The sequence below is a fragment of the Psittacula echo genome, assembly GCF_963264785.1.
Source record: "Psittacula echo genome assembly, chromosome: 1".
NCBI classification, from domain to species: Eukaryota; Metazoa; Chordata; class Aves; order Psittaciformes; family Psittacidae; genus Psittacula; species Psittacula echo.
Window position 1 is genome coordinate 153,159,806 of NC_137735.1, and position 66,401 is coordinate 153,226,206.

Sequence of the window (66,401 nt, forward strand, 5' to 3'; positions counted from 1 at the left end):
TCAGAGAGGAATGAGCTAAATCCTCATCTCAGTTACTGACTGGCTTCAGTTCCCATGGGATGGAATTTGGTATGGTGGATTTAACAGGAAACAATAACCCAAACAAACCCATTGCCTGTAAAAATTAAATGCTATATTTTCATAACTTGGGAGTTATGTAAAGAATATCTCAGAGGCACACAGTTATAAGAACTCCACATTCAGCAAGCACATTTTGAAGGATAAGGCCAAATGATAATTGCCTCCAGAACTTGGGGAGTATAGAGATCTCAAATAATTACAGTCCCCAGAGCACACTAGTCAGTTTAGAAGTTGTTTAATGCACTTTGGAGAGAAGATGTGGGGGAAGAAGGACCAGCGGAGGGAGGAGGCCTTCGCACAGCCAAGTTTAATCATTCTTGCTCTATGTGCACATGCTTTTCCTTAACTAGCTAAACACCTTGATCCACTGCAAGTCCCAAAGTGTATATGCAGGGAATATATATCTATACCACTCCCATACACAAGGTTAAATACACCCCAGTGTCTTCAGCAGCAGAAACCAAGTCTCAACCACCTTCAACATCACTGGATTAGCTGCTTTTCCATCAGCAAAAATATGTGCACTTTGGTCATGCAGGACAGTGAGAATCGCATACACACCCTTCTGTGTGTATATTGGCTAACAGAGACCTCAACACACAGTGCTGTATCCTATTTTTAAACTAGCTCCTTTTAAATTTAATAACATACACATATTTGAAAAACAAAATCATGAAAACATCCATCCAGCTGAAAGAGCGTATCTCATGGCTGGTGGAGACTGGGAATGGGAGTGGGATAGAAAATTCCTAAGAGCACAGCCTCCATCTTTGTCTCACTTGTTAATTTTTCCCAGATGATGCAGACACCAGGCCCATGGCTTTCAGGCCACCCTGTGGTCTGCTTCATGTGTCTCCCATGTTCAGACTGGAAAGCAATAGTGGAAGAAAACTGTAAAGGAGTCAGATTTTGAAGAAAGATTTGAAGAATGCAAGGAGCAATATAGAATGACAGAAAAGGAGCTGCAGAAAATGAGGACAGACACAAGCCTTGTGCCCCAATACAGGTAGATTTGTACAGCAAGAGACTTGCTGCTTGAGGATACAAGTGATGATGAGAAGGTTTTCTTCAAAAAATCATTTCTGATCCAAACTGAGTGGACACATCTCGGGAGATGTGACATTGCCAAGGGAGGGTAAACAGGCAAAAAGAGTTCTGCTGGAATTCTGAGCAGGGAAGAAGCCTTTGAACTCCCTATGGGTACAAATAAAGAACCCAACAACTTTATTGTTGTCTTGTTCAACATCTTTGTCGGTGACATGGACAGTGGGATTGAGTGCGCCCTCAGTGAGTTTGCCAATGACATCAAGCTGTGTGGTTCGGTTGATACGCTGGAGGGAAGGGATGCCATCCAGAGGGACCTCAACACACTTGTGAGGTGGGCTGATGCCAACCTTATGAAGTTTAACCATGCCAAGTGCAAGGTCCTACCCCTGGGTGGGAGCAATCCCAGGCACAGCTACAGGTTGGGCAGAGAAGAGATTCAGAGCAGCCCTGCAGAGAAGGACTTGGGGGTGCTGGTTGATGAGAAAATGAACATGAGCCGGCTGCAGTGTGTGCTCACAGCCCAGAAAGCCAACCGTATCCTGGGCTGCATCAAAAGGAGAGTGACCAGCAGGTCAAAGGAGATGATCCTGCCCCTCTACTCTGCTCTCGTGAGACCCCACTTGGAGTATTGTGTGCAGTTCTGGTGTCCTCAACATAAAAAGGACATGGAACTGTTGGAACAAGTCCAGAGGAGGGCCACGAGGATGATCAGGGGACTGGAGCACCTCCCGTATGGAGACAGGCTGAGAAAGTTGGGGCTGTTCAGCCTGGAGAAGAGAAGGCTGCATGGAGACCTCATAGCAGCCTTCCAGTATCTGAAGGGGGCCTATAAGGATGCTGGGGAGGGACTCCTCATTAGGGACTGTAGTGATAGGACAAGGGGTAATGGGTTAAAACTTAAAAAGAGGAAGTTTAGATTGGATATAAGTAAAAAATTCTTTACTGAGAGGGTGGTGAGGAACTGGAATAGGTTGCCCAGGAAAGTTGTGTATGCTCCATTCCTGGTGGTTTTCAAGGCCAGGTAGGACAGAGCCTTGGGTGAGTGTGAGGTGTGAGGTGTCCCTGCCCATGGCAGGGGGGTTGGAACTAGATGATCTTAAGGTCCTTTCCAACCCTAACCATTCTATGATTCTATTCCAACTCGTGCAGACCATGCAATCAATTGAGAAGAAACAGTTGTTTACTCTAATCAGCCATACTACACAACTGAGACCAGGGGAAGAGGAGCTTTCTGTACTGTCCTACCAATCAGGAGCAAAAGAACAACCATACCAGGCCATGTCCAACTATTTGTATTCAGTCCATCCTCCCACTGTTCCTATACCCCATACTCTCTCAATGCAAGGGAAGGTCTGGAGGTTACCATGGTTACAAACATGTTTTTGCTTTGGGCTCATAGACCTTATATCACAGCTCTTTAAATGTACTTACAACCCAAATAAAGGTGCAAGTCATCAGTGCAGGCACTACATAAGCCTCTAGGACTGAGTCTTCGCACTGAACAGCTTTTCTGTACACTTGTGAGGTGCACTGGATACACATAGTATAGTTGTCACATTTCCCTATAAATACCCATTCAGGCAGGAGAAAAATCACGGAGCTGATTCTGTGTCTTGTCGATTAAAGTAATGCAAGAAGTCATTTGAGATATTACCCAGAGAAGCGTCCATCTTCTTGTGCTGCACTCTGCAGGGCTGGCACTGCAGCGAAAGCAAGTTTTGCTGGAATGTTTCACCCATCACTTTAAACATGGATTTTCTGACCCCTGATCTCAGAGGCAGAAGCCTGCTATTTGCAAGGTTCGCTCTACAGCAACCCTTTGCCACACGCTGGGGAGAGGGATCCATCTCAGCAACAGAGCACCATTGTTGGATTTCTGTAAGACCAAGGACAACTAAGAATATCAGACAGTAAGGAGGGAGCTGCAAAATTAAAGACAAGCCTTCTGCTTCCTCCCTGCATTCATCCTGTAATCAATGTAGGAAGTATGACAGGGAAATACAGCCCGTGTTTAGAGGCCATCATCAATGCCACACTTGTGACTCACGCAAAGAGCAAAGTCCCAGCTCAGGAGCAGGCAGAGAGTACCTGCTGGGGAGTGCAGAACCCTCATGTCTGCCCAGCTCAGAGTCAAGCACAGGCAAATGCTCAAGAGAGACCAAAATGGCAGCAACTTATGTCCTCAAGGCCACTTTTGAAAAGCAGTGTAGATATCTATGTAATAACTAATTAATATAATTGAGCTTTAAGAGTAAATTACTACATAATAATTCATTTCCTCAAAGAGATGCAGCTTCTGTTCCTCTTCTCCACTTAATTCATGTCTATCTGCTTTTCTGCCTGGGCTTAGCAACAATACAGTTCCACTGTATTAATGGGTATTTCCCAATGGCTTTCAGGGAACTTGTGATCTCCCTGTCTTTATCAATGGGAATAAAATCCAAAGATGTATGTAAGAGGTAAAGACATTAATTAGTCGTAAAGCCAGGCTATTTACTAGTGTTAATAACTTGTGGTGCTGCAGATACAAACCCTTCCAGGATTATTCAGAGATGGCTTCTGAGAAATCCCACTTCATCAATGTCAATGGACAGAGGTGCTGAAATTCAGCTCGTATTTGTGATTACAAATATGGGAAAAAATATAAGCTGCAACACGCAAACAGGCATGTCCAACACAGAGCGCTGTATCAGAGCACTCGTCCCACATGCATGGCAAAGTGACAGCCAGCTATCACCCTGCAGTGTCAAGCCTAAGGTGTGGCTCTTCCTGAATGAACATGAACAAAGTAGCGACCATATATAGTGGCAGGATCCTCCTTGGCTACCAAACACTGCTCTGTTCCCAAAAATATTCCATATGATTTCCTCCCCCCAAGCCTGCAGGCTCATTCATCACCATATTATTCCAGTTTCATGCTGTTATAACTCTGTTAACACCAGGTCCATAGAAACTCTGATTGCCTGCCGATACAGCGAGAAAGAACACATCTTTCCAGTAACATAAAATCAAGGTTTGCTCTTTCAAAACAAGCTGTTCCCCTGCATTCAAGTGCATGACAGCTCTGTAAAGCAAGGGCTGCTTAGCAGCACAGATCTAGAAAAGTTAAATAAAATACATTATTAAAAGTTAAAACCTGCCTACATAAAGCAGCTTTTATTTTCATCCCTTCCTTCTACGTTATTTGACTCCTGAAGTTTTGACAGATGTGTATTTGCTGTACATTTCTTTTGCAACCACCATAACAGGGAAAGAAGGAAAAAAAAAAGATCAATTTCTTTATTATACTATTTGTTTAACATTTTGATCCAGGATATTCTCCTACCACACTCAGGAAGAATGCACAGTAATACCCGTCAATTTTTAAATCAGTAAAAGAAGATCTGTCTTGTGGGCTTGCATTCAGTCATTGCAGCTGAAAGCAACAACCGAATGGCTAAGAACAGCTGAATCCAGTAGAATGTAAATAACAGATTCTTGCCAAATCTTTCCTGGTTACAAAATGCTCTACCAAGTTTAAAGATCCCATTGTGATACCTTTGTACTTTATTTATGAGGCTTTGAGTAAGCCACTCCCTTTCCATATTTGTTTGAGTTTATGCCTGTATTCCCATGATTATTGCAGAACAAATCCAGGTAAAAGGTGGCATTTGTTTCACACCAACATTCGTCTGAATTTTCCTCCCTTTCCTGATGATCTATTTTAAACCATCAGCTGAAATCTTAGAATTCAACCAAAATATTTGAAGTTCTGTTGCAGTTTGGTTTTTTTCCTTCAGAAACAAGGCACCTTTCACAAAGCACTTTAACTGCACGGTGAGTCTCAAAGACCTCATTCCGAGGAGCTTTTGTGAACTTTCCAAAGAAGGAAAACCTTTTCCTGCTTTTCTTATTTCTCCAGTGCACTGAGAGACCTTTGAATAGGAGTAAAGAGACCAACTATTTGGATATCTTCCACTTCATCAGTGATATCTGTGCAGTGCTGAACCCACTCCCAAGGTCCTGCCTGAACATATTCCAGGCTGAGCTGTGCAGGACTTAGGAGGGGTTCTCTGAACGCCGTCTCTCCTCTGCACCTTTGCTGGGAAAGCATTAAGGCGTTCCCAGGGTGTTGCACAACTTCACCACAGGTAAAGCATGAGATACCGAGTGGAATGGTAATGAGAAAAACCTGAAACCAAGTGACCTTCCCCCAGTGCTAACATGCCACATAGAACTAGCTTTGTCCTGACATGCGAGGCACTTCTGTATCTGATCCAGGAATCGCTTTATGTTTCATGAACCTACACGCAGCGTGAGTCAGATATAAACAGAGTTGCCCAACCCTTTAAAAAATTCCATTGCACTTACTCTTCCTGCCAATTCAAGTGAAAGTTTCAGGCAGAGCAGGTGGCCCACGACTCCCTAACTTTTTAACTCTGGCGCAAAAGGCTGGGATGAGACAGTGGGTGACAGCGTAGATCACTACCTGCAAGCACACATCACCAGCCGTGTTTCTTCAGCTCAGTCTCTGACATACTCCATCTCTGCTTGGTATGGTCCTTTTCACATGTCAGGCTCACTGAGCCTCACCAAGGATGCCTTCTCAGTGTCCTCTTGCACTCATGGCACAGAGCTGACCACACAGCTACAGAGCTCAGAGGCTTCCCTTGGTGGATGACACTTCTCTACACATACCCATGGTAGGGCTGCTTTCTCTTTAATGGTATGTTTTGTCTTTTTATCAAGTCTCACGATATTTCCTGCTCCCCCCCTCCCCTCAGCTCCCCTGAAACATAATCAAGTTATTTGATAGACATCTCCTCTTTTACATTAGAAAAGAGAAGGGTGGGGGATATCTACAGATACAGCCTTGCAGGTACCTCACAGCCTCACAGCCAAAAAGCTGAGAGAAAACAAGAATGTTTTGGTTGAAAAAAACAGGGGAGAAAATGCATTGTTTTCAAGTTCTTGGTACTGAACTGTTAAAGTTACTTGCATTTGCTTACCTTCTGCTACACAAGAAGCCGGCACAAAGTGTGATCATGGATTTCTACCCAGAACTTGAGAGAAGGCTGACTGATATACCCCAGAGACTTGAATTTAAAATGAAGAGAGTTCGGAAAAATGAAACTAAAAAAAAATCTAAATTAAAATTAAAATGCATTTAGAGAAATAGGCTGATGGGGTTAGAAAAATACCTCTTTGTTCTCCACCTAGTTACTTCCTGAAACGCTTGCTGGCTGGCTGGCTGGCTGACTACTGCCCTCCTCCCCCAGTATAAAACAAAATAAGAAATCTTTATCTCCTACCTCACTCCAGTGACTCACACCAAAAACATACCCTTTTGCTTCCCTGAACTTCTAAGGAATTTAGAATTGCAATCCTCAAAGCCCCAAGGGAAGTTTGGCATTTCATAATAGCCCAGCAGCCCCACCTGAGGTATGAAGAATGCTTTGAAACACGCCTGTGATTAATTAATTAACATATTGGCACCTAACTAGCTCTTTAACACTTCGCCTAATGTTTTAGTTTAGAGCTGCCTGTGCGTGTAACAGAGACTGTGTGGATTGATGCCATAATGATGTAAAGAATAATGCATTTTACATCTAAGTAAACATAACAATATAACATAGATACAGAAACTTGAATTGAGGATTAATTACAATGATTCGTAGTGCTTAAAGAGCAGGCAGTTTACAAAGTGAGGAAGCAATTACTTTTAAAGATGGGGGGGTTTGCTTCAACATTTCTGGGCAGTTGCATCATTCTCACTCCTGACAACAAAGTCAGAATCAGCCCATTAGAAGAGTTCTGCCCTTACATCTGTTCTCCCAGGTGAAATGAAGCTTTGCTCTCCCCATGTAAGGCTGAAATCCTCTATGTTCAGAGCTCCACGGGTAGGCAGGTGCTGGTAGGTGCCCTAACTGTAGTCAGGGTGAAGTCTGAAGTCCCCGTTGGGCACTGATGGCAGGGAGCACAGAGGTGATGGATCATTAATCCAGCAGACTCATTCACTGTGCTTCCTTGTGGATGACATAGCTCAGGTTAATCCTGAGATGTAGGCCCTGCACACTTTGCTATCAGCTGAGGAACTCAACTGCATCATCTAATTTGCAGAAAAAGACATTTGTTCAAAAACGGTGAGTTATATTAAACCTCCCTTGAAGCGTCAACTAAATTACTTGATTAACCAGGGTATTTTGAAATATTTCTGGTTGTTTAGGTAAGCACAAACCCACACAACCATAATAACAAAGTACAGCCAAAATACTCAAACAAACACAAATCCTTTCTCCCCTTCTATCTGCTGAATAAATAACTTGTTTGTTGCATGTTAGAGTCCCAGGCAAGTGCTAAATCAAAGGAAGGAGTTTTGCATTTAGCCCATAGTGTAAGGAGGTTCATGGTCTTCTGTACATCTTGTGGGATGTACATTCCACCACGCAGCTGTAACTCCAGGGAAATCTGTCTCCTGTGCTCGTGGCTTCCCTGTGTTGGTTAACAGCTTTATTGTTGTAGGAGGACTGACAGCAGAGAAGTGCTTCATCAAAGGCAGTACTGGTACAACTGCTAGTAGTTATCCCAGGTGGGGCTTTTGTGTTGGTTTCCACCAGCATGGAGGGGCAGGGTCAACCTGCAAGTAGTGGCTCTAATCACCTCTATAAATGTCTATCAACTCTGGCCTGTTGGAGAGGAGCTCATGCAGAGTCCAGAGCAGTTGTCTGTTTTCTTTCTTTCCTAATTTGCACACTGGTCTTTGCTGACTAGACAGCAAACCTCTTGGAAGGCCAGCACTGTAAAGTTGTATACTGAATTTAGAGGCAGCTTGTGAATGTCCCACAGATCAGTGGAAAGCTCATTTGTATCATTTTCCTACTTTAAAAACATGGAAGAAAGTAGTAAGCAGAGCAGGATTTCTCTTTTAAAATTATGCAAAATCAGGATCTTACAATTGTGTTCATCAAAGGAGGCTGCTTTTCCAGTGATGACTAAGACACAAAATTAACATTAGAACTGGATCAGCGTTCACAAATAAAACCATGAGATGAAAAATTCTGATGGAAAACAAGCAAGTGAGGCTCAGTTTAGAAGAAAAGGCATGTAGGAAATAATAACCTTAAGTCCTTTGAGAAAGAGCAGCCTTACTTGAAAAGAGTGAGTTGATACTGAATGTCAAAATGTTTATAAGCCTAAAAATTTATAATTCAGTACTGTTCATACAGAGCTAGGATATGCTGATCTTTTTTGTATGACTGTATACAGATACGGATACCTCTATACCAGAATGACAGGCACAAATTGGAACAGATTCAGCAAAGAGCAACAGTGGAGATAAAACAGCTACAGAGACTAATGTGTGTTGGGAGAGTAAAGAGGTTAACACATAGCCTGAGGGTAAAACCAAAAAATGGTAACTTCTACAAAACATTAGAAAAGTGTGAACAACAAGGAATTAAACTGTTTAGTTTGCTACACTGAGAAGTAAGAACTGTGTAAGTAAGAATAGTAACTTATCCCACCCATTGTGTTACTAAAGACATACAAACATAATGTACTGAGTAGTCTCATTTCTAGGTGAAAATTAGAATTCGTTTCAAACCTGTTGTTGCTACTTTTGGATTCCACATTTTTACACACTAGCGTATTTTTTTCCCTAGAATAACATCACCAAAACATGCTGAATTGCTTCCCCAAAAGATTTTGCTCACTCTCTCTCTAAATATACGTGTAACGTAGCCAAGAAACAAGAGTGGAGGTTTTTCTGTTTTACTGCTGATTGAGCATCTGTCATTTCCACTTTTCCCACATTTCCAAACTGTGTATTCTAGGAGTTATTGTGTTTCCTCTCAGCTACAAAAGCATTACAACCACAGCCAATGTCATGGGTGCTTAAGACTCAGGCATGTCCTACAGAGATGAGTCTAGACCCAGCACTTCATTATGGACCATGAGAACAACCCCTTGCCGTTGCAGGTGGCCAAGTTTTGCTCATGATTACACGTCTGTTGCTAAGGGCTTGAAGGTACATTTGTAACAGGAACCCCATTGCCTTGACAGGATTGTAATTCACAGGCTAATCAAAGATAGTTGATGACAGCATTTGTTATTCAAGGGAAGGAAATAGCCTTTGAAGGACATTTGCACCCATCAGATTTCGTTACGCAACACTGAAATACATCTTTCTGAGCATCTGGAGATTTCACATCCTGCACCTTTGTAAAGTGCAAATTTCACTCTTTCCCAAAGGGATGATGGGTGAGAAAAAGCTATCAGGTATAACTTCCAAAGCTTTATTTTCTCTTCCTCCTTTAAAATCTTCACAGCCTGATGCAAACTCTCTAGTACGATCATACATTTATTAGACGCCTTCACAACTTTTATTCTTACTACATGGAACAAAACACTGAATTCTCAACAAAAAACACCCGCATGAAATGTTACATTCATAATTTAGAATTATCAGTTAGTTCTGAAAAGGTTAGAGGCAGAATTTGAAGAAAAATTATAGTCATAGTTATGTGAAATCTATAATACTCAAACCATACTAATCACAAGCTGTATATACTGATTATATATTTCCACAGCCATAAAGGTTCATTGAAACGCTATTCACACTGTATGCTACTGATTTCCTTCTTGGAAAAAAGACATTCTTACTTATCTAAAGAATAAGTTTTATTTTTGACAAAATTTGGGTAACAAAGGCAGTGAGAAATTTCAGGCTCAATTACTCTTCTTCCACACAGCTTCACTTTTCAAAAGTTAATCTAATACTATTATACTGCCTGTTATAGTTCAAATCCTGCATAAGCTTGGCTTTATGATCAAGTTTTCTAGTTCTTAGTTGAGAAAAATTACTTTTGATATCAAGAGGAACAGAGGAACATTGAAAATTCATAACTACAAGCTGCAATCCTGCAGTTCTAAGCTGCACAGTTGTATGTTTGTGTATGAAAAGAGCAGTATATATTAGTCCGAAATCTAAATTAAGAGCCCTGATTCAGAAATAAAATTTGTCTCAAAAGAGTCAAAGATTCAAGGACTTGTTTATTGTTTTAAATCTCTCAGATTCTTCTCTAAGTTCAGCTGTGGAACTGAGAAAAGCTGCTGTGTTTCCCCGGAGATTTGGTGGCTGTAAGCAATTTAGGTCGGTGGTCTGAGCTGCACAGCCAGCCACAACCAGAAACTGACCCTGCAGCTGGCAGCAAGCTGTGCACTTATTCAAATGCCATCTCTAAAGTGACTCTGTCCTCCCCTGGGGCCTGGGCACACACTAGTGACCCTCCCACTACCTCTGCCCAGGCTCAACTTCTCCCATGGCAACCTTGAGGATGCAAACCTGAATTCACAGGAGGCTGTGGCAAGGCTTGCGCTGATTTTTTGCCCTGTGACTAAGTCACGGCCTCGCTTCAGAAACTAGAATTATCAGCCTGATGTTTTCCATCACATCATCAGCAATTAAAAAGGGAAGGAGATCGAAAAATGAAGTGCCATATGGAACAAAACACCAGGTAGGGTATGATGCTCTGTGAACACATCTTCCTTGGCATCCCATCCCTCTGGCGTTACGGGGACACCCAACACTTTGCAGCAGAGAATATTTTGCCAGTATAAAAAGTCAGATTCATCCGCAGCCAGAACTGATAGGACTGACCTGATGAGTTGTCCATGTCTTACCAGCAGAAGTGTGAATCACTCACCTGGGGAGGTTAATCCCATGGCAAAGAAACTCATCCATGCCATTTCTCTACAGACACCAAGGTAATACATTGCACGAGACTGTTTTGCCCAATAATCTGACCTTTGTAAAAGAGAAAGAGCCCATTAGAAATCAATGTACTGCACATAGAAATGTCTGCTTGCATTCCTCTTTCACAGACCTGTTTGGCGCCTGGGGTATTAACTTTCAGTCTTTGTTTCTTTTCATTGCGTATTTGTCTGCAGTACTGTTGCCTGCAAATGGGGTGCAGTAGGAAAACAAACTATGTTGCCTTTGCCCTTCCCAGTTCACTCAGACGAAAAGGTAGATAAGTTGTTAAGACAAGAAGCAATCTTAATAGTTTCTTAAGTGAGTGAGATGCCATAATCTAATGAGAGTGTATTTTTAGTTTTAGTCAAAACTATAACCCGGATTAAGTTTACATTTAGAAGTAAACTAAATGTTACTTAAAATTTAGGAAGAGGGGTGAAGGGAGGTGTTAAGGCTCCAGTAGCAATAAAATAAACAACACTAATGAACTGTCTCTGGCAAACAAGATGAAAACAGTAAATGCTTAGATGCAAAATTAAAAGCAAATAATTGTTGTTTAATAAATATAAAATTGTTTAAAAAAATATTACATCCGTATCTGGTTCAGAGCTACATTATGTGCTATTTTGATGAGGCTTCTTGCATAAGTAAAAAACAACTCTTATTTTGCAGACACAAGAATGAAAAATATATTCAGGAGCATGTTACTCACAAACCATCCAAAAGATAGTTTTGACCACAACAGAAAGAAATCAGTCTGACATCAATGAACTGTATGATTTACATTGTGAAAAATCCCTGTTCTATAAAACAGAATTTACTGAATTTCTTCAGAACTAATGTATTTCCCACTTTATATACAAACATACAATCAAGCTCAAACCATTCAATTGTTTTTTAATCTAGCTGAGAACATGTTTTTATTAATATCTATCCTGTGTTCTGCTGCATTTTTGGAAGGTCTACTCCTGTGTCCTTATTTTGCAAGAATACCCACTCAGGTTTCTATTTTGACACTAGGAGGTTACAATGCTCAAGGAAGACACCAAGAATTATATAACCTGATAAATCCTCATTCATTTTTTGTGCTTTGTAAAACAGTAGCTAACAACAAGCACTGGTACGTATGTATAATCATTATCATATTCATGTGCATAATGTATATTATACACATTCATTATTAAGCAAAAAATAATTTCAATAGCAGGATGAAACTGCTTATACATTATTAAATAAAGGAAGTGGGAAGGAACATTTACGTGAACACACTCCAGGAAAGAGTAAATGGCAGGAGAATCCTTGGGCAGAAGTCATTTCACCATCTTCTAACATGACAACAACTGTGTGTTCACATACTCACAACCAGTGCAGGAAAGCTGAGATTAAAATCTCCTATGCATGAAGACTTGTGGACAATGATGTTAACACCAGGCACTCAAAAAGGGATAAAGAGACAATGGGACAAAAAAAGGAAGTGATTTTTGTTAAAAGCATTATCCCCGTGGATTCATGGGCACCAGAGCTTTTAAGGCTTTGAGAGCAGAATTCTTTTTTCTGTATACATGGTCAGAAAAGGGCTCACACAGGCCACAATAAACAAGCATTTTCACACAGTGAGGTTGTTACTGGAAATGATGTGCATTTGGAAAAACACGTATTTTCCCCTGCATGAAATACAAACAGGTTTTTATTTTTAATGGGGTTTGCTCATTGTTTAGAGCTACCTGTAGGTATCTCTGGATTTCTAGCTTAAGATCCCCCATGGGGAATCCATTCTAGGTGGAATTTCATGATGATATCTCCAAAGGAGAAAATCTTTCCTTGGCATTTTCACAACTCTTTCTGGTGCTATAACATATCAGTAGCCATTGATCAACTGGTTGCTACGAAGCAAAGCAGCACCTGCTATTCTGCTCATAGATAGGTATGTTGATTTCAATACCATGCAATTGATTTAGTGATATTTTTATTTCATTTCATTTATTTCATTTTTCTACATCAGTTCTACTCATTTCAAACAGCCATACAGAACAGGGTGTTGCTATCATATAGGTAACAACGCATGGTTACAGAAGAGTCTTTCTTCAGTTGTAAAGAAAAACTCATCCAAACACTCTTATTTACAACACTCATTATGTTTACAAACTGAAATAGGTAAATTCAGAGACAAACTTTCATGTTCTTCCTTTCTTAGTTTACCCAGTGAGAAATGAGCCTTTCTTCTGTGTCGCACCATGAATTAGCCCCTATTCCTTTGCATACACAGAAGGGGGAGCTCCCATGTGGGATTATACTCCTTAAACTGTCCCCCTGACACCACCATTGCCATTCTCACTCCTGATACCAAGAGGGTAGAGAAGTGACATACCTGTGAAGGGACACAGCGTACTGCTACGTTTCCTCAGAGAAATTAGTAACATTACATCAGTGTAATGCACTTGACTACACGGATCTAGAGATGAGTCCCGTCTGAAAAGTTTCCTTTGACAGCCACCACATGAGACCTCAGTGGGCAAGGGGACCAGCACCCATGCAGCTCCTGCTTCTGTCTTGACCTTCCTGAAGATTGGATATAAGGAAGAAACTCTTTACTGTGAGGGTGGTGAGGCACTGGAATGGGTTGCCCAAGAAGTCGTGAATGCTCCATCCCTGGCGGTGTTGGACAAAGCTTTGGGTGGCATGGTTTAGAGTGAGGTGTCCCTGCCCATGGCAGGGGGGTTGGAACTAGATGATCTTAAGGTCCTTTCCAACCCTAACTATTCTATGATTCTAAGACCCTCCTGTCCAGAAGTCAATGTGACTTGCCCTGGCTGGGACAGCTCTGGATCATGAAACCACGGAATCACATCAAACCATTACATCTCCTCTTCTGAAGGAAATTAAGGTGAATTCTCTCTCCATCCCTCTCTTGCATTTACCTACAACAACAGGTGAGCAAAGTTTCAAATAAGAAAACCTGACACTTCCTTTCAGTAGTATCACTTCAGAACACTGTTTTACCCTCATTAGTTCATTGTTATATTACAGGTACTTGTCCAGAAACTTGTCTTGCCTCACTAAAACATAATGAGTAGAAATTCCACAACAAACTTACAGCTGAATCTTCTGTTAACTGTGGGTATAAATCCCAACCTTAATGTTCTGTTAATACACTTCTAAACTGATTATCTCTATTCCAGTTATTCCAGTTTTAATCATCTAGATTTTAAACCAGCTGTCCCCAAGTAAGGATGTGAAAGCTCACTTACTTAGTCTTCAAACAACAGACAGATAGCCTTTTGTGTTCACAGATGCTCAGAAGGAAAGAAAAGTCACGGAAAGATTATTCTCACCATGAAGCATCAATTCCTTCCTTTGTGTTCCTCACAAGTGATTTGGGATTTTTTTCACAGAAGGAGAGTAGAAAGCATAAGAATGGGGATCACAACGTTCCGAAAGATTTGAATAATTAAAAGAAAAAAAGAAAAAATAAAAAGCTTTGGTGGCCAGTTATGATACTGGGATGCTATACAACAGATCATAGCATCATAGAATCATAGAACAGTTTGGGTTGGAAAGGACCTTAAGATCATCTAGTTCCAACCCCCCTGTCACAGGCAGGGACACTTCACATTAGACCTGGTTGCTCAAGGCCCTGTCAAAGACTTTCTGAGTGACCTTGGCTTAGATAAGTCAAAATCCCTCTGGGCTCCAAGTCCACACATTAAGCAGGGATAACAGTAATACCGTCTTTGTGAACCCAGCGAGATAGTTCCTCAGTGTAATAGCTGTTTCCCAGTAAATCCACATCAGACACCTGGGGCATTATTGACCTCTTATCCAGACTGACACTGCTGTATGATGTAGGCAACTATGATGATGCAATAGCTGCTCAACAACTTTCTGCAGAATCTTTTAATACCTAACGCAGATCTAGTTAACCTTGTGCATTTACTCAGTCCCAAATAATATCCTATGATCCTAGCTTTCCTGCTGCCTAATCCTGTATGCACCTCTATCGTTATCAGCAGTTATTCAGTACACTATCTGTTGTCAGCACATGACCCAAAGTCACCAACTGCTCTGTGACCTTCTGTCCTATGATATCTACAGTGCCACTGTACACGCTTCCTACTGCTGCATGGCACATGAGCACACTCTCTGCACCTACACAAGCAAGCACTGCTATTTCACTTGGAGAGGGAAAAGTCCTGTTACACAAGAGCTTAGCAAGACAGAAGATAAGGGAAACCTGCTCCCAGATCCCAAGCAAGCACAAACCCACCTCTGCCATGTCTCAGAGATGTCCTGAAGCAGGAGGCAAGGCCACGCTGTGATAAGGGTGTCCCTGAAGCAGCCACACTGCATGGCATAAGTGATGGTCCTATCATTTGAGTGTGAGAATGAGCCTGTATGATTCTCCAGTCGAGGGGTAACATACTTGCTGGGAAGGCAGAACACCTGAGCTCCCAAACCTGCGCCAGCTACAATGATATGTTAACAGCTTTGTGTCATCCATGGTAGAAGAGCAAGTGAAGCAAATCTCAAGTACTCACATATATTCACACACATGCATGCACATAAATGTGTCCTAAGAAAAATAAGTCACTACACATCATTTTGTAGGCTAATAGTGAAGGTACCTAACTCCAAGGAAGGCTCCATCTACAATCTAGAGTTAGCTCCAAAACTGAGTAAGGAAATGGGACTCAGAAGATACTTCAAAAGAAATAAAAAATAGAAAAGAACAAGGACAGGTGGTCAGAGGACTGCAGTAGCTTCCATGTAAGAAAATGATCAAATAATTCAGGACTCTAGAGTCTATGAAGGAGATGACTGAGGTGTAAAACCATGTGTCGTGGAGAGAGTAGTCTGACATCAATTTTGTGCCACATCTACCCGTTCAAGAGTGAGAGATATCAAATGAAGCACCACATAAGAGTTCAAACTGAACTAAGAGGTTTAGTTCTCATTAAATGGGTGGAATTCCTTGCAAGGAACATCAAAGATTCAGAAGTTGATAAAGGCTTAAGCAGCAACCAGATCACCTTTTACCTATGTTCTTCCCTAGGCATCCACTTAAGATTACTGACAGTTTGGAGGTAGGAATATGTTTTAATTCAAGAAAAAGAACAAAACAGTCTTCCACATCACAAATTTCACAGTCAAGTTCCCTGGATCTGGGGGGATTGCGGGAGTCAGCCTACCTGAAATACCAGTGATGAGGCTCACTCTCAAAAACCATCTTCCTGATCAGACTGCCTCCCTGTCAAATAAATGTCATAGTCAACCCCCTGGGCTAGGTGGATCCTTGCTTTGACCCAGCCCCATGTTCTTATGTTCACCCAGCCCCACAGTGTCTCTCTTCATTAACAAAGTCTACTGATATTGACTATCAGTATCAACTTGTTTCGGTATCCAAATCCATGCACAGCCCTGCTTCAGCATCTACTTGATAGGTGCTACTTACCTAGAAGATACATTGGCACTGCAGGTTGAAGTGCTGCAAGGCTTTGCTTCTCTTTGGAGGTAACACTTAGAGCCAGCTTCACGTTGATCCGTAGGCAGTCCAGCATCTGAAAACTGGATGCTGTTAGCCTGTTAAGACACTAAGTTGGAAGCCTAAACATTATATAGGCTAGGGAACAGTGTTTCTGAGGAACAAGCTAAAAAGCCCTGCTGAGTGGGGAGCTACCAAGAGGCAGCCAACAGGAAAAGATTTTTTAAGGAATATACTAAAAGTTGCCATTTGTGGGGTTTAGACACACTAAATACTTCCAGTGGGTCAAGATGCAGATCTTATAAGGCAAACAAGGCTCTCTGGAATGAGGCATAGGTGCTGAAATAAAAATTCATCATCATACTCAACTGCTTATGGTCTTTGAAAGATACACAGGTTTTATAACCTCTCTCCATACCTAACTTCTACCTAGGAAGTGGCAAAGGAGTATTTTGGATCTTGCTCTTAAAACAAACATGTCTTGAGAGGAGAATACATAAGCTAAATAGAAAGACTCTGATGAAAACTTAATTAAAGCAGATGGAAGTAACTCCATTGTACATCCTACTCTGGAATATATGAACCTTATGGAGTCTGAGTTTTTGTGAACCCAAGGGATTTTTGAACTCTCCGAGGGCTTGCAAACTGAATTTAGTCTCTTTTTACTCTGTCATTTAAACTCATAGTTTGTTTTATTTCATATAAGGATAATTCAATTTTTTAAAAACCACAAAAAATGTTTTTCTAGCTACAGACAATCATGTGCAATGTATTAAGGACAGAACAGCCTCCAAGTCCAAGGTTTGGCACAGCCTCAGTCCTGAAAAGACATACTTACAAAAGTTAGGATTTTTTTTCATTCCCTTTTCTCTGCTGCTTTCCCAGGGTGTCTCTTTCTTTCTCATACAGTTAGCTCTCTGCTTCTTTTCTTGCCCTGTTTTTCACCATATACACTTCTGTCTTCCCCCTTTTTCATAGTCACCCTTAAAGAGATAAGTAAGATGTGCTCCCATTAATGCTGGAGTTGACATCGAAATTTTTGATGAATAATATTTCAGCAGTTTGAAAGCTGTCAGAATGTTTCAGCCCATGTCTAATAAGAACAGGATGTTCATGGATAACTTCCAGCACTCTGTCTTGTAAGTTTACCACTTCTGATTCAGAAGCATTGCATTTTGAACAGCACCAGGCTAAACCTTCAGAAAGTATTAACTCAAATTAAAATTCAAATTTGTTTGGGTGTCCTCATGCTCTCTTTTTGCATTCCCTCATCATGAATATGCCAATACATGAAATGATGACAGAACTGATTAGAGCAAGAAGTCAATTTTAACTAAATTCATTAAAAATTCAGCAACCAGAGACCAGAAAGTATTTTTTACAAATCTGAGATAACTGTAAACAGTTAATGGGGATTTCTTTAAGGAAAAAAAACCCTTAAATTTATATAGGCATGTAGTGGTACAATACTCAGCACAAATATTGAACTTTCTCTTTATCAGAGACAGAGTTGAAATAATGGTTCATCCAGCTACTCCAAAGCAACAGCCCACCTCCAGGACCCCTAACCACCAGCACCAGCAGGAACTTTAAAAGTAAAACCAGCTTCTATATTGTGGCACATCATTGTGTATCATCACCAGTAGTGGCACACAATGATCTTACCTATCCTCCCACAAAAGCATCTTAAAGTCTAGGGGGCTTGATATTATTCATCCTGGGACACTGGAGTAACATCATAATATTTCTGTGAAAAATGGAGCAAGAGCCACTGGTTTCTAACCAGCTTCCCTCCTCACAGACAGATAATTCAATGTCCAACAGCATCTTCCAAGCTGAAGAAAGAAAACTTGAACGTTCAATAAAGCAAGGCAGCTTCCAAAGAATAGTAAAAAATGTGGGCACTGAGGATGCAGTTTATTGGTTCTTTCTTGTGTCACAAAACGAGGAGTAGTTCACAGGCTACAGTGATGCAAATCTCCATATTTTGAAAGACTGCAACTGCTTCTCCAGACTGCAAAATGAAATCCTCTTCTTGTGTTCCAGTGCAGAGCCTCATGCCTACCTGACTAGCAGAAGGTCAGAAGGACTGCAGTGCTGGTTACTCTGCACTGGCTTAAATACCCAGGTTAGAAAAAGAAAGGGAGGTGTTCATTGATTTGTGGCATACTTTATTTCACACACGTATACATTTAGAAACATTCATTGCACCCGAGCTAATATCAGAAAACAAGTAGATTTTGGATCTGAATTTACCTTTCTCTTGCATTTTTAAGAAAAATATAGCAACACAGGTAAATCAACTTACAGACTTTTAAAGTACAGTGATAAACTCCCTATTACTGACAGCAGCATTAACATTAGCATTTGACTACTACTGTGTTGCCTGAAAGTCCTTGGCAGAAATCAGGATTCTGTCTGTCTAGATGCTGCAAATGGAATGTTGTGAAGAAGGTTGGTATGAAGTGTGATTATTAAAGTTAGCTGCAACCAGAACCACTGCTTAAAGGAAAACTTTGGGAAGTCTTGGACTCACATTCAAATTGGCTGCTCTGGCCACTTCTGTGGCAATTGCTTACTCTGCATTCTTGAAACCCTCAGTTGCTAACCCTGACTGGCTTTAAACTAGAGTCCCTTTTCCTGTCAAAATCCCAAGACACAGAATGAACAGAAACAATGGAGTAGAAGAGGATGTTATTCTAATTCATGAAGTATTAAGTGAGCACAGAATAAGGATAGAGGCTGCACCAAAATGCAAGGAAGCTGCAGTTTTATATATCACAGGCAAGACACTGCCTGCAATATACAACTGAAAGGTTTTTTCTTTTTCTCTAGAAGCAAAAAGGAGGGTGTAAGTGCGAACAAATAGTAAAACTAATATGAACAAAACAGGAAGATCTAAAAAAAGGCATCATGGAATAGTTAGACTCTGTCTCTTCAATAGTTAATTACCATCTTGCACTGGTGTACTTGCATAATTTCAAAACACTAGTATTGAGAAATGAGCACAGATTATTTCCTTTACAAGTAGGACAGCCAGAATACTTCTGCCTTACTTCATAGGAGGTTCCTTTCCCTTACAAAATGCCACGACTCCAGTCAGCAAACAATACAGTTTTGTTAATCGGTTACTCAGCCTCACATACAAAGTAATAAACCTTGTGGTACGTTGTTCTCACTCTATTAACTCTCCCAACAACAGTCTTTTGACAATAAAGAAATAATCAGTATCTACTGAGTGAATATGTATGTCTTAGTTTGCAGCTTTCTGTGCTACAATGAATCTACAGAAAAGACTTGAGGTAATGGCAAAGGTTTCAAAAAATATATGACAAAATGCTTCTATTGTAAATCTGTGTACCCACAGTTACAAGGGACATGTAGCAGCTTGCTGCTTTACTGTAGGAAAACCTGCAACACATACGCAAAATAGCAACAGAAACCAAACATTCTTAAGGACCTGATCTTCCAAGCTGTTGAGTCACCACCAGTGATTTCCATGGGAATGTTTGTGCTTAAAGTTAAGAATGTGCTTACGAGCTTTGTAGAGTGAAAGCCAGAGAACTCAACTTCTCACAGCATTTGTATTCTCCTCATTTGAAACTACGAAGATGACCATGACACTTTCCTGAGCTGTTTTAGTTAGCTGATGCATTCTAGATGTAAGCAAATCAAAATGTAAGAACGATATGCTATCCTTTTCACTTAAAACTGTGCATTTTTTCCTGTGTGCGTACTTTAAGAAAACTCCTTCTCTGCCTAACCTGAATTCATTGACACGTTATTATATTTTATGAATAAAATGAGTACTTTCAGTATGTTGTTTACTATGTGCTTTATCTGACTGCATTTGTTCTCCTTGACCTTCTAATCAAAGCGGGAAATAGATTTGTTCGTGGTGAAAACATGACACGATTACCACCTCTGCCTTACTTTCTAGAATTCATTAGAACTTTCTGTACCTAGGTTCTAAAACTGTATTGTGAGTCATCTTCCTAGCACAGAGATGTCATCACGTTTATGACACCATGTTTTCTTTTTCTTGCCCCAATTTCCGTTCTGGCTTTAACTGAACAGTTTAACCTTGAACTTTCCCCATTGCTTCCTGTGTTAAATCTATGCTACTGAGAACTCTTTGCTGATCTCTTCACCTCTCGCATTCATGTTTACTGTGTATTGCATAATCATTATTAAAATCAGTAACATTTTCTTGGAAACAGTTTAAGGTCATTGAAGTATTGTGGACTGTTGCCTGTTAGTTAACTGTTAGTAAACAAAGAATATTGTAAACCAGCGCTTGGCCAGTTGAACTATGATGATTGCTTGTGTTACTGGTGTTCTCAAATATTCTCATCCTCAAATGGCTGTGACTCTATTGCAACAGGAGTTTCACAAACACAGAAGAAACACAACAAAAGAACTTACTGTTGCCCTGATAACACAGGTTTTACAAATCTTTAACCAAAATGACATGACTTTCCTCAATGAACAACGTAATGGTTCTCACACTCTTGGCCAGGGTCAAAACAGCTGGGTTTTAAGAGCAAGTTTTTTTACAGAAGCTAAAATGTTAAGTCAATGCTTTAATTCTTACACTCCTAACTAGAAAATTTCAAATGCGAGTAGTTACAATGAGATTTAACACATCATACCACAATGTACCCTGAATCTTAAAGCCAAAGAGAGAATTTTGATGCTCTTTTTTCATAATGGTGACAAACATAATAAATATGCACATTTTCAGACTATTTGCCCTAAAAAAGTTGTGCCCAGTTACTTGCAGAGTCTTCCAAATAATTTATAGACCATTTTAACACATTTATCCTAGACAAAAATTGAGAAATTATTGTCTCAGTGGTTGCTTCACTTGTCACTGGCTTCAGCAGCAAAACCAGTTTAAGAAGCCTGGGCTTCTCCTCTTTCACTACAGCAGCTTGCTGCCTTCCAGCAATACTCACAGAGCTGCTGGTGGGGCTCTGCAAGAAGGTGGATTACTGAAAGGATCTGGGTTACAAGCAACCCTGGAGAGGCTGATATATTGTGGTGTAGGGGTAGGAATAATAGATGAGCAGAAAAGGCACATGCGAGGAGGCAGAACTCTTTGAACTGACATTATCTTCCTAACACAGACTGACATCCTGAGAAATATCCTCCTGTGGCTGGGGAGCAGCTATGGGGAGGTGTGAAGATCTCTGTGGCAAGTTCCTAACACCTTCAGTGAAGGGGAGAAGGTACCAATTCTTCAGCAGCAGCTGTGACTCCCAAAGGCAAGTTAATCACAGGCATTAAAGAGGTTACCAACTCAGGTCCCCACTCCAAAGTCTACAAACTACAGCTGAAAACTTCCTCCGTTTCCTGGGATTACTTGCTCCATCAGATGTTGTGATGTTGCTATTTCACTGGTGCTGCTGTCACCTTACACATTTTATTCATAACTGAAAAACTCACTGAAGGTGAGGCTAGATTTAAAGAAAGCTCATTCAGTCAAACTTCTCCAGCTGTGACAGATCCAGCACCAGTGGTTATCCATGCAGACTTCCCCAAGCTGCTTATTCAGGCCTCACCACCCATCCTGGGTGAGATAGCTGCACCTTCCCATCTGCTGGCGTCACTGTGTGCATAGTCTCCTCTAACCCAGTTCTGTCAAAATTGATCCAGGTGGTTTTTTAAAAATCCCTCACTATGAAGTATTTAAACTCACCCAAATCATTTTGACAGAACAATGTTAATGAGTAACCAGACATTCAGTTCTGCTGGAGGCTGGGGCATAGGGAGAGGGGGCAAAAATCTCCTCTGGAAGAAAGTGGCAGGCAGGTGACACTGAGGAAGCCTGAGCAGGAGTCCCTTCACCCAGCTGGCAGCCACCTTATGTAGGCTAGTCTCTTACTGGCTAACAAAGCTGGATCTAACTCTTCAGTTACTCCAAACTTATGTTTTTTCTATCAGACAACAACATCTGTTACTTAAGAACAAATAGACAACTCAAGAGTGCCCTAATCCAGACAGTATCTGGCTTTTAGGGTAAAAGATAAAAAAGTAATAACAAAGCAAACAAAAAAAAAACAGTCTGAAATTTCGTTTACGCATCATATAGTATAAAAAAATTGAAAATATCCATTTAAGACCTTGAAATGCAGAATACCAGCTTTGAATGAGAGTTGCAAAATCATGGGGCAAGTTAGTCTCTTAGATTGCACATTTCCCAACTTTAATAAACTATGGAGAGACTACTGCCTTATCTTATTGTCTTGGATTTCTCAAGTTCCTTTTTCCGTCAAATAGGTTTCAGTTGTGGCCAGATGTCATTGATTTGGTAACTACATTTGCTATCTTCTGAACTAGTCTTGTATTGAGTTAAATCCAGGTCAGTTCATTAAAAGTTTGGCTGTGCCAGAACTGCACTTTTTTGATGGCAAAAATCATTTACTAATTATTCTAATGTATGAGATAGTATGGATGTGAGTCTGCTTTTATATTCCTGATAAAATGCAGTGTCACTCAGTCAAGAGCAATATAAAGCATTATAAAGCAAAACATTGCTTTGTATCAGGCTGTATTTTTGTTCACTGAATAACACCGCCACAAGAATCAGCCTCTCTGAATCATTTATCTCTTAAGGGAAAATTACCTGCCTGACACATCATTCTTTAATGTAATTTTTCCATGTCTTCCTCCTTCCAAAGGAAATGCAGGGCTATACTTTAGAAATCATTTACACCGTAGCAGGTGTGGCATTTGGTAACTTTACTTGCATTAAATAAGCAAGTACTCCTAAAGAGCCCTTACAAAAATTTAAGTTGGGAATCTTCAGGAATCTCAAGGAATCTCAGGAATCCTGCCTTACCATACTTAAAACAAAGAATTATGTATAAGTGTGTGTTATTTTTGCAACTATTTTTAAGGTTGGGGAGCAGGCAAAACATTTTTAAATGTTTGTATATCTCCACATTTTCATATGCTGAGCTAAATGGCAGAAAATACGTGCCAGGGCAGCTCAACCTATTTATTTTCTTGTGACCGACCTTGGAAAATAGTGCAATCATTGTTAGCAAGAACAGCAAATTCATCTTCATCAGGAGTTTAGATAAGGAGAGGTTTTACAGGAAGTTGTAAGAAAGAAAAGCACTTTCTACAGCAAAATGTATTGTTAAAAGACCGTTCTTGTAAAGTGTTTGGTCATTGGGAGTTATTTGAAAAATAACCATAATAGAAATGTTATCTTAAAACACATGAGCTTCTGAAGAACTTGAGTAAAACCCAAACATCTGGGGTGGCTCTTTTTCATGGAGAAGCACTTCTGAAAATTGCAAAATTAAAATACAATTTCCTAATGAAACATGCCATTTACAGCACTTCAATCACAAAAACTTCTTCTATTTTTTTTTTTTCTCAAAAATAAAAATTAAGAAGTTTTTGCATGGGTAGGAAAACATACACACCATGGTTTACTCAGAGCTCTAGTTCCTGAAGGTTTGTTCCCTTTCAACAATACTTTTAGTTTCTGCTCATATTCCTATCTAACTCCTTCTTTCTTTCCCTACTTAAGAGCACCCTTTTTATTTTCTTAGAAAAACTAAGCTAAACTTCATTTAATTTATCACAAAGCAGTTTAAATTACAAAAATGTTCAAACAAAGTTCTAGTATGATTACGAAAGGCTGATTTCTACATCCACAAAGACAGAAGGACCATAGCAAATATAACTCCCCTGGCTGTGTGGAAGAGACATTGATGCTTCAGGCTATTTATTGTCTTTTCAGCTCTGGACCTCCCGAGGACTCTCATCAGCACTATTGCTGAAGAATCTCAGTGCTCCTCAGGCCTCAATGGTTTGACACAACTTCAACTCTCTCAAGTAATGGCGCATTAGTAGAATAATTCCCTGTTCACAGTATGCCTGTTTGTGAGCTTCACTAATGAAGAGTCACTGACCAGGACATTCCATGCCCATTACATTGGACAGTACTTATCCCAGATTTGGCACTTTTCCAGTATTTTCATTAATGATTTGTACAATGAAATCAATAGCACTTGGATCAGCTTCACAAACAATGAAATGCTTGGGGAAGCTGCTAGCCCTATGCAGGCGGCAGGATTTGAATTCAGGACGAACTGAAGAAACAAAATGAATTACGGAAATAAGATGTATGCAGTCATTTCACTAAGGACAAACCCGAAGCACAGCACTTGAGAATAATGAACTGAACAAATATGAGATGGGGATGACCGGGCAGCAGTTCCACAAATGGGGTCAGAGGTTGTAGTGGGTCACAGAATAAACATGAGTCAGTGATGCCACAAGGTTGCGAAAAAGCAGATAATCATCCCAGAAAAGTGGAAAGACTTTGTTCAGATGGAGTACTATCTTCAGCCTGAAGCATCATTTCCGGGAATGCCAGGAATCAAATGGAGAGAGTACAGAGGAAAGCAGGTAGAGGTCTCTGAGCCTGGGAAACATTGAAAGGACCACCTACAAGTGAGAAGACTGCAGGGTGACATGATAATTGTCTTCGGACATGTAAAAGGCTACTGCAGAGAGACCAGGTGGTAGTGGATTTAAATTGCAACAAGAGAGAACTGGACAAATCTCTGCCAAGAATGATACAGGCATCCATAGATTTGCTTTGAGAACACAGGATAGGCTAGATGACCTTCAAGGGCTACTTTCTTTGTCTGTTTTCTATGACTTCTCTAATGCAACATTCAGTAAAACCTTTTAATTGCTCCAGAAGCAAAAAACCAAACATGTCAGCAGCTTTGGACACTTATTTTTCAGTGCAGAAATAAATTAATCTAGCCCTCCCCAACTAAAAATTACTACCTCTAAATTTCAGAAAAAGTAGAAGACCAACATCTCTACACCAACTGAGAGAAATGGAAGAAAGTAGGAATATGGCTTCTTGGGAATGAATAAAAATATTTTCCAAATAGAAAGGATAAAAAACCAAACACAGTAACAAGATGATTGCTTAAAACATTCATGACTGTGTTAATGCCTGACAATTGTATATGAATACTGAGGACTTTCATATGAAATTGCTTCATGACAAAATGAATAAACAAGCTTTAGCAAAATAACTATTTCTTGCGTAGACACAACATTTTAGAATAAAGCATTCACCTCGTTCTTCAAAGTCATTTTTCTCCTGAAACGGTTTTTCCCACAGGAGAATTTTAGCTACAGAGTTAGACCAGATTAATTATTGTAACTATTTTACCACCACCCACAACAGGAAGGAGACTGGCTCCTCAGGCTTCCAATTAACCAGAACCTGCTCTTTGGACTTCAGGGTGGGCTCAGTGTTCCATGGTTTTTATTCTTAATCTAGATAAATTCTAACTGGGGTTTTAATTGAATTATCCCTTTGCTTGGGAACATATTTCCTGGTATTGTTGAAGTTGGCAGGAGAAAAGAAAGTAATGCTTTGTGTCAAATACTTCTCCTACACAGACAGGAACATGTCTCTGTCATTGATTTCATTCACAACTGCCTGTACACAGAAAGGCACGATCTGGCTTTTTAAATTTAGAGAAAGGATTTCACAGGTAATTTGGAATAGATTTCAGAGAATCACCCTCAATAATCCCCAAAACTTCTATGGTAGTGTTTGATGTTACTCAAAACCTGCACCTCATTTATAGGATTGTTATTTTACACCTATAAAACTAAAATACCATGAGAGCAATTTTTGTACTTGACTATTTAACAGAAAGAAAAGGTTTAAATGTTCTACCCAGCACTGGGCATGAGAGACTACAAACTTGGGTCCTGATCTTAATGTCCACATGCCTGTGAGGGACCCATTGACTCCACTGATCTCAAGGACATAGATGCCCCACTGAATGAAGGCAAACCATTATCAGAGATACAGCAGATCACACCATCCTCTATCTCTTCTCCTCTTCCATTCATCTGCATGCCAGAGCACATCATGTATTTCAACTCAGCCCAGCTGCAAGAACAATTACCAGTCACCAGATGTTTGTGATCACAAATTTAGCAAAAGATACTGCATCCAGAGCTGAGCTGATGAAAGACGTGAGCTTTCCTTACATACTTTACGCAAAGTATCTTGTGTTGCTTAAAATCACTCTGGAAAGCCACTGACTTTGCACTGAAACAAATAAGGAAGCTTCACAGCCGGTTTGGCTGTAGTAGCAGCAACACCCCAACACAGCACAACCTTTCTGCAGCAAGTTTCTTATCGTGGCATGAATGTGCATCTGGAACCTGAGACCACACTTGGCTCAGAAGGATTACAGGTTCAAAGACAGTGGCTAGGAAGAACTGTCTGAAGAAAATCCAACCGCCTACCCACTCAGGTTTACACTACCAGTTATATTATCTGTACAGCATTCCTGTGTGCCTAGCTTCCACTTGATTATCCACAGATAGATAAAAAGCTGAATTAGTCATACAAGTTCTGATAATGCTTAAAAGAATCACAGATTGGTTATTGCAGACATTTTAGGGCTACATAATAACAACAATATTTGTAACTTCTACTGCTGAAATATTTGTTCAAATACTTATGTGGTCTTATACAGCAATGATCATCTACATATGGTAGTGTGTATGTATGCATTTGTATGTACAGAAGCATGAAACCTGGTAGGGCAATACTGTAAAGTTCTACAAGTGGTTTAAAACTAAAGTTCTATGTGTGCTTTAAAACTACAAGTATTTGCATAGTCCTCTTAATTTATAGAAGTAGAATTCTCCTTGTTTAATTAATTCAATAATAAGGAATACAAAACCTTGAGAGATGTTACAATAAATGCACTAGCATACTTCACACTCTATAAAATAATGTAAGCCTTTACTATTCTTCAGTACTTTTAGATTGTGGATTTATATTGGATAGGAAAGAAGAACAGCTATACTTTGAAATGCAGAGGCTGTTCCCCGAATGCTGGGCTCAGGTGCTCACACAGAAACCTATTACCTAATGTATGCATTTAAAAATAGATCATCATAACCTAGTACTGTCTTCATTATGATTTATAAACAGCTGGAGCTTCAGACTTGAACTAATTTGTTTTATTTTTCTTTACATGTAGCACTCAGTAAGAAAGTATTTTGTTTACGTACAAAAGTCTGTAGTGATTACACAGGAAAACTCCCACACCTGCCTTTTAAGAACTGCAGGATTTGGGACCAAATCCCCACAGAAGATCTTCAATTACAAGCAATATAATATTATATAAATACAAGATCCTTACAGTAGTAAAAGGTGTTCTGAAGGGCTATAACATTGTGGAAAAACATTTATTTAATCTAGGTCATGCTTGCCTAGAAAGGTTGGTCCGGATGATCCTTGAGGTCCCTTCCAACCTGGTATTCTATGATTCTGTTTCCTCTGCATATAGAATCATAGAATCATAGAATAGTTAGGGATGGAAAGAACCTTAAGATCATCTAGTTCCAACCCCCCTGCCATGGGCAGGGACACCTCACACTAAACCATGTCACCCAAGACCTAATCCAACCTGGCCTTGAACACCGCCAAGGATGGAGCACTCACAACCTCCCTGGGCAACCCATTCCACTGCCTCACTATCCTCACAGTAAAGAATTTCTTCCTTATGTCCAATCTAAATTTTCCCTGTTTAAGTTTTAACCTGTTACCCCTTGTCCTGTCACTACAGTCTCTGATGAATAGTCCAGACCGGTCTTGTTCGACATCTTTGTCAGTGACATGGACAGTGGGATTGAGTGCGCCCTCAGCAAGTTTGCCGATGACACCAAACTGTGTGGTTTGGTTGATAGGCCGGAGGGAAGGGATGCCATCCAGAGGGACCTCAACATGCTTGTGAGGTGGGCTGATGCCAACCTGATGAAGTTTAACCATGCCAAGTGCAAGGTCCTACCCCTGGGTGGGAGCAATCCCAGGCACAGCTACAGGTTGGGCAGAGAAGAGATTCAGAGCAGCCCTGCAGAGAAGGACTTGGAGGTGTTGGTCGATGAGAAAATGAACATGAGCCGGCTGCAGTGTGCGCTCACAGCCCAGAAAGCCAACCGTATCCTGGGCTGCATCAAGAGGAGCGTGACCAGCAGGTCGAAGGAGGTGATCCTGCCCCTCTACTCTGCTCTTGTCAGACCTCACTTGAAAGTATTGTGTGCAGTTTTGGTAAAATCATAGAATAGTTAGGGTTGGAAAGGACCTTAAGATCATCTAGTTCCAACCCCCCTTCCAAACCATGTCACCCAAGGCTCTGTCCAACTCGGCCTTGAACACCGCCAGGGATGGAGCATTCATAACTTCGTTGGACAACCCATTCCAGTGCCTCACCACCCTAACAATAAAGAACTTCTTCCTTATATCCAATCTAAACTTACCCTGTTTAAGTTTTAACCTGTTACCCCTTGTCCTATCACTACATATACTGAAAGTCACCAATAAAGATACAGCTAGGTAAGATCTACTGCTAGCATTTTGGCAGCAATGAAGGTCTCTGAATTTCTATCTGACAACAGACGGTACTTGTTACACACTATCCCGACAATATTTAAATAAAGAATATTTGTAAAAGTTAGTGGTTTGAGTCCGGGAATGATGGGCAAGTCCAGTACATAATTAACCTTCGTTCCCTTCATCTTATAGCAAAATTTTCATTCATACTATTATCTCAACAATTTTATTTCTCTGTGAGACTTTTTCATTTCAGACTGTTTACTAGAAAATGATATCAAATTAGGTCATGACCTTGAGGAGTACTGTAAACTAACATGATGTTAAAATAACTTAGCAATCTGAACAGAAAGGAACAGAATTCCATCCTTGGCAGTGTTCAAGGCCAGGTTGGATGAGGCCTTGGGTGACATGGTTTAGTGTGGGGTGTCCCTGCCCATGGCAGGGTGCTGGAACTAGATTATCTTGAGGTCCTTTCCAACCCTAACTATTCTATGATTCTATGATTCTATGAACTATTTGTGTTTAACAATAGCATTCACTAGTCATAATTAACTCTGAAGTCCCATTATACCATGTTCCTCTTTTTAAATGTATTACCTATGTTGACATTAATTCATAAATCTACTTAATGACATCTCACAAGATAGTACTTTAAGTTATGTTAAAGTTCTAGTGAAGGGATTCCATTCCTTCCTGTAGCTTCCTTGTTCATTAACAGCAGCCAGGATCACCTGCTCATAAGTTTGTCCACATGTGCTTACCTGTGCATGTAAGAGTACTGTATGAGGAAAAACTAGGAGAGTTTGTGACCTAGACTTTTTGCATTTCTTAATGTGAGGTGGTTGTGAGTAATGTAGATTGTTGGAAAGGACCTTAAGATCATCTAATTCCAACCCCCCTGCCATGGGCAAGGACACCTCACACTAAACCATGTCACCCACGTCACATATGTGTTGAGTTAAATAACAAAACATCATGATGTATTGTATACATGTTAGTTCCTTACAGAACTGTCTGCTATTTTAAAATTCTTTAGATAATTTGTACAATTTATAGTTGCTTTTTCCTGTCATACCACAACAAAAGCTTAAGATTTCTTAGTACAGCATGACAAAATCCCGTATCAAGTTCCAGTGCCATTATTTCAATAAGGTATACCCTATCACAAATACTGCAACATGAAATCTATCACATCCAGTCCTGCAAAAGTTTTAGTACATGCACAAAATCATGCACGTGATGACCACATGACCCTATTCAGATGGGTAAGTTTCTTACACAGCGAAGTTTTATGTCAGTATTATGGCAACTGAGCCACTCCTGGGCTGTAAGAAAATCCAAATCACCCGAAGTTCATACCATCATCTTTTTTCAATCCAAAGAAGGCCATCAGAAGAATGGTGTGATAAGCACTTCCACAGCAACAACCAAATAAATGCGCTCTCTCTCTTTCCCTGCTGAATGCACTGACAAACCTTTTAATGGAGTGCCATGGGGGTACGATAAATCTCAAAAAGACGTGTGTTTACATGGCAACTGACAGTAAAATCTGTAATGGTCAAAGGTAAATTTCAGTCTCAGTTGAAAGATCATAGCTATATATTTAACAAAAAAAAGCAATGGCTAAATGAAACATGAAGTACTGCGCTGTTTATTGAATAATTATGCTTCTAGCAGCAACATTAACTACTTAAAGGATTTTAAAGTAAGTAATACCTGCAAATACTTCTGTAACTGTAAACTGGACTCTGCTTGTGACAATCCAAATACATACTTACACATTCAAGGAAAAGAGAATTTAAAACATCATATAGGAAGGGGAAATAAATGTATTGGACATATTTATAGTTCCATAATAAAACCTTCCTACATTTATGAAGAGGAAGGCAATGTTTACAGCTTCCCATAATTTATTTTGGCCTCATAAACTGTTCAATATAGGTTATATATTGGTATCATAAAGTGTAGATTATCTAGGTTTAGACTTAACCACTCTAGTTATGTACATATTTTTCTTTCTTCAGGAAACTGCCAACAGAGAGCACCATGCCTTTCTCAGTTCTATTACTACTCATATATTCAAGCAAAATTCCTTTTGAATAACTGCACTGCAAAACTGCTAGTTCAGCACATTGAAATGAACACTATTTTATTATTTTCTTTAATAACAAATCATTACTGCCAGTAAATAATATAATGTGGATAGATTTTGGTTTGCTTTACATGGCTGCATAAACACATTTCCATCCCTCTGCATAAGCATTTTCAACGAAGTTGGCTATAACGCTGTGTCATGCTTTCATTTCCTAAGTAAGGGGCGTAACGCTGCTCACCCGATACACAGAAGAGAAAGTCTACCAGTTCTTAGTATAAGCAAGGGTTGTCAGTCATTCAATGAAAGCATGACTCAGCAGCTGCTTACTCCCCAAAAGCACTCTGCACCTAGGAGATAAACAGGAGGGGCAATGTCTTTTTACAAGCAAAGAAATTCTCTGGTATGTATATAAACAAAAAATATCCATTCTACAATACTGAATTAATGTATTAATTTTTTCACTAATTCATTTCAATCTTCTCATTGCATATAAAAGAGACTGTATAAACTGCTTTATTCAACCATTCCTAATTTTCTTGCCAGCAGTTGATCCATGCAGATTCTTCAACTGAATAAAATATGTCCATTTTGTTCACTGAAAAAACAGCATACACATTCAGGTAGGAGAGTAATTTTTCTTCCCATAAGAAAAAGTTAACAAATATTGCTGATAATTATTTAAAACTAAAAAACATCTTTCAAAAAAAAAGAAAAAGTTTTCTACACATGGACACTAGCCAACTGAGAATATCCAGACCCACAGCAAACACTCAATCTAAACAGCAGGGGGAAAAGTCCTTCCTCTGAATGTGCAGATGCACATACATCAGCCTGAACACAGAACAACAGTGTATAAAGGAAATCTGCTTACTGCCACTTTATAAGAGATTATGGGTCTAAATTTTATTCTTTAACAAACAATAAGACAGCTATAACATCTCTAACAGACTTCATTTTCACTAGCATAGGAATCCAGGAGAACTGAAGATATAAAACAGTTTCTATCAGATTGTCTAGTGCTCCTCAGTTTCGAGACAGACAACCATGCAAAGTATAATAAAGGTACATAAAACCCAATTCTTACTGTGCAAAACTTGGGGATCTTGAATGAACAGAAGAACAGACTTCAAGAAGAAGCCTGGGGGCAAAAAGAATAACAAATGGAAGTTTTTGTAAATGCCCAAGTCAGCTTTGCCACTACTTATGATACATATCAAATTAAGAATGGGTTCAAAAGTGATTCAACAATTTCATGCAGATGAGCACCAGAAACTTTTAAATACAAACACATGGAGACAACCTTTGGCTCAGTAGCTCCTAGACATCAGACTGCTAGAACATACAGTCCTATGCTTTTTCTTACCATTTGTCACAGAGGAATCCTCTGTTGGCCCCTGTCAGAGAAAATGTATCAGATTTTAGGGACCTTCTGTGATACTGTAAATAGCCGTTGTTGTGCTCTGTGTGCTCAAGATGAAAAGTGGAATTTTATGTTCAGTAAGTAATGGTTGTCATCCACAAAGTAGGATCCAGTCCTCAAGTCATCCAGTCCTCAAAACATTTAGGAATGTCCACAATTTTACTGAAAAAAAAAGGGATAATGCATACAAACTTATACACATTTACAGAATGGAGATCCAATTATAATGTTTTTATTGCTATGTGTTTTCACTGTATTTTTTTTGCAAGAAAGTGAGGAGCTGATCTTGCTGGCTCACTGAGGCTTTATTTTCCATCAAAGTATTGTGCTTACTGATCTCCTGCCCTTGTTCACCCTTTTTTGCCCCGTTAATGCCTCCACACTTACTCTTAACTGGTAAAGCACAGAAACATCTTGCTAACTACACAATTATTACAGTTCTGTTCCCTTACGAATACAGGTCTTGCATAGAGCCTTGCTGGAGAACTCCATCTAATATCTTCAACTTACACTATTTTTAAGGGAACCACAAAAATGCAAGTGACATTTCCAAGATGCGAAGCATTAGATAGTTGACAAACAAGATCCTCAAAGATCTGCTGACATAACAAGTGATGCTGATGTACAGTCTGCCGTAATTACTGCAATAACATCTCTGGGAATTCAAATGTACATGTTAAATTGTACTCTCTGCCACCAGCAAATGGGAGAAGAACAAAAATAGTAGCTCTTATTCCTGTAAGGATCTGAACAAAAATGTGTGAGATAGCTTACAGAAAATGAAAGAGTTTCAAATTCATTTACCAGTTAATAAACAAATGCCATTTCCAAAGCTTTTCTAGATCTGTACTAGACAAAACAAAAGATATAAACAAACAAAAAGATATACTTAAAAACTTACATCAGTTTCACACAGGAAATTAGAAAAAAAACAACAGTGTTTGCTGTGTGGAAAAGATGAATCAAGATTAATGGAGAAACGCTATTTTTAAAACCCGTAAAAATGTTAGAGAGTTAAAAATATAAAGTAAAAAATATTTTTATAGCAACTGGCAATGTCCATTTAAGGCTGACAACTTCTCGCAGATGACTAGTACTGTATATCTCATGCAGCACCCACTGTTTTAAGTTTATTGAAGTACACTAACATAATCAGATGGCTTGAAAACTCAAGACTCAGAATCTCTCCCTATTTTTGGCTTAAATCCACATTATAATTATAGTAAATGTACTATTTTTTAAAAGAATGCTGCTGCTTATGTTCTTAACATAGTGATTTTTTTGTTTTCATATTGCAAAACTGAAACTAGACTAGGATAAACACAGAAGGAAAAAATTAAGGCTTAAACCAAATTTAATATGTGACTCCAGCTCACCATCATAAAGCCCCAAGAGGCAGGATATGCAATCCTGCATTCCTTATGCACTCGTAATACCTCTTGGCTTCAGTGGCAGTTTTGTTTGAGAAAGCATATAATCAGAACCTGTAATTTCATTAATTACATGCTACAGGCAGTCCATGTGAGGTAAGAATAATGAACCAAACTGTTTGGAAGGATGGTGGAACCCATAGCTCCGCCTCCATCTTCGTGGACCACTGAGTCCACGCAGCAAAACCATGAGTCCTTGTTTTCCCCACTCACTCACCCATACTTCCAGCTCTTCCTCGTGACAGACCGTGGCTGTCATGTAAAGATCACTTTGCAGATGCTTCACTCAGGATGTAATGTAGCTCTCAGATCCCTGTCACCGTTCTGCATCACTGTCTTTCCCCAGACTCTTGACAGTATCAAGGAGTTCACCAGATGCACATCCTTACTCTGCTGGGATTTTTATATTATTCATAGTAGGCACAGGCAAAATGAATGTTATGTAGCTATTAGTACAGATTGCTTTGACATATTACATGTTTTACTAGATATCCTTTGGGCAATTTAGGAAGCATCATCTAAAAACCATGTGGATGGACTTGACTTTTACATTATTATTGTACACATAACTTTTTGATGCATAGCATAAACACAAATGACTTTACTGGGCACATCCTACACAGGGCTTTGCAGTATTCCACAAGGTTTGTTTATATACATAGGAAGAAATAGCATGAAACAAGAACCTCCCATATTACAAAGGACTTTTATTTGCTTAAACATGAGCAAAGAAAAAACATGGGCACTTAACAGCTACTTCTTTTTCTAAACATAAAAACAACCAATGCAATTCAAAAAGAAACTGTTCACAGGCCACTTACTTGTAGGCCATGTTATGGTATGGGGTAAATCTACACCACAGCCTGAGCTGCACACCAGCATTTAGAAGAGCATAGCAGACAGCTCTTCAGATGAAACCACCCCATTATCTTCCTGTGTAATACTTTGAAAACTCCAGCTCATTTCTACCCATATAACTGAACACAATTTTTACAACACCTAGCAACTAACTTACCATTTCTTTTACAATGTCCATACAGTAACATACATTATCTTCATTTGTCTGGTTTTGCTTTGTTTTGAAAGTGTAAAGCATCACCCCATAAAAGACTATAAGGCCTTTCAGCATGGGAAACCTCACTAAGACACATCATCCATAGCTCTATATTAAAGAAAATACAGAAAACTGGTTTTCAGTGTTTAAAAAAAAAAAAAAATCCTCAGCAGTTTTTAGTCTCCAGAATTGTGCTGGGTTATCTTCTGAATACAAAAAGTAGGAACACAATCTCCAGATTAAGAGATTCTCAACTATCCTAAAGGCTCAGACATCATAAGGAAGCTTGCAATGAGTAGGTGCACACATCTATAATAAAAACCTAGAAATAAAAGGCAAACAAACATAAGGTATAAAGATGAGTGTGACTGAGGGACAAGGAAGATGAAAAGAAAGGGGAGGAAAAAACAACATAAGAACACCAAAAAAAGGGAGAAAGAAAAGCAGGACATTAAAACAAGTGAATCGTTGAAACTGTGGTGGGAGGAACTGAGGAACATTAACTTTTATTATTCTGATTACAAAATACTTTTCAAAACTGGATGAAACACATTGTATGTATATTTTGCCAAGGACATTCTTGGCAACTACAAAGTCAGGAAAATTATAATTCAATCAGTGAGGCATTACTTAAAACCACTTGAAAAAGCAGACCATTTGAACCATCAAACAGGCTGCATGGATAACAATTTTAAAGACTCAATATTCCAGAGCAGTGCAGATTGCACTCGCATGTTGCACAGTGAGCCTTCCAATAATGGGGCCATTAGAAAAAGAGCAATTTGTCTTCCTGTACATATTTTATCATTTTTTCTTCTCATAATGAGCAAAGAAGCCTCATCATTTTTTTCCTCCTCATAATATTATGGTGGTTCTAGTAAAAAAGAAAAATCAAGCACTTGTGCAGTAAAACTTTGTTTTGCTATAGAATCTGGTTTCAAGAACTGTACTGCTCATGGCAACCAGGTCACATCCATGAAGGCAACTTCTGTATTTACCGGCAGCACATGGGACACTTCATCGTGTACCAAATCTGTGCACTTGCCTTGAAAGAGATCCTGGAAACGTTAGAGCTACATCACTGCGCTTGTTGTTATGCTCTCCAAGCCCACAATAAAGAGGTCACCTTGACCTCTCTCGTGTAAACTGTAATTTCACAGAACTGCTGACACCTGAAGAATGGGACTGACTGGAGGACGCATACGGCATCCACCGTTCCCATTCAAAGAGGCGTGTGACCTGCCTCCCCGGTAGCAATGCTTATTTACCTATCACCGTGACGGCACTTTCAAGCGGCGCTGTGCGGTCCTTCGGTTTAACCCGTCAGACCGCGGCAGCCTTTGCGGACCTCCTACCGAGGCTGCCACATTTCCAGGAGGACCGAACGCGCTACGGCTGCAGCTCTGAAACACCGCAGCACCCCAGTCTCACTTCCTTCGCCTGCAAGCGGAGGAGGCTCGGCCCCAAAGGCTCCCTGAGCGGCAGGTGGCTCCGAGGGGCCGAGTTCACCCCTAAAGCACCCCGAGATGAGTGATCTCAAACCCCGCTACGAGACGCCTAGCACCCGACTCACACACACTAAGGACACATCGCCGGTGGCTCAGTACGGGCAGCGCCCGGCCCGGCTCGGCCCGGCCCAGCCCATGAGCAGCACGGGCAACGGCCTCCGCCGCGCCCCTCTGCCCCGAGGCTGTGCGGGAAGACGCGGAGCGCCGCACCGCACCGCCTCACGCTCCGGGGCCGGGTTGCGGGAGGGGGGGATGGGATGGGATGGGAGGGGAAGGGGAAGGGGCGTGACGTGACGAGCCGGATGGCGCGGGGGGCGGGGGCAGAACTGCGGGGATGGAAAATTTTCGGCTCCGCATCTCCCGCGCGTGCCCCGCCCCCCGCTGCCGCCGCACATCCAGAACGTTCCGCAGCGGCAGCGGATGGGCCCCCGCCGCCTCCAGCCGCCCGCCGGCTTTCCCGCCTGCCGCCGGTGGTCCTCAAGCAGGGCCCGGCCCTTCTGCGCTGTCTCAGTTCGCGTTTCCCCCTCCGCAAGGCCCGGGAGCGCAGGTGGCTCTGCCGGGGTCGCTGCCCCTCGACGGTGCTAGCGGCTCCCGGCCAACTGCGGCCGCCCCGGGCCGGTTCAGATGTGCTGTTAAGCGGGCCTCACACCGAGTGTGGGTGCTGCAGGAGTAGGGGGAGAGGGAACACGGAGAGGACAAGCGAATAGAAAGTCATTCTCCATACAAGCCAGACATTCTCCATACTCGAGGCTGGCAGCACCACCTACCTCAGACCCCCTCTGTCTCCAGAAACAGTGGCCAAAGGGTCCCCTGCAGTCGTGTCCAAGCCTCCTCTGGAGCTGCAGTCCCGCAGCGTGTGTGAGGGGCTCAGGCGAAGACCAAAGCCGGGCTGTCCCTTTCTACAAGGGGTAGAGCAGCGAAGCCCCCCGGAGTTTCTGATTGCCTGAGGAAAGGCAAGAGGGATGTTTTCCCCCCTCCCCTTTCTTCCCTCCACCGGGGTTTATCCTGCTTGGCATCACTAGGGGGAGGCCGTCATTCCGGATCGCTTTCCCGGAGGAAACGCTCGAGGCTCGCACGTGCGTCGCTGCTTGCTCGCACGTCAAAAATAGCGCGTGACGGCAGCGGGTGGCTCTGGGCCGGTGGCACCGCATCCCGGCCGTGCACTGAGCCAAGGGGCAGCGCCGGGGTGGGAACTGGGGGGGAGCCCCCCCGTCTCCCCGATCAGTCCGTACCCGGCACTGCCGTCACGCTGCGGGTGCAGCACGGGGCAGGCGGAAACACCTTTCGCACCGTGCGCCCCCGACAAGCCCCGAGCCTCCCGTCTCCGCGGTGGAGCGCAGCCGCCCCGCCGTGTACACGGGAGAGCTGCCCGGAGCCACCACCGCTACCATGCACCGGCGGCCCCGCTACCGACCCCCCGCAGGGCACAAGCCGGTGAACCGGTTTCCACCCTTCCGTCGGGCGGCGGTGCTCCCCTTGTCCCCGCCCCGCACCCTCCGTTCAGCGGCGCAGGGGTCAGTCGGGCGGGCAGGACGGGGGGCGGTGCGCGGGCGCCGCGCCCCTCAACGATGACGTGCTCGCATTCCTGTCTGAAGAGCGGCGGCGCTCCGAGGGGGCCGTCAGACCGGGAGCGCCTCCGTCGGAGCGCCACGGACGAGGGGTTTCGTTTGCCTTTGACACCGCTGACTTTTTGAAGCGAATTTTCCCTACCTTTATTTATTAGGGGTTTGTTTTCGTTGACGTTTTACAGTCAAGGGTTTTGTTTCCTCGCAAGGAGCAGCAGCGGCCAAAGGAGCATCTCCTTACCCCGGGAGAAGAACCCGCTTTCCGGACCTTGCGAAGAAGGTACGGCGCGGGAGGAGGAACGAGGCGATTTTCAGGGCGCAGCCTTTCCCGGCTACAGCCCCCCGCCTTGCCGCCCAGACCCGCCGGGCTCCTCGGGGACGCGCGGTGCCGGGTGCTCCCGGAGACGCACCGCCGGGATGGAAAAACCCCCGAGCGGCTGCGGCGCGGTGCAGTCCCGCGACTGGTCTGCGTTTTCTCATTGAAAGCGCCGGGGATGCCCGGTGTCACCCGTGGGGAGGGGGGAGGTAAACAGAGGGGCGCCCGCGGGGCGGGAGGCGCAGTGTGACATCTCCCGCCGGTGTTGCATCAGTCTGCTCCCCTCTGTCGGGGGGGAGGGGTGGGGGTGCCGGTACCGCTACCTCCGCCGTGCCCGCGGCGTTGGTAGCGGGTCGTGGCAGCGCTCGGTCGTACCGCTCAACCCCCGCTCCCACCGGCCCCGCCGCGGGTCCCACCTTTGTCCGCGCGCGCCCCCCGCCCCTGGTACTTTTCCACTCGGCGGCGGGCGGGGGAGCGCGCCTGGGCCACGTGACGTGCCCGCGGCGCGGCGCCCGCTGCGGCAACTGACGTCGCCTCCCCACCTCCGCAGGCGCGGCGGACCCCCGCCGCCAAGGACAAAAGAGCGGCACCGGCAGGATGAGCAGCGCTGAGGTGGGCAAGTTCAACATCTCCCCGGACGAGGACAGCAGCAGCTACAGTTCCAACAGCAACGACTTCAGCTACCCGTACCCCACCAAGCCCGCTGCCATGAAGAGGTGAGGGCGCGCCCCGCCGCCGGCACCGCCACCCAGCCACGGCCACCGGCGACGCGCTGCAGCCTTTAGTTTAAAGCGGCGCCTCGGGTCGGGAGGTGCCGCGTGTCTGGCACGCGTTACAGACGCACGGAAGTGACCGCGGATGTAAACAGCGCAGTGCTTTGTGTGCTGGCCGGACACGGGGGAATGGGGTGGTGGTGCTCCTCTGGTCGTTCCGCTGGTTTTCTCACTTCCCTTTGAAGTGTTTTGGAACGACTGAATGGGAAGTTAATACGCAAGTTGCCCGTGACAGTCACTAATGATGCAATGTTTTTTACAGCCACTATGCGGATATTGATCCAGAAAATCAGAATTTCCTGCTCGACTCCAATCTTGGAAAGAAGAAATATGAAACTCAGTATGTAAGTACATACCCGTGATGTTTCAAAGCAGAGCCTTTCTTGAGAATGTTATGTTTGTGTTAATTCTAAAATAAGTGTTAATTTTCCACTAACTATTACCTGTCTTCCTTTTCTCAGCATCCGGGTACTACTTCCTTTGGAATGTCAGTATTTAATCTGAGCAATGCCATTGTGGGTAGTGGCATCCTTGGTCTTTCTTATGCCATGGCTAACACTGGAATTGCTCTTTTTGTGTAAGTATCTTTTGGTTCATAAACAAAATTACTCTTCCTGTTGCATAACTAATAATGGAAAACACTTGATATAAGGATATGACCTTTCCAAAATACCCATCATTGCTGTAAGGTTGAGAATTGCATTTTAAGATTTTATGGCTTGTAAGAGATTCTGATACATTTAGAAGGGCTTGCAGAAATTAAACAGATTCATTGCAAGTTCTGCAACCCACAAAACACTTTACAGTGAATTTTCCTTTACTTAGCTGTATTTTCTCCATGAGTAGCTGACAGACTTTCCTTGAAAATTCCTTTATTCAGTTCAGAAGGAGAGGTGCTACTTAAAATACTGAAGTCTGCATTAGCTTTTTCCTTTAGAGTTCATTGAAATTAATGACAACAGAAATCTTTCAATTACTGGAAGTGATAATTGCATAAAAAGTACAGGATCAGGCTGCAGACAGAAGAAAAAAGTAGGCAGAAAAGGATTATTTTGCTTGTCTCTTGCAAGTCTGGCTGTTTCTACTCTTAAATATTTCTGTGACCCAGTCCTACCAATCAGGGTCTCCTTTAAGCACGACTAAGTTCAGCAGCAGCGATGCAATGTGCCTAAGTACTGTGTTTCTTTACACCAGTAAAGAAATCCTTTTTATTGCAATGTTTTTACTCAATTCAGGGACCTGGTTTCAGCTTCACCTATAAAAATTGCAGCCTCCCTGCAAGGGAGGGATGTAGGATAACCAGCATATCTTTATTGCAATGTCTATATTGACAAAAGCTTTCAAGTATAAAATGAGAGTCTAACAATGTAATTGGAAATTACATAAGGAAACAATTATGTACACTGCACCTAAATGTCTCGGGAAAGTGTGTTTTTCATATATTGAAGGCAGTTCAGCTACACAACATGTAGTATCAGTGTCCGAGAGCAAATGGGAATCCATGGATATGTTTAAAGGAACTTTGTATTTTTATCCTGGAAATAGATAAATGTGCTGAGCGTTCAAGAACAAGTGAAGAGTAACGTTTAGCCTGAAATTTGCTTTACTCTGTTACCAGAATTCCAGAAAGTTGTAGGTCAGGTTTACTTCCATGCATTTCACAGTATATTGGGATGGCATTCAAGTTTCCTGAGGAAACTACCAGCATGTAAATTTCTGATCTAAAGGATTTTATTTTAAATACATGACAATCTGTTGAAGTTTTACTAAGACTTTCACTTATTTAGATGATGCTAAACTGAATGAACAACTCTGTGGCATGAATTCAGAAGAGGGACTTAATTTCTCTACACATCAGTTTCATGCTCTAAAGATGTTCTGCAACACATACAAGATAATCAGTGTAATTGGAACATCTCTGAGAAGAGAAAAATAAAGAATGTAAGGTTCAATATTTGAACAGATTCACATATAACAGGGATCCTGTTTTCTGAAGTCAAAAATGTTCAAAACTGCCTATTTAACAATTAGGTGCTGAGGTTGTTCAGTTACCTTTTCATTTCCAGATACTGCATTCAGATCTATTTGTGTTAGTACTGACTCAGAAGATAAACCTTGCAAAACTTAGTGCAGTTTATACAGTTCCAAGGCAGGAAGGCAGTCAATCACTGATGATACTGAAGATTTATGATGACACTGAGGGCATTACAGACATCCTTTAATAACTAGATTACAGATTCAGATCCAGATGCAGTTGATTAAGGCAGTAAATTCTTTGAAGACTGCGTGAAGTCACTTGTGTCAGTGCTGTGACTTGTCACTTGTGTCAGCACTAAATCAATGAATGATGCGGTATGGAAGCCAGAAACTGAGCTTCAAGATGGGTTTGCTGACTGATCTTGTCAACACCGTAGGCAGCCAGTCAAGGGTAGGACTGAGGGGTCCAGGATCTGTGCTGGTTTAATGAACCTTTCACATCTTGCTGTCCCGTTTTGATGTTTGAGTTATAACCTGGTTAATCTCTGCCTGTCAGAAATACAGAGGTTTATTTGTGTGCATGTGTTGGTGTTGAATTGGCACAGTAACACATGTTTCCTGTATTCCTCATACATTCATCTGCGAAGCTTTTCTCAATTGTTCTTGTTTCCACTTCTCTGTGCAGTGTTTACTAATTTTGCCGACATCAAAAAATCACACAAAATGTGAAGAATACTGTGGGAACTCTAGATGAAGCTTGCCGTTTTTTGACCAGCATTTTGCTGATTCTTGGCTTTCCTATAAAGCAGAATGCTTGTATACATGTAAGAGGCCAGGGTTGTTTGTGAATGTGTTGTAATTTTCCACTGTGTTCTTCAGCAGTTGAGAAGTCCCCCCTAGTGTGCCACTGCAGGAAGTGCATTTGTTGTGGGAGAGATGTGTTCTTGAGAGATCCGAATTCTACATGTTGCAAATATTTATTGCGTGTAAAAGCTGTGGGGAAGATAAACAAGCTGCTAGCAATTCCTATGTAAGCACACAAGAAGAGCAACTTGAGCAAAGGGTTTTTTTTTTTTTTTCTCATCAACATTATTTTTTAATGTATTTCCATTGAAGACACAGCTCTTCATATATCTGAATTTTCAGTCAATTCTTTAAGGCTTTTGCAGCTTCGTTTTTATATAAAAAAAGACATAGCACAGGTTTAAGCTGTGAAAAGCTGATTTGTTTAAGACCAAGAGATAATCCGCTTTGTAGCTGCAGTTACTCACAATTGGATGATCAATAGATGGGTAACTATGATGCACAACGGATGGTTACTTTTGAACAAGAACAGGAAGACAGGAGAAATACAGTTTCTTGCAATGATACAAAGACCATTCCCATTGACACTGTTATTTATATCAATGTAGCCAGTTATAATGGTCTTTTGATGCTGAGGCCACTTAACCCAGAATATAAACATTGTTTAATCCTATGCTACAATTGATCTCTATGCCTCTGAAACACCATTTCGGCCTAAAATCCTTAATTAATTAATTAATTTTGATGTTTGATACACCTTTATTTAATAGGGTTACAGTAAGTCATTTATGGCTAATAAAAATTCACATGTTTTCCTTCCCCAGGATACTTCTGCTGTTTGTCTCAATATTTTCTTTATATTCAGTGCATCTCCTGTTGAAGACTGCCAATGAAGGAGGTATGGCAAATCATTATTTTAGAATCACAGAATAGTTAGGATTGGAAAGGACCTTAAGATCATCTAGTTCCAACCCCTCTGCCATGGGCAGGGACACCTCACACTAAACCAGGCCACCCAAGGCTTTGTCCAACCTGGCCTTGAACACCGCCAGGGATGGAGCATTCACAACCTCCCTGGGCAACCCATTCCAGTGCCTCACCACCCTCACAGCAAAGAATTTCTTCCTAATATCCAATCTAAACTTCCCCTGTTTAAGTTTGAACCCGTTACCCCTTGTCCTGTCACTACAGTCCCTGATGAAGGGTCCATCCCCAGCATCCTTGTAGCCTTCCTTCAGGTACTGGAAGGCTGCTATGAGGTCTCCATGCAGCCTTCTCTTCTCCAGGCTGAACAGCCCCAACTTTCTCAGCCTGTCTTCATACAGGAGGTGCTCCAGTGCCCTGATCATCCTCGTGGCCCTCCTCTGGACTTGTTCCAACAGTTCTGTGTCCTTTTTATGTTGAGGACACCAGAACTGCACACAATACTCCAAGTGAGGTCTCATGAGAGCAGAGTAGAGCGGCAGGATCACCTCCTTCGACCTGCTGGTCACGCTCCTTTTGATGCAGCCCAAAACATACAGTATTTGTTTTGTATGGTATTGAAACACACCCTTCCAATGGATTATCTTGTTTTCTTTTAGGATCTTTATTGTATGAACAGTTGGGAATGAAGGCATTTGGTATGGCTGGAAAACTTGCTGCTTCTGGATCAATCACAATGCAGAACATTGGAGGTGAGGACAAGATCTTAAAATGTTTGTACTGTCAATACTAATTGTTCCCTGCTTACTCTTGGAGACTTTTTTTTTTTTTTTTCACACAACATGTCTTCATTAACTGCTTGTGTTCAAGTGAAGTTATGAAACATGTTATGTGATTCTTGCATCTTGTGGCATATTCTATATTTGTAATGATCTATGATGTTATTCACCTACAGCTATGTCAAGCTACCTCTTCATAGTGAAATATGAGTTACCATTGGTCATCAAGACATTTTTGAACATCGAAGAGACCACAGGGTAGGTGTTAGAACTCCTCATCAGAGAAACCATTAGGAGAAACAAATACGGAGACTGTATATATATTTATATGAAGACCACGTTCGGTACACCATAGGGTAGCTTCTTACTCAGACAGAGATACAGTAAGTTTGTCCTTCCCCTGAGTGCTCCACATCATTTAGAACCAGCCTGTCCTGGGGAAGAGGTAGAAAAATACAGGTATTGCATCATATTGCAGAAAGCTGTTCTGTAAAGAACATCAGGTAAGTGTTAATGTATGTACCAGTCGGTACATACTCTTAATAAGGGAAGGTAATTGAAGTCATGGTTGTTTTTTTGTTTTGTTTTCCTTAATTGTATTCCAACTGTTTTGGACTGATTATTTGGGTTTTCTAGTGTTAATATTGTGGGAAGTGATTAAATATAAGGCTAAAGTGCAGTTATGTAATGAATGCGTTTAAGGGACAGCTCCCAGAAAGACATGGGGACTAAACGTTGAACTAAACCAGAGTTTATGTGCCCAAGATTAAAATGGTGGACACATTGCCATTTAGCCCTGGAGACACCTTGACTCCATAGTGGCTTTCCTGCTTAGCTTTAGAAGTGGGTGCCTTGGGTAGGGTTCATTTTATCTAACCGTACCATCTGAAAGTTAGATTTTGAGCTTATTATTACTCTGGTCTTGGTATAATCAGTGGAGAAAGGTGATCCTCTGTAGTGTTTAGTTCAGTGCACCTGGCTTAGACACCTGTTTTGGGCATCTCCAAAGAACAATTTATCATATAGCTCTATATTGAGAGGGTGTGTAAAAACAGTTATCTAAAACAAGATGCCTGACTTCAGATGGATAGAGTTAAGTGCTATAAATCTCACTCTTCAGAGTTGTACTTCTGTGCCTTGTCCTGAAGTGTCCCAGTCTTGAGAGGGCTGAGCAGCTCAAGACTCCAACTTACACCTAAGCCTGAGTTCAGAAGGTAGGCATTTTTCTGCCTGTGTTCCCCAAGGGGTTCAAGCCATTTGGTGGTGTTCATACAGCTTGTGATAGATATTGTCATGACAACAGTGCTAGCCATCTTTTTTCTCTATTTTTTTTTCTTTTCTTTTTTTTTTCTTTTTTTTTTTTTTTTTTCTTAATGTACTCTAAGAATGCACCCACCCCATTTACTTAGCTATGTAACATTTACAAATTCCTTGCTGGGAAGGTTCATTTCCCCCCTTTGGCTGAATTCAAGTCCTTATTTTCCACTTTTTAAGGAAGTCTCTGGACTAGCCAGTACTTACAAGGGGACTTGGAGGCAAGTAATTGTAAGTGTCCCATCATCATAGAGTAATTCAAAATTGGTTGCAGTTCAAGGGGGAAAATTGGAGGCTGTGAATCAGGCTGGATACAGCTGCTGCTCTGCCAGTCTGACGGACAAAAATAAGAAGTTGAGATTTGTATCTCAAGTGTTTTCTTGTTGGCTGGCACTAGGCAGCTGTACACTCATACAAAGTGAATCTTTTCTCAGTGCTGCGTCCACTGTGGACCCAATTTAACTGACTGTCTCCATGCATTGCTTAGGGGAGTCTGGGTGGCTACCATTGGCTTGGATTCCACTCTGGCAGCCTGGTACCTAAAATGTAAGCACTTACCTGTTTAAATGTCCCAAAATAATGCTTACTGTAGAAGATACTTTGGAATTCTGAGACAATATTACAAATACTAGCTCCCTTGTTAAAATTTGTTTAGCAGTTTTTACAGTACTCAGCTGTGTCTTGAAGCTGCACAATACTATTCTTTACTCTTCAGCACAGACAAACTTTTAAGTCCTTGGTCTGAAACTCCTGAGGGCCTCCATGTGGGGCTTGCACAGTAACTGTGCATGTTCTTACGGTTGTATCAAATGCAAGGAGTCCTTGCGCTGTGGTTTCTTTCCAATTTACCACAAGACTATTACACTTTAAAAGAAAGACAACAAAAGGTACGTGATGTTAATGTCCTATATGTCTGAACTTTCTAAAATACATTTTTTACATTTAGTTATCCCACGTAAAACTGGGGAGATGACCAAACTGTTTTTGCATTTATTGTGTAAATCCAGAGCAAGTCTGTAAAAGTTGTTCCATATTTCCACTACCATATATAGGCTTATAATTCAGCAATTGAGTTTGAATGCACAGATTTCTAATTAGGTTTTCTTTGTTTATCTAGATAGTAAAGACAATACTGTAACAGAATATAAGATATTGACATCTTGGAATAGATGGTTAGCGTTATTTAAATTGCTTAAAGAATACAGGATGATTCTGTAGGACAGGTGAAGAAAGCAGTTACCCTGCCACAATTAAATACTCAAAATCAGTTTTTCTGTTAGTTCAGTGAAATTATATTTACATAGATCTGACTTTGGTTTTCGGTGTTTCAAAGGAAGATGTTAATCTCTTAACACACCAAAATGTTTTGTCAAAAAATAGCTATTACTTCTTATGGAATAAATGGAATAAAATATCTGAGGTCCTTGTCATAATTTCCCTATGGAAAAGGACTAAATGTGCCTCCAAGAGACTCCCAGTGCTTGTTGGAGTTTTCCCAGCCAGGGGGCTTAACTCCAGCCCTCACCTCTTTTGAGCTCCCACAGGAAGCCCAACAGAATTTCATTTCCTTTAAAAGTGGACCACCACCCTGCTGGGGCCCTGATATTCCAATACATCTGGAGAGTTGGGAACCAGCATTTAAGCAAAGCACTATTTTTTTCCATGATCGATCCCAGTTGACTCTTTTTTTTTATGACCAGTCATTTACGTTCCTGTCTTCTGACTTCCAGATGCATATTAATTTTAGAAAAGGACACTAAAGGAAAGGCACAATGCAGGTTTGGGGTGAGATAAGAAGCGATTGTAGGGCTTTAAGTCCATATAGTAAGTTGAATAGTAATTCTTCGTGACATCAGGTACTACATTTAATTAAGAAGCCATATGTTGTAGAAGATATGAATGAACACTAAACTGAAAATGTCATCATTTTTAACTAATTTGATTATTTACAAATATTACTTTTTTTTCCTGCAGAGAATGGTATCTTAACGGCGACTATTTAGTGCTGCTGGTGTCTGTCATCCTCATTCTTCCTCTGTCCTTACTGAAAAATTTAGGTAAGTGGTAGAGTACCATCAAAAACCCTTGGAAGTACTGTGGAGAAATGGGTTGATATAATGTTTGAGCTCTGAAGTACTATGTGAATTAACAGCTGCCCCCAAACTTGTCTCTTGGGACTAATCAGTGTTCAGGTAATTGCTGTCAGTCTGCTTAAGATTATAATAATAATAATAATAAAAAATCAAGACAGGTATCGGAAGTTACAGATGTACTTGTGGAAAACAAAAAGTCAATAGATGTGGTAGCTGTTTAGAGCAAGGCTCAGCAGTAACTTTTGTTTGTGTTCTTATCACAAAGCTTGACCTATTTTGGTCAGTAGTGAAATCATATATAATGGTGTTACTAGCTAATAGTATTATAAGCTATCCTATAATAGCCAGGGATGCTAGCCCAGGGCAGTTAAATTGTCTTTGCAATGTAAACAGAAGTCACATTTTTATTTTAGATCCCAAGCAGTAGGAGAATATTCATACCAGATACTTTATATGAAATGTCTGTAATTCAGTGGTACATAAAGTAATTCAATTGGAACAATTGAGTTATTGGAATAGTTCAGTTTGTTCAGAGAATCCTGTACTGGAACCTTACTTGCTGAGAGTCTCAATGTGAATTACTTTCTCAAGTTACTATCTTCTACAAATTGAGTGAATCAGTAAAAACAGAAGAGAAAAGGCATAGTGTGTTCTGTTAGAATTTACCCTTTAATCATTCTTAGTATGTAACAAACAATTCATGTAGTTGTTGGTGTGGGAATTCTTTTGTTAGTTATAAAGTTCTATATTACAGACTCACTGTATGTATACACCCTAATAAGCCTTTGAGAATTTTTGTTTCTGGGTTGAGATTAGCAGATGTTAATGAATAATTAACTTGTTCTATGTAACACTAAGAAAATGGCAATCTAAAGAGATGACTGACAGAATATATTTTGTCATAATGTTATGACTTGAATGGTGTTTCTGTTTACGTACCTTAGATTTCTTTATCTTTCTTTTAACACAGGATATTTGGGCTATACCAGTGGCTTTTCCTTACTTTGTATGGTCTTCTTTCTGATTGTTGTAAGTATAATCTTGTAGACTTCCAGTGCTTCTAAAACTGCATTTCAAAGTGAAATGAGACAGTTTCTGAAAAGTTCCACATACTATACTTGTCAAAGTAACAATAAATACATGACTTTATTTCTAGGTAATTTGGAAGATGTTTCAGATCCCTTGTCCTATGGACAGCGATATCATGAACATGACATTAGTAAATGTGACACTGGCACCTTTGGTGGATCAAAATATAACAAGTGATGATATGTGCAAGCCAAAATATTTCATCTTCAATTCACAGGTAACTGACTAAAAGTCAGACTCTCTGTTGAAAATAACTAAGAGAGACTAAATATATAGCAGATAAATTAGGTCATTTTTCCTTCAAATAATTGCCAAGTTGTAAACTTAGGGATGTGCTTTCTATTCCAGCAGAGTAAGGCACTGTTTGCCTCCTGTAGACTGAGTGTCTCCGCACTCCAAATACAGAAATTAGAGGAGCTTGAGGTGCCTGCCTGAGATGAGTGGCAATAAATGCATCTCTTGTTTTTCAGCACAGCATCTCTCAAGATTCCTCAAGTTAGTAAAGCATTTTAAAAAGTAGATTGCAGAAGAAGTAAATAGCAAAAGCATTTGGGAAATGAATGCCAAGGTTTGGGATAGACTTTAACTTCCCAGTCACAAACTCTTGACTCTTATGAAATGCTCCCAGTTACAGTGGTGTCTTCACACATGGGGAGGGAAGCATGTGTAATAGCCAATATCAAGATCAAGCTATAATGGCTTAAGCCAGTGAGATGCAGAACATAATTCTGCATGCAAATACATTCAGCTCACATTGGAGTTCACTGAGATTTGAGAGGGTTTGGTACCTCAGGGTATGGGTTTAAGAAAATATGAACTTGTTTTAATTTTTGCCAAAGTTTCAGTTGTAGAGAATAGCCAGTCTGTATCAAAAAACTGACTGGTGCCTAAGTCAAAACTGAAATATCTATGGATTAATTTTTTATAACTAAATTTCTAATATCTATTGAGATATTTAAGATATTTGAGATATTTAAGAAAGAGATATTTAAGAAAGACACTTTTGTTTTCCAGACTGTCTATGCTGTCCCAATCCTAACATTTTCTTTTGTGTGCCATCCTGCAATTCTTCCCATCTATGAAGAACTGAAAAGGTAAATCTTGGATATCTGTCTGTAATATTGCTACACTAACAAAAGTAACATAAAAGTATGTTCTCATTGCTAACAATGTTTCTTTTTCTTTTTCTCATAGCCGAAGCCGTAAGAGGATGATGAATGTGTCCTATGTATCTTTCTTTGCCATGTTCCTCATGTATTTATTGGCTGCTCTCTTTGGATACCTGACATTTTATGGTGAATACTGCCTTCTTTGCTTTCCTTTAAATGAATTATGTTCTGCAGAACCACAGTATTATTTTTAAGTTAGAACAAGCAAGCACTTAGATGAGTTCAAATATACACTATTTGTTGGGTGGTGGGATTAATACTTACATACGTGCGCACCCAAAAAGAGACCAGTAGTAGAATTAGGCCCAAGGCACAGAATTAAAATTGGATTAAAAGTTATCCCTATCTAAAATGGAAACATGCTTACAGGAGCTGTTGAGGCTTTCAATTCATATTGCTCTAACTGTAAAATTTGCTTAGGATTTAGAGCAGAAGCAGTTTGTCTGAGAAGTGTGTCAACTACATCTAATTAAAGTACTGGTTTTTTCTTTATAGGAAAAGTTGAACCAGAACTGCTTCATACCTACTCTGCTTATCTGGGTGCTGATGTTCTTCTTCTGATTGTGCGTCTCGCTGTACTTATGGCTGTAACCCTTACTGTACCTGTAGTTATTTTCCCAGTAAGTAATTTACTTTTTTTGCTCTTACTGCCATCTTTTGTTTTCATCCCCTGTCCTGCTGCAGTCATGTACTGATTTGGTAACTCCCATTTATTAATTTATAGAATGTTTCTCTTAACTGAAAAAGAAATTTATTCTAGTAAGCTTGATGAAATAGCTCTATACTGTTAATTCAAATAAATTAAATGAATAGGCAACAATTACAAAGCAGTAGATACAAATACATTCAGTTACATTATTTTCCTGGTATCGTTTGACTGGGGAGGTGGAATGGATTGCCCCTTTATAGAAGTACTTGCACTCGTATATTATCAGCTTACAAAATTCTTTGTGTTTATGTGAATATGGAATTCTGGCCATTTAGGTGGATGTTGTTGAGCAGTATCCTTAGACATTACAAAAATCCCTGGGATTTATTTTTGTCCAGACAGATGTTTTTCCTAGTTTTTTAGCCCATTATTGGTTGTGCTTTGAAAATCTAAATCACTGAGAAGAGGAACAGACCAGTAGACACAGAGCTGCCTCGCCAGTACAGGACATAAATATTAAAAAAGCAAAAATAAGAATGTCTTTCAACTTTTACTAAAACCTGAAATATTCAGGAAAATTGTGTTAAAATACTTTCAGAAGGAAGGTCTGATTCAGGTGACAGTCACTGGTTTCCGCAATGAACACTAAACTGTCTTTTTTTTTCATTCCTTCCCCTTTTCAACAGATTCGCAGTTCCATTACCCAGCTGTTGTGGGCAGGGAAGGAGTTTAGATGGTGGCGTCACTGTTCCATTACAGTTGCTCTTCTGGCCTTTACCAACATGCTTGTTATCTTTGTCCCTACTATTCGAGACATCTTTGGATTCATTGGTAAGCATTTTCACATCTGTTCAAGTAGTCTTAAAAATCTTGGAAAATAACATTGCAATGGTTTATGAATATTTATTTCTATGCTTTTTTAATACAGGTGCATCTGCGGCTGCTATGCTGATCTTTATACTTCCTTCTGCCTTCTATATCAAGTTAGTGAAGAAGGAACCAATGAAGTCAGTGCAAAAGATCGGGGTATGTATAGACGAATAATGAATAGTTACACTTGTTTACTAATTCAGAACAAGAACTTCAGTTTCCTTTTTAACAATTCAAGAATTCTGAGGTCCTGGTGAAGGCAGACATTGAATTGGCATTTAATGTTATATTAGTTAACACGTGGGAGTTGCATAGGTACACAAAACTGGGGAAATAAACATCACAAGGCTCAGTTCACCTCAGTGACTTTTCTCACCCCTCATCCCTCAATCTCAACAATAGTTGGTCCATTCTGTTGCTGGCAAGAACTGAATTTCAACAGGTTACCCTTAAGAACTGTACTAAAAAAGTCTTGTTATTCTCCTTTAAATTTTCTCTCAAGACTTACTTATATAATTTACCCCATAAAAGCTGACCTCCACCAATTGTTTGGGTCATCATGACTGATCTTGGTGCTCTTGCTTATCTTGGACATACTGACTCAGAATCAAATCTTAGACATACTGAGTCAGAATCAAGACAGCGCAGTGGCACATCCTGGCTGTTATCAGCAGCTACATTAACGTCCCTCAGTTGAGGATGAGGTCTGCCCTACTGGAGATAAATGTACTTTTTTATTTGAAAAAGGACCCCAAGTATGAAAAGGTTCCTAACCCCTTGTTTACTGTGATCTTGTGTCTCTTTTATTTTGTGCCATAAATGCACGACTTCGTAAGTGTAGTAGCAGGATCTGAAATACTTCCTTTATGTTTTCTTTCTTTCCAGGCTGCATTCTTCTTTCTAAGCGGTATACTTGTGATGACTGGGTGTATGACACTGATTATTCTAGACTGGACCCAGAATGTTGCATCTGATGGCCATTAACTGTCCTGGTTTAATCTCTAATACTCCACTTCAAATGCCAGTGTTCACTCAGATACCTACTGAGAGCGAAAATGAGCTATTCAGCTTCCTTTAAAATGCAGGTTCTTTGTTGATGGTTCTTCTGATTGTAGAATACCTGAACTCTTGTGTTTAAGAAACTATTCTGCATAGTGGAAGTGGATGCTAACATCAAACCAACATGAGTGTCTGGCTGAAGGAAGTGACAACTTTATTCCATTCCAGAGAATGGACAAAAAACTCTGTAGACTTTTATCAAGCCATGTTTGGCTTTCGTCATTGTTACTTGGATATTTTGTTATTTTACTTGAATGTGCCTAATGGAACCATTTGATGTGAGAAATAACTCTTTAATTTACAGCAAAGTGTTTAACCAATGAGAGAGAGAGAGAGAAACACTATTATTTTTTGTACCAAAAATTCTTATGGACCTCAAAAGCACTATTTTGACTTTAAGACACATTTTTCTAAAACAAATGAAAGAATAAAATAGAAGAGCTCATAAAAAATATTAAATCAGTGTCCTAAATTAAATCTGGTTTGCCTTTCTGTAGAGGCATAACTAGAAAAAATTTTATTTTAAGAAGTATTTCTAATGACCAAAACAAAATGAACCAATTCAAGTCAAAATACTTTAATGATAACGCTTCCTATGAAATTCCCTTAGTTTGAGGTAGAGTGAAAAGAATCCTGAAAATCATTTGTCAGCTTACTTAAATTAAGTAACTACAGTTACCTTAGTACCCAAAAATGGTGTGGAAATCCAAATTTTTTTTAAAAAACCGCCCTTTAAAATGGGTGCGTTTGAGGAAAAAACATAGTTAATTTAGGAATTGTAAAGTTGGCGTTGACATTTCCCTTCTTGAGGTACTCAATAGTGCAATTGAGTAAAACAGGGTTTGTGGGGTTTTGCTTTTTTTTGTTGTTGTTTTTGTTTTGAGGTTGGGTTATTTTCCCTGTTGTAGATAGATATAAACTGAATGGCACTGGAGCATATGTTGCCATTAATATAAAACTCCCTCTGGGAGTTCTCTTATTACTAAGGTCCATTGTCAGCTGTAGCAATGTTTGTTGGGGTTTATTTTCTGTCCAATCTATCTTGAAACACTCTGTAGGAAAACAAAAAGGTCCTCATGTAGTTTACCTGTTGTATAATACTCAAAAACTGTACAGTATTTCTCAAATTACTCATCCGTTAATGGATTCTGAATTACTTGACTGTTCTGTTTCTGAGTCAGATCCACAAAATAGCTGCACCAGTGTTTCATGCTTGGTACAAACTCTCTTCACATACACAACTGGGATCCTCTTCCGATTTATACTGTATAGTAGTATTAAAGATAACCTCATAGGCTGGATAGTCATCTCATACTTGTTTGCTTCAGATAATAGGTAAGTTTCTTATGAGCCCTAGCTAGCTAGCTGATGAAACAGGTGCTGTATGGTTGTGATTAGCTGTTTTGTTTCTAGTGCATGTTTACCCTTTCATTCTTATCCCAAGTTGAAGAGAAATAACACTTGTATAACAGCGTACTTGGCATATAAGAGGTTCTCAAACACAACAATATTGGGTACAAAAGCCTAGCTAGAGATTATCAATGAAATAATCATGGCAATGTGGTCAACTGTCTTCATCTGACATGATGCTTTAAAAATCTGATTTACTAAGTTCCACTTGGTCTTTGTGTCAGAGGGAACAAGGAAGAGCCTGTAATCCACTGATTACACGGTGCTTGAGACTTTTTTTGCTCTTGTAGAACTAATTGGGAACAAACCTAAATGACAGTCACCATTTGGCAGATAATGTCAAACTCTGCCCAGCCATTTTAAATCTATGAAAAGAAATTGCAGGTATTTTGTATTGATACTTCTGCATGACTGTAAGTACTGGTCACTAAATCTGTAGTATGAAACTGTAATGAGAAGTTAGATTCCTCTTCTGTTGTTTGTATTATTAGTTCAGTGGTACTCAAATGGTAACTAACAACTCTAGAGTCAGCACTACCTAACTCTCCGTAGGTACTTCTCTGCCTCAGGTACTGTACATCCATGGCTGACTAACTGTCCCGTGGTACCTGATCTCCACAGAAGTGCTGAGCACGTACCTCCTCAGTACTTTGGCAGCTTTTCTTCCTCCTCTGCAAACCACCTTCCTCAGAAAGGTGGAAGAGGATTAAAATGTCTACCTTTGAGCAATTTGTAGCACATAAGGGATGAAGTGCTTCCCTTGCCAGTATTTAAAAAGGAAGAGAGAAACAGCCTCCTTTCTCTTTGTGACCATAGAAGAGCAAGGAGGTGTAAATGAGAAGTTACTACACAGTCCTCAGCAGCCAAAGAGGAGGAAGATACTTGAGATGGCACCTCATACCATGCCATATATGTCACTTAATTCTCTGAATGTAGCAATTTCCAGATTTTACATGATGTGTTGTGTTGTTTGGTGACTGGTTCTCCACCTGCAACAGTTGAGTTCCCCTTGGCTGGGTCGGTTTCCAACATATGATTTATTTAATTTCATATTTTTTTCCAAACCTGTCTGCTTAAAAGTTACCTACATTACAAACCACCTAAAAAGAGCAGCTTCAGTATTAAACCACTGTTTTGTCACCTCCGACATTACTGTCTTCCATGATATTTCAGTCATAAATATAACATGTTATTTATAAAACATTAATCCATTAAAACTAAACCTATTTTTCAATATTTATGATAGTCTATGTACATAAAATTGTATGTGTGTATATACTGTAAGTAAAATGTATATAATGTAGGTTTGGAATCCAGGATTTATGTATATATTCCTCTCTCATTACTGATTGTTGCATCATTTCAAGGAGTTGTTCACATTGTACATCTGTATAACAACTGCCAAAGGAAAGATTCTTTTACAGCAAAATGTAATGCTTGCAGAAATGGCAGAGATGTGTTACGCCTGCAGTGTGTAAGAAAACACTAAGATTGTATTTATTACAAATGTATATGTTGCAATAAACACGGGAGTTACTTGGGTCCATAAAAAGCATCGTTCAGGTTCATGTATACTTTTCCTCTACAATTTATCATGGATGTGATGATTTCCTGAATGCAGCAAGTTAACAGCTTTTAGGCTCTAACATATTTGTTAGGCCACGGAGTTCAGGCATCCTGCAGTGCATCCGTGTACATATGTAAATACCCACCGTCTTGTTAGAGGCCAGCAGTCTAGCTCCAGTTGTTGGCAGGGAGTGCAACACAGTTTCAATGAAACATTGTATGTTTGTTTTAACTGAAATAAATAAACAGATAATCCTAAACACTGTGGTGGTGGTTTTTTTGGGGGGTAGGGTGTGATATGAATGATTTTCTTTAAAGACTGTATTAAAAGTGTATCTTTAATTTCCTGTATGTTCAACTTCTTTGTGAGCACTTTTCAGGAAGGAAAAATAAAGTTCAGAACTAAGTCCACGATTTATGACACTACACAAGTAAACAGAACAAGTCTGGATATAATAGAAAATGGGAGATTAAATCCTGCAGGGAACCTTTATGTTATTTTTTTTGCAGTACAGGCGTATCTTGGAGACAAGACTCAATGTGTTAGATCTTGCGTGAGAATCCTAAGCCATTTTCCGACAGCTGAATTTCTAGGAGAAGAATAACTGCTTTTGTATAAATTTGCAAAACTGGTGGGTCTGTTTCACTTGTATTTTAGCAATTGGATACAAACCAAGTGCAGCGCGTAAGTTCTTTGTTCTCCTCAAATCTGTGTCAATTCGTATGAACCTTTTTCTTTCCTGAACATTAAGAATTGGGTGTAAGAGGCTGGAGGTGTAGCTGGGTGTGTTGCGTACACAACAAAACACCTTATGAAAGGAATAATAAAGAGGCATAGTTAAGTACCCTGAAATGCCTCCATTAAGGTTGCTTTAATTACATGATGGCACAGTATTTTTCGTTTGAACCCCCACTGAGCAGCTATTCATTATTTCATTTTTCATCACATTTTCTGTGTTCTCCGTGTTTATGAATTTGGTCAAAGTCCAAAGCCCATCCCAATGAGGAATGAACATCCTCATTTCTCTCTCATTCTCATTTTAATGTGGTCTTTGCAAAATACAAATGATCACTTATTTTGACAATGTTGCAGGCCTTTAAGAAGGTGTTAATGAGGCTACATCTCTGGGGACGCAAAGTATGGTGAAGCAGCCATGCATGTGAGTCTGTAGTTTAATGCCCCTCACCTGCTTATTTTGTATTTCAGCATTTGCTTATATGCATCTACAGCATAAGTGCAAATAGGTTTTGAGTGATCACCATTCGTGAAACAAGAACCCTAAGTATCAAGTTAGCCCCTCGGAAATGGGGGTCATGTCTGGAAATACTTATTCTCATAGCTTGCCTGCCAGCACAGGAATTTCATAGCTGCAGAGAAGCCCTTTCCCTAGAATGCTGCTTGACCAGTTGAACAGTTAAGCCCACCTCTCCACAATCAGGCATTTCCACCAACTCAAATAATGTGTGAAGTAGTCTTTTCTGCACACTTGGAATTCCTCTCAAGAGCTGGCTCACCCTGTACCATAGTGAGGTGATGCAACAATGTAAGAAAACCCCAAAACCATAGAAACAGAAATTACATTGTGTGACAGTGTCTAAAATCCCGTGCTTCAAACCTCTTCACCCACCACAAGGCCTTTGCTCCAGAAGAGGGATAAGCTCTCATTTAGAACGTATTCACAATGCTGAGATTTGGGAAACTTTTGAGGCCCCTACAGATGAGAGATGTCATCTTTACTTACATCTGAGTCCCATGAAGTTTCTCTCTTTCTTCTTCCCTGGCTTTGACCAGTCTGTTCTGTCCCAAGGTTATGCCTAGGCGCCTCACCCCTGAGTGTTCCTGCAGTGGCTGGATTGCATCAGGTCGTGCCCTCAGGTCCCTGTGGCTTAGCTTGTATACCTGCCTGCAGGGCAGCACAGCTCCCATGCAGTCTCTGCCCAGGTTTCCTTTCTGGAGACCCGTGTCTGCCCAAGTTTCAGCATCAGAAGGAACTGAGCTGCCACAAGGGAGCCCAATCCTGTCCCTCTGGGAACACAGGCATGATCCCATCTCACATGCAGAGGTGCCCAGCGCTCACTTCCTCCATATTCCTGGTCTCTTGAGTGTAGCAGTCTCTTGAGCGTAACAGTCTAAACCCCACCTGCTTTCACAAGCATTTCCTTCATCTTCTTGCATCACTGCTTTTGGCTGTCATAACGTGACTCCCTGTCAGCTCTCTCACTCTTGCTCTGACCCCAGTCTCAGTTTCACAGCTCCCCAGTAACATCACCTCTCCCGCCAGCTCCTCCTGCGAGCCATCTTTCCTCATCTTACTACCTTGCTGACTACATACCTGCCAAAGCCCAGCTCCCAGCCTTCCACATTACCCAGGCACAGCTAGAAACATCTTTAGTTTTCCTAGTCTTTGCCCAACTGGTCTCATGGCCTCAATCAAACTACAGGCCTTATTTTCTTGTTCTCTGGCCACCCCTCCAGTCCCAGCTCTCCAGCAGGCCTGCATGGTCTCCTTCAATAGCCCATAGAAGCTCACTTCCACACTCCATTTGGGCATCTCTTGCCCCTCCAGCCTTTGGCCAAGCATAGAAACCTGCTGGTGAGAATGGGAGGGCAACTTTTTCCAGGAGAAAATGATTCATTATTTTACTATGGAAAAGCATCCTCTTTTCCCTGATTTTATTCTCAAATAGGCAAAATCATTTAAGCTGGTTTTTACTGAACACAGGCCATGTCACCAGCTGGGTCACACTAGACTATGAGCTGTGTTTCAAAACTGAGTCAGTATAATGTAAACCAACTGGTTTTGGCTTTTTGCTGCCACAAATGTCCAGCCATCGTGGTAGGTCAAATGCAGCACTTCACTACTCCTGCTCTTAACAGAGCCAGTTTCCATCTTGTGGTTAAATTTCTCAACCCGTTTAAACAATCCCTATCTTGGATCAACATACTGCTTATCTCCAAGTCCCAGTGGAGAAGTCCTGTGACGGTTATTATGTCTGAGTGTTATGGCTAACTGCTAGAATATCCATCTGTCCTTCCCTGCAAGTTTTAGTCTGGCAGGGAACAGTAGTCCTCTTCTGCGTTTCCTAGCAGCAACTTGACCAAAACCAAACCTCTGAAGTATTTCCTTTCTTACATATGGGTAAGTGTGGGAAAGAATCAGATACGATCTCTGTCATCCAGAAATTCTGGAGAACCGTGAAACCTTCTGAAAAAGGCATCAACAACTATTTGGAGTCATTACTTTGATTGTCTTCTTATTTTTATAAATACTGAGAAAATTTAAACACATGGAACCTAAAGTACTTTTGCAGATCATTTTGCTTCTGTCAGTTCTGCTGTTATCTGAGCCCAGTTCCCATGTTATTTAGATTTTCCCCTTGCTGAAGTGACTAGACATGTTGCTTTTTGAGTCTGTGCACAATGAGTTATTACACATAGTTCAATAACACAGAGATAAAACGATGGAAGTTCCTCTTTCCTGTTTCATTTCTTTCACTCTTCTTCAGACTAATGCATTGTAGTTTACCCTCGTCCTCTCCACCACAGACACCCGAAACTAGTTCTCCTCAGGTTTTGCAAACTTCTTAGCACTTCTCTTTTCCCACAAATAAATGTATTTGCTTTTCATTTGCTTTGTAGAGTTTCACATATGATTTTCTCAGACTCTAAAGACAAATTGATTTTGAAGAGGAAGTACAAGGGTCTTTTTCACCCAGGCTAGAAAATTTACTATCATACTTTATAAAAGTATAAAAGAGGGGAATCTTTTTAAGACTTGGAGATAAAGAAACAGTGAGAAATATTGTCATATCGTGGCCGTGAGTACGACAGCCAACTGGCACATTGGTGTTACTAAACTACGGTTCACCTCCAGCACAGGGGAGTGTAACTGAAAATGTAGCTGCACAGAGCTTTCTCTGCATCCTCCCGCTGTAGCTCAGCCATGCTTACCTGCTATCCTGTGCACTGATTCAGCTTGCAAATCTGCAGGGTTTATGCTTTTTCCTTTAGGCGGTGTTCTGTCTGCGAGCCCTTCAGCCTCACAGAGAGGGCCTACAATGCCCAAAAGAGAAAGGTGTGCAAGGTAAAAACTCTAGTGTGTGCCAATGAAAGGGATGCTTGGTCAAAGGTCCCTGCCTTGTGATGCCTGAAGAGTGGGAGCAAGTGCTGCCAGCAGCCAGTTATCCCACATAGGGAAAGGAGCTGCCACCTTCAGCCAATTGCCCATCACAGTGGGGGTTGCTGACACCTCAGGACTTCTCACCCTCCCCAGCGTGCTTGCAAGCAGGTCAGAGTCACTCGGCTCCTGCAAGGATGACTGAAGATGTAGGCAATAACTGCATTTTTGGAGTTGGCAATGGGGCTTGCTGAAGCTGCAAGCCATGGAGGAAGAAAGCAAGCCATGGAGAAAGAAAGCAAGCCAGAAGAAACACAGGAGCAAAAAGAGGCCTGGAGAAGAAGAGAATAATTCCATGATAGTGAAGAAGAGTATATCCACTGACACAAGAAGGGAGATGAGAAGAACATCTGTGTAAAGCATCCCAAAGTGATTTCATGGCTGTTTGTTTGCCCCCTTGCTTTCCCTGAACAAAAGGGAAGAAGGACTTTGTGGAAGTAATCCTGGATGAGGTGCGTATAACAGGATGTGTGAAGAACTGAACATCAGCCAGCACAGCCTGTAAAGCAGGTCAGTTAATAAATATTCTTGATCACGTGAAATCATTTTGAAATCATGTGAAAAAGGTTGGAGAGAAATGCGCATGTTGACAGTCTCCAAGGGAAACCTGAGTCATTACTTAACTCTTGTTACTTAGTGCCCACAAAGCTATCTTCTATCCCACCGGCACATTAACATAAGTAATAAAATAAATCACTATAAGCCAAAATCCTTTCCTGCTGACTGTGAGCAATTATTAGCATTTATATACACAGTGAAATTAAGGAAATAGATCATCCAAGTAGCATGGGGGTCCAGATCACCATCTGAACATGGATTTTCAGAGTGGATAACCGTTAGAAACAAGCCAAAAAGAGACGAGTAAGTTTTTTCAGACTTCATTTGTTTCTGACTCTTTGCCAAGGATACATCCTGGAAAACAAAGAAATGCTGGCTCCAGTCATGGCAAAGCGTCTTGGGGCAGCCACAAAGTTGTGGGCAGCAATGGCTGGTACAGCAGCCACAGCCCATGCAATGGCCATGTAGCAGCCATGGTCCATGCAATAGTCAGTGCAGCCCTGCAACAGCTCTCACAGGCACACTGCAGTCAGGTCATTCCCCCTTCTTCTGCACAGACACAGACTAAACATACATGCCTGTACATGCCCCCTTCCAGAAAAGAAAACATTATCTCTTTTTATGGTAAGCTTTTGCAGTGATGAGTTTTGGTGCTGCAAATTTAGTATTTAAAACATGCACATTCTCTAGGGAAATGGTCAGCCTGGTCCACATCTGCAGCCTGGAGGGACCCTGGGATTGTCACTCTATTCCAAAACACACCAGTGATGCTGTACACATACTCACAGTCACAATATTCTGAATCACAAGGACCATGTAAAAATTGCAAAGTCACAAAGGAGGTTCTGACCTCCTAAGAGTTAGCGACTTCCCTTCCCGAAAATAAATCATCAGAAAACAGGAGGCTTGACGCAATTTTCCAGGAAGCAGATAGGAAGGAATAGAAGGTAAGTATTGTCTTCTGGCCAAGAGACTGACCATGATATTCCCATTTAAAGGGAGGAATTTGTCTTGACTCATAGGAAGTATCTTTATTCTTGCGGATTTAAAAGCAGCCTTTGTGGAACAAAATAGATGGCTTGAGCTATGCCCGTGCTTCGAGGAAGGACAACTTTGCCTTTTGAAAAAAAGAACAAGGTTAAGTAGCATTTCATCGCAATGAGAGGGTGTTTTTGTATTGTTTTAAAGCTGGCTGCACCAGAGGCACATGACAGTGGTGAAGTATTTTAAAGAGCATAGCAACACAGACATTGAAAGAGGTTTAGATTTTGGAATAATTAATTTGAGTTATGTTGCTCTTGTCAAGCTGTTTGCTTATCTAGAAGACACAAAAATGGATAAATCCTTTGCTCTGAAGAGATTTCAGTCTCAACAGCAGCAATCTCACATAACATTGGTGCTAGCTGCCACGTATTCACCCCAGCTCACTTTTGTTAAACCTACCACAAGTTAAGAAGGATTAATTGAGACAATAACAGAAACAGAGCTATAAATCCCCTCCAAAACCAGTGAAGGTGCTAGCTCATCTTCTAACTATTTTTTCTATGCAGAAAGGTGCCTGAAGCTCGTTAAAACCATCTTCAAACCTGACAGCATTGTTATTACAGTTCCAGGCTTACTTTGTTGCTGGAACATGAATTCTGCCTAACTTCATTTATCTGTACTGTATCTAAACAGGCTCAGCTACAGGTTGGGCAGAGGAGAGATTCAGAGCAGCCCCGCAGAGAAGGACTTGGGGGTGCTGGTTGATGAGAAAATGAACATGAGCCGGCTTCAGTTTGTGCTCACAGCCCAGAAAGCCAACCGTATCCTGGGCTGCATCAAGAGGAGCGTGACCAGCAGGTCGAAGGAGGTGATCCTGCCCCTCTACTCTGCTCTCGTGAGACCTCACTTGGAGTATTGTGTGCAGTTCTGGTGTCCTCAACATAAAAAGGACATGGAACTGTTGGAACAAGTCCAGAGGAGGGCCATGAGGATGATCAGGGGACTGGAGCACCTCCTGTATGAAGAGAGGCTGAGAAAGCTGGGGCTGTTCAGCCTGGAGAAGAGAAGGCTGCATGGAGACCTCATAGCAGCCTTCCAGTATCTGAAGGGTGCCTACAAGGATGCTGGGGATGGACTCTTCATTAGGGACTGTAGTGATAGGACAAGGGGTAACGGGTTCAAACTTAAACAGGGGAAGTTTAGATTGGATCTAAGGAAGAAATTCTTTACTGTGAGGGTGGTGAGGCACTGGAATGGGTTGCGCAAGGAAGTTGTGAATGCTTCATCCCTGGCGGTGCTCAAGGCCAGGTTAGACAGTGCCTTGGGTGAGTGACATGGTTTAGTGTGAGGTGTTCCTGACCCAGGCGGGGGGTTAGAACTAGATGATCTTAAGGTCCTTTCCAACCCTAACTATTCTATGATTCTATTCTATAAGCATTTGTACCCCAAGTGCAACAATGGTGCTGGAGGAGACCAGCTGCACTCGGTCCAGCCTTGCAACATTTGCATTCTCTGCACTGTGCTTGCAGCTCTGGGGATCCAAATTAAGTATGTGCTTTAAGCAGCTTGAATGGCCCCACTAATTTTAACACTTATTTTAGACTAGTTTTGGACTCAAGCCTAAAATAAATTACTTCCATACTCAGGTCCTCCTATATGGAATTAATTTGGAAATTGAAGAGAGAAAATGGAGCTCAAACTTTGCACCAAAACAAGTAAGTAACTTGGGCACGTGCTGAGAAAGGCAATGGGGTAAAGTCCTATGGCATGAGAAGAGTTACCCCAACTCTCAGGTCTGCTGCTAATACCTAATCCTATTACAAATTGTGCCTGGCTCATGACCAAAACTGTTCTTGTGGTATTTTCCATTTCAAGGCCAAAACGTTTGCATGTGTTTCACAGCATCAGGCATGGTACCTGGAAAAGAGGGAACGGCATCGGTGTGTCCAGGCAGGCCAATGGTGGTAAAACAAGCTGTGCTTCTGGAGGGCATTTACTAGGTATTTGGCCTTTGAACGAACCATCTTTTCAGTTTTATGGGCTCTTGAAACTATTCCCAGACATTGCTCCAGCCGTACCAGTCCAAGGAATTTCTCACAGATGCCCTTTCATGGTAAACATTTCAAGGAGCTTCCCAGATAAAGGACCTGGAGGTATTCCAGGGAGGGTATGGCCACTTTTGGAAGGACCCTTCTCAGCGGGGAATTAGGGAGGTGAAGAGAACCACCTTAATGTGGCTGCTGTACCTCATCTAAACACCGCTGTCACCCTGCAGCCACCATGCTGTGCGGGCACTGCACACAACATGAGGCTGAGCAGTGCCCATGTCCCATGCTGGGGCTTCCCTGCGCCCCTCACGTGCTGGCAAAGCCACCGTGATCCACTGGGAGAGGTCATATGACAGCACACAGAACAGTATTGCTGTGTTTCCTTCCCACTGACCAATTAGTGGACAATCTGATACCTCAGGGAAAATTAGGACAATTCCTGCCTGCTGCTGTTAAGTCATCAGGTTATGAAAAAGCAACTGTTTCCTTTGAATTCACTCATCATTCTCCTCTTGTTACAAGCGATTTTTCATTCTTCTGTGATATTTTAACATAACCTTTTAACATTGTTTTCCTGTGTAGGAAGCACCACCTGGTGCACTGTATTAATCCTTAAAGAGGATCAAGTAAACAAAGATAAAAACATTCAAATTTTCGAGTTATTAGGATCTTGTTTTCCATTTCCTGTCAACATCTGATTTTGCAAGTAAAGCTGACATACGCAAACCCTGATCACATCTTGCAACCAGTTTTATATTTAGACTTATGAGTGTGATTTAGATTTAGCCTGGGATTATCAGAACTTCAGCTGCTCATTTCTTTAACTTTGTGCTCTGAAAAAAAGATCTGCAGAGAAAGTGTACCTGAGGACACCACTACAATAGATCAATGAGGGCACTGTATGTCACAGCGCATTTCTATTAAAGATAAAGCAATTCCTGCTTGCCTGAACGGTGTACACCTATCTCCCAGAACAGCAAAAAGGAAAAGAGACAAAACTATATACCCCAGAACAAATGCGTACCAAAACTGATGAGGGACACAGAAATAAACTAAAGTATTTTTAGTCTGGATGCCAAAGAACTAATATTGAAATCTTTCTATACATCTTAAATAGGACTGAGGAAATATTGCAGTTCAGCAGGTTTAGTATAACACATACTCTCAGAATAGTCTGTTATGAAACCTGGACTGTCCCATTAGAATCACAATTTAATTTTGTTACTTCCTTCCATGAACTTCATCACAAGAACAGATTATGTCCTTCACATGCTGTAAAATGAAGGATGAGAATATGCTATCATATGGATCAAAATTGTATTCAATGCATATTTGTATCAAAAGGAGTAGCATTACTGTAGCCAAAAAGGCACAAGAACATAAGCATAAACAAGTTTTGTAGGTGGAGAATATATCTTTTATTAGATGAACCAGCCTGATTAAAAAAAATAATAAAAATTAAATAACAGTAATAGTCTAATTAAAAAAATCAGTAACAAGAATAAAAGAAGCTTGGAGCAGCACAAGCTCTTGAAAGCTCCTGAAATAGAAGCAATAAATATAAGTTTGCTATGAATCTAAGTTTCATTGCACATCCCAGTCTGCTCCTTTCCCACCCTGGCGTCAGGCAGGTGATGCATTACCACTCCCCACACTTCAGGGAGTACATGCATCAAACCTCTCCACTTTGCTGCACCTTTCCCATTAGGTGGCCTCATTTACGCACATCTGGCTTAGAGCAGATCCCCTTCACTTCTGCCAAGGTCTGAAGTTTGCTTCTACCCCTTACCTGAAGAAGACCATGTGTTCTCATGTTTTACTCTGCATATAAACTTTGGCTCACCAGAGTGTGTCAGTGCCCTCCCTCTGCATGAACCATGTCCCAGGTCATTGCCAAGCCACACAATGTTCTTACACAGAATAATCCTAACAACTAGAAACCAGAGGGCAAGTTTTAGTGCAGCAGTAATGACAATGATATGAACAGTTCAAGCATTAGTTTAAGGACATTAATAGCCTCGTGTCACTGGCATAGGAGAAAATAAACACTTTCACAGTAAGAAATAATTTCTTAGGGAAAATGACAGACTTGCGAATAAAATATGAGTGAATTCTCTATGACACAGTTATTTTTAAACTGGATAAATGCAGGAGGCAGTCATTTTTGTTAGTAGCTCAATGTATTCCACGGGCAGTTCAACACTAGGTTAAAAAGGGGGTTTTAAAGTTTTATTTCACTCTCCAAATGTGCCGCGTGGTCTCCAAAACTCGGAGAGGATGCAAATAAATACCCATACTCAAGCAGACCTCCTAGGTTTTGCCTATTGTCACCAAGAGGAGGAAGGGTGCAGTGCGTGCTTGCTGCCCTGTGTCACATCAGTCACCCAGGGACAAGGTCTGGATCAGCTCTGAGGGAAGTGCGCTGGCAGTGGGGTGTTTTAATTAGCAAAGTGCTATGCCCTGAAGGTAGAGGAAAGAGAAAGTTTTGTCCCTCTTTAGTGACATTGGCGCTCCACCCTCCCCATGATGTAATAGATCATGCTATCTATGCTATAACCTAGCCTTAATGAAGGAAAAAAGGTAAGGAAAAAGGCAGTGGGAAACATCAATTTTAATCTGGAAATTTTCCAAACATGAGATTAAAATTATGAGGACCCCCCCCCCCCCCCAATGCAGCACTGTTGCATGCAAAAGGCCTGAAGAAGGCAGCCTTTGGTTGTGTTACCGTCCTCTCCACATTACACAGCTCATCAACTCTGTTGTCACAGCATTTTCAAGCAATTGACTACCTGGTTAGGAAACACAACTTAATGAGTCATGAGCAGCAGTGTTTGTTGTGAGTAGCACATGTTTGTTTAAACCACACCAGAAATTAAATGGAAAGCATCAGTAGCCATTTCAAACTAGCTGCACGTCAGAGAAAAGCAAATACATAGTACACACTGGCACCGAACCCACCTCCTGCATAAAGACCAGAAAGCAAACAAGGAGCAAGTGAATGCTTGTGCCCATAGAGGCTGTGCATGTCACCAGCAACAGCTAGCTGTGAAATTGAAAGCAAATATTTGCTCTGCTTAAAAAATGCTCAGATTGTGATAATTGCATAGTGCTGTGAGCTTCGAGAGCTTCTTGTTCGTTTATGGATGCTGCCTCTATGCTTGCTGAATATTTACCGTGAGAGGGGTCAGGTTCCCAGCAATTTGTTATGTCACTCTGCTAGTTAAACCCAGAGCATTTTCAAACAGAATTATGCAAATGAAACAAGTTCTCATATACCATATTTTTAGCTTCCCAGTTCCCTGTAGCACAGGCTGCTGGGTTTGTTTGGGTTTTTCTCCCTGCAGGCAATGGGCATGCCCCAAAGTCTGATCGCTCTTGTATTTCGGGTTCTGATTTGGGTTTCTTAAAACCACAATCAGAATCCTGTCATTTCCTATCCCAGGTGTGTTCCTAGCATTAGGTGGTTTGAGGACAGTTGTGGAGCTGGATTTGTTCTGTCTCAGCCAAGAAGAGAGGAGGGGAGCCTATGGCTGAGCTCGGATTTTTGGGTGTCACTGCTGTGGATCTGCCACTCAACACCCAGGTTTTTCACACCACTCACCTTTGCGCTAAACCACAGACTTTAGTTAAAACACCAAAAAGTGCTGTAAATTTCATAACTCTTCCATTTACCTGGGATGCAGGCGTAAATGCAGTTTTATAACCTGGGGAGCTGAGCAGATCCTGTAGGGCTGTGCTCCTTGCTGCTGGGAGCTGGAACATATATGCCGGGCTGGCATATAAAGCATCCTCTCTCAGGCTTACTGGAGGTTTGCGTTGCCAGCCCTTTCCCCTGTATTTCCAGGCAGCCCTCACAAATCTGTGATCCTGTTCTGATTCCAGTCATCCCGGTCCTGCTCCTGCCACCTCGGGTTGGTGTGCTCTCACTGATACTGCCTAGGTCCCGGAAAGGGACCTGCTCTGTAGAAGAGAAACAGCAGTACAGTGGGGACTCTTGAGCGCCCAGTCTGGGAA

At 41.1% G+C, this 66,401-nt stretch overlaps 1 protein-coding gene and 1 long non-coding RNA gene across 5 annotated transcripts; one reads left to right on the plus strand and one right to left on the minus strand.

Moving 5' to 3' along the window:
* Nucleotides 1-27,011: 27,011 nt before the first annotated feature.
* On the minus strand, nt 27,012-37,737 carry LOC308231716. 4 transcript variants are annotated; one of them, XR_013958724.1, is made up of 3 exons: nt 37,030-37,735; nt 32,214-36,923; nt 27,012-31,988 (listed from the first exon to the last, which is right to left on the minus strand). It is a non-coding gene; the product is annotated as an uncharacterized lncRNA (long non-coding RNA). The 4 variants fall into 4 exon arrangements; XR_013958725.1 differs by having other exon boundaries at nt 27,012-34,090; nt 34,716-36,923; nt 37,030-37,719; XR_013958726.1 differs by having other exon boundaries at nt 27,013-30,304; nt 31,089-36,923; nt 37,030-37,737.
* Nucleotides 37,738-37,870: 133 nt separating this feature from the next.
* SLC38A2 (solute carrier family 38 member 2) lies at nt 37,871-54,870 on the plus strand. The gene is made up of 16 exons (XM_080637374.1): nt 37,871-38,107; nt 38,694-38,859; nt 39,179-39,260; nt 39,378-39,493; nt 42,522-42,595; nt 43,281-43,373; nt 43,577-43,658; nt 46,689-46,771; nt 47,778-47,836; nt 47,964-48,113; nt 48,911-48,990; nt 49,091-49,191; nt 49,561-49,685; nt 50,401-50,545; nt 50,643-50,740; nt 51,470-54,870. The coding sequence occupies exons 2-16, from the start codon at nt 38,741-38,743 to the stop codon at nt 51,566-51,568; spliced, it is 1,506 nt and encodes a 501-aa protein (XP_080493500.1). The 5' UTR covers nt 37,871-38,107; nt 38,694-38,740; the 3' UTR covers nt 51,569-54,870.
* The last annotated feature ends 11,531 nt before the right edge of the window (nt 54,871-66,401 follow it).

Coding starts and splice junctions, on each gene's coding strand:
- SLC38A2 (XM_080637374.1), top strand. CDS start 38,741: ATGAGCAGCGCTGAGGTGGGCAAGTTCAACATCTCCCCGGACGAGGAC. Junction 39,494..42,521: donor ACTGGAATTGCTCTTTTTGT/GTAAGTATCTTT, acceptor TTCCTTCCCCAG/GATACTTCTGCTGTTTGTCT. Junction 49,686..50,400: donor TACCTGTAGTTATTTTCCCA/GTAAGTAATTTA, acceptor CCTTTTCAACAG/ATTCGCAGTTCCATTACCCA.